A 72,089-nucleotide genomic window follows, 5' to 3' on the forward strand; every position below is an offset into this window, starting at 1 on the left:
TAATTGTTGTGTGTGCCCTGAAATTTCAAAAGTCGGATTTTCTTTGTTGTTTCAGCACTGCCTTTTGTGTGGGACGCAGGAGTGTTTGCGTGGGGCGCAATATTGGTTGCAGTCTTCATGTTTTGTTGATGTTGTTTGCGTGGGGTGCAGGACAGTTTGTGTGGGGTGCGGTAAAGGAAAACTCGACGCAAATGTGGAAGAAAATCTGGATTTGAAGAAAATCTTGGAAAAATAAGGATTTGAAGAAAATCTGTGTTGATTCTGTTTCAAATTAGAGAGCATATTCATTCCCACTTTTAAGACATATATTTTTCTATAAATAGAGGTTGCTATTTGCATAGAAAAAATGAGAGAGAGAGAGGAGAGCAAGGATGCAAGTAGAGAATTCAATTAGGATTTGACGCCACCAAAAAGGCTAGGATTTTAGAGAGAGGATAAAATAAATTTTCTCTTGGTATAATTCTAGGGTTGGTCAAAGGGTTATTGTATTCATCTTGGGAAACACTAAATCATTGAGTCTTTTGGCTACAGGTAGAGATTCGAGAAAATGGTAGAAATATGATTGAAGGTTAATTCTTGTAATAACTTTTGAATCTCATTGTAACCAAACTCATTGATTTAGTGGAACGAGGAGCTGCTCTCTCCCCCAGAGTATATCATTTTTGGACCGAACTGAATAAACAAATATCGTGTAGTTTTCTCTTGTTCTCTTTCTCCTTCGCTTGATTATTTTATTTACTCCACTCATCAAATATTTTATTGGTGTGATTTTTTAAGCGAATTCACAGCAATAACTTATAAGTATATATATACTAGTATGTTAACAAATTCTAGGGAGTTTGCATCGATAAAGCTCGAGTATTTTCTCCTAACAATAAATCAGTACATATGTCATGTAGTAAGATTTTGGACCTCCTAAGTAATTAGTCACAGAAATTCAGAAATTCGATCTTTGATTTCTCTATGTATAAAAATAAATTTGGTTGAAAGGCGGAAAATTTATCTTGTGTATCTCACATATTCTAAGAGAGATTAGTCACTACTAACCGGTATATCATGATTTGGTAAAATAAAAGCTTGGGTCTCTTCTACTTCTACTTTTTTAAGTTCTAGTAATTAAAAGCTTGGGTGTCCAATTTGTGCTTCATGTTTTTATAGTTCTGCCCTTTGTCTAGAACTTCAACCTCAGCTGAACCAACCTCTCAAAGTCTAATTTTTCACCATTTCGTATTGATTTTAGAAAACCAAACAAGGAGGTTCACAAATGGATACATTATTGGCAAGTTTATTTATTTATTTATTTATTTTCCTTTTTGTTACTTGTATGATTTTGGATTTTATTTTTCAAATGAATTTTGTACTACAACACAGGTCAAAAACTATGTATCTGTTTTGTACTTACCACCTTACTTGGTTCATGTTAGACATATGTGTGTGTGCTTGAGCTAGTGTATGTGCAGACCTATTGTTGTGTGCAGCAGGCCTAAGCTGGTGGGCTTGGCTGGCTTGAGTATGGGCGCGCGCGTGGCTTGCTTAAGGCCCAAGTTAGTTAGTTAGCTTGTTGTTTGTTTGTTGTAACCGTTTTGTACACTTTGTTCTTTGGCTATATAATGCCTAAGACTAGTCTAATAACATCAGAGATTCCATTTGCCTCCACATTTGGTATCAGAGCCTGGTTGAAACGATCCAGTCAGTTGTAACAAGAAGTTAGTTACAAAAGATTCATCGCTCGTTTCTTTCTTTCTTGCTTGAAGCTTCCATGGCGGATTCAAGTAACTACCTGCAACCATCAATCCCTCGATTTGATGGTCATTACGATCACTGGTCAATGCTTATGGAGAATCTACTGAGATCCAAAGAGTATTGGAGTCTCATCGAAGATGGCATTGTTGTAGCTCCTGCAGGAGCATCGCAAGAACAAATTCAACTTGCAAATGAAAGCAAATTGAAAGATTTGAAAGCTAAAAACTTTTTGTTTCAAGCAATTGATAGATCCATACTTGAAACGATTCTTGCAAGAGGAACAGCTAAAGAAATTTGGGAATCAATGAGACAAAAGTATCAAGAATCCACCAAAGTGAAGAGAGCACAGCTTCAGGCATTGAGGAAGGATTTTGAAACCCTCAATATGAAAACTGGTGAGTCCGTTGAAGAGTATTTTTCAAGAACCTTGTCCATTGCTAATAAGATGAGTAGTCATGGTGAAACTGTGACACAAAGCATGATTGTTGAAAAGATCTTGAGATCTTTGACACCAAGATTCAACTATGTTGCTTGCTCAATAGAGGAATCTAATGACACAACTAGTATGACAGTTGATGAACTGCAAAGCAGCTTGCTAGTTCAAGAACAGAGAATGAAAAGTCAGAAAGAGGAACAAGAACAAATTCTCAAGGTATCTAATGGGGGAAGAGGCTATGGTGGTAGAGGAGACAATTCCAATACTCAGAGAGGTCGTGGCAGAGGTAGGGGAAGAGGTGGAAGAGGTGCTAAGATCAATAAAGAATCAGTAGAATGCTATAAATGTCACAAGCTTGGGCATTATCAGTCTGATTGTCCAAGTTGGGATGAAGACAATGCCAATTATGCTGAGTTTGATGAAGGGCAAGAAATTCTTCTGATGGCACAAACTACAATGGTCAATGAGTCTCAAAATTCTAGTGAAAAGCTTGAACTGTGGTTCTTAGATTCAGGCTGTAGCAATCACATGGTGGGAAACAAGAATTGGCTATTCGACTATGATGATTCATTCAAAGACTCAGTGAAATTAGGTGATGATTCAAAGATGAGTGTTGAAGGAAAGGGTAATCTGAAACTGTACATTGAAGGTTTTACTCAGATCCTTACAAATGTATATTTCTTGCCTGGCCTAAAGAACAATTTGCTTAGCATTGGTCAATTACAACAGAAGAATCTGACTGTCATCTTCAAGAATGATACTTGCAAGGTGTATCATGAAGAAAAGGGTTTGATAATGGCCACTCATATGACTCAGAATAGAATGTTTGTAATCAAAGCACCTGTGATAGTTCCCCACTGTATGAAAGCTTCAATAGCAAGTGACACTGCTCTATGGCACCAGAGGTATGGTCACTTAAGTTTCAAAGGTATGAATGCTTTGCATCAGAAGGAGATGGTTATTGGACTGCCAAAATTGAAAGAACCAGATGATAAATGCTCAAATTGTATGAAAGGCAAGCAGCAGAAACTATCAGCACCTAAGAAAAGTTCATGGAGAGCTAGCTCAAAATTGCAATTGGTTCACTCTGACATATGTGGACCAATCAATCCTGAGTCAAATGGAAAGAAAAGGTACTTCATTACTTTCACAGATGACTTGAGCAGGAAGACATGGACTTATTTCATGAATGAAAAATCTGAGGCCTTGAGTATGTTCAAAAGGTTCAAAGCACTAGTTGAAAATGAATCAAAGCAAGTGATTCAATGTTTTAGAACTGATAGAGGAGGTGAGTACACTTCTATTGAATTCAATGAGTTCTGTGATCTCCATGGTATAAAAAGACAACTTACAGCAGCTTACACTCCACATCAGAATGGTGTCTCTGAGAGGAAGAATAGAACTATTATGAATATGGTCAGATGTATGATTGGTGAAAAGAGTATTCCAAAGACATTTTGGCCTGAAGCAGTGAATTGGTCTGTGCACATACTTAATAGATGCCCTACCTTTGCAGTGAAAGATATAACATGATGTATGGAAGCAAGCCATGGACACTGAAATTGCAGCCATTGAGAGCAATGACACCTGGGAGCTTACTAGCCTTCCTCCTGGAGCTAAGAAAATAGGTGTCAAATGGATTTACAAAACAAAATACAATGAACAGGGAAAGATAGATAAATACAAAGCAAGATTGGTTGCTAAGGGATACTCTCAGCAGTATGGAATTGATTATAATGAGGTGTATGCACCTGTGGCCAGATGGGACACCATAAGAACCCTGTTAGCAATAGCTGCAGCTAGAAGCTGGTATGTGTATCAGCTTGATGTGAAAAGTGCTTTCTTACATGGTGAGTTAGAAGAGGAAGTCTATGTGGAACAGCCATTAGGTTACTTGAAGGAAGGGAAAGATAAGGTGTACAGATTGAAGAAATCTCTCTATGGTTTGAAGCAAGCTCCCAGAGCTTGGTATAGCAAAATAGAAGCATACTTCTGCAGTGAAGGCTTCATGAAATGTGCTCATGAACATACATTGTTTGTAAAGAAAGAAGCAGAAAACAAAGTGATCATTGTAAGTCTGTATGTTGATGATCTGATATTCACAGGTAATGATCAAGAGTTGTTTGAAAGATTTAAGACTTCAATGGAAAACAATTTTGCTATGACTGATCTAGGCAAAATGAGATTCTTCCTTGGAGTTGAGGTTAAGCAGACAAAGGAAGGAATCTTTATGTTTCAGCAAAAGTATGCTAGTGAAATTCTGAAAAGATTCAAGATGGAAAACTGCAATAGTGTGTGTAATCCAATTGTACCTGGCAACAAACTAAAGAAAGATGAAAATGGAGAGGCCTGTGATGCAACTAACTATAAGCAGATAGTTGGTTGTCTGATGTATTTGCTTGCCACTAGGCCTGATCTAGCCTTCTCAGTATGCTTGGTTGCTAGATTCATGGAGAGGCCTACAGAAATACATGTTGCTGCAGTCAAAAGGATTCTCAGATACTTGAAAGGCACTATCAGTTATGGCTTGTGGTATAAGAAACAAGACAAGGATGAACTCATTGGTTGGTCAGATTCAGACTATGCAGGAGATCTTGATGACAGGAAGAGCACATCAGGTTATGTCTTTATGATTGGATCAAAGGCTGTGTCATGGTCCTCAAAAAAACAGCCTATTGTTACTCTGTCCACAACTGAAGCTGAGTTCATAGCAGCAGCCAATTGTGCTTGCCAGGCCATCTGGTTGTCAAGGTTAATTGCTCACATCAGTTCAGATATGAAGGAATGCATCACCATTTTCTGTGACAATAGCTCATCAATTAAGCTGTCAAGAAATCCAGTTATGCATGGAAGAAGCAAGCATATAGATGTTAGGTTTCATTTCCTCAGAGATCTAACCAAAGATGGTAAGATACAGCTGCAACATTGCTCATCCTTTGAGCAAATTGGAGACATAATGACCAAAGCATTAAGCCTTGATAATTTCTGCAGAATTAGGGAGCTACTTGGTTTATGCAGGTTGGAAGATATAAACTGAATTTGATTGTGTATTTGTGTTGTGTAAGTTCAGTTTAGGAGAGGCAATGTTAGACATATGTGTGTGTGCTTGAGCTAGTGTATGTGCAGACCTATTGTTGTGTGCAGCAGGCCTAAGCTGGTGGGCTTGGCTGGCTTGAGTATGGGCGCGCGCGTGGCTTGCTTAAGGCCCAAGTTAGTTAGTTAGCTTGTTGTTTGTTTGTTGTAACCGTTTTGTACACTTTGTTCTTTGGCTATATAATGCCTAAGACTAGTCTAATAACATCAGAGATTCCATTTGCCTCCACAGTTCACACTACATTTGGAACAATGATTCTATAGGGTGTCAATTTTTATATAGGCACATTTATGTCATTTAATGATTTTTTTTTCTCTTACTTTCTATTCACTTTTACTTCAACCAAATAACTAAACAAATATCTTACTTTTCATTCATTTTTATTCCTTCAACGTTTCTTTAACTCCATCCATCCTTGTATAATAACCGTATAAAAATACTGAGTCTAATATTTTTTTGGTATTAACTCTCTGCCACCTTTCATTCGGATAATCCAAAATATTCAAAATCTGACAAAAAAATTATTCTAACTAAATAAAACCTTAATTTTCTTTGAGAACTCATTAAGAATTTAAGCTCAATATCTTAATTTATTGATCCAATCTTGCTAGCACCTTTTATTGCCATCAAACAAAGGTGGAATAATTTCACTATTGAATTATTTCACCCTCACGGGTGATATCTTTATGCCGACGATGATGTGACATATACAAAGTGAAATGCTGGGAAATAGTTTTCATTGCTACAAGGCAAACTTGGTTTTCTTTTCTAGACCACTAAAAAATTTTGCTCATTTTCACACACTTCCTCGGATTTGGATTTTCAGCTAAAAAGATAAGTGCAACTTCACGTTGTACTTGATTTTAGTTATCGATTTTTTAAATCAAACGATTCAAATTAAAAATTTAAATTTAACTGTAGAACAATTTCAGCTGTTGATTTGAAATCGAATGGCTGGGATCAATTCATCTTCCATTACTGCAGGAAATCCACTTAATAATTAATGTAATAATTAAGTTTCTTTTAAAGATGAATTGATCGAAAGAATTCAAATTCAATTTTAAAAAAGAATAGTTTTTGTTTGACTTTAATTATTTTCGAATAAAACTCTATATTATCACACTATTTTTCCCTCCAAATATCAAACAATGTTACATAAGAATGAAAGTCATTTTACTATATATCTACAATAACATCAAAAACTATCTAAGAGTCTGATTTCATAATAATAAACCGATAGTCAAAATCTCACGTCGGCCTCTCCAAATAGCGGAAAGTTCACTAAATTATATAAAGACACAGTGAATCTTTTTATTCAACCCTATGCCATTTCATTTGTTTTTATCCACCACAATATTTTGGATATATATTATTTGTACCGAATCTTTTTAACATTATTAAGATAGTGAATGTTTTGTTCAATCCTATGCAACTTCATTTGTTGTGTCTTGAAACAAAGAAACCAAACAAAACAGGGGAACCTACTTAATAAAAAAGTTGTCTCAATCAATTATTCATTTTCTAAACTTTCCTCTCATATGGGTCTTTATTATTTGAACAAAACACTCATTTTTAAGATTATACTTATGATCTTTATGCTATTTCTATCATTCAAATTTTCCATAGCATATAAAATTCAAGCTTCATTTGTTTTTGGTGATTCTTTGCTTGATGTTGGAAACAACAATTACATTACTTCACTTGCTAAAGCAAATCATTATCCTTATGGAATTGATTTTGGAAAAGCCACAGGTCGTTTTTGCAATGGAAGAACCGTTGTGGATGTTATAGGTAAGTGTTTTTATGTCTTAGATTTTTTCATTTTTGTTAATTTTTTTTACTACTAACCTAATTAGTTAGGGAAAAATATTTCCTGGCTGTTATAGAAGCACACTATAACACGCTGCAATTGATACCCGTCGTTCAATCATAAATCAAAGATTGTGATCATTGTTATCGAAAAGACACAGTTTTTAATTTAAACCGTCTGATATCAGATTGATGGCCGAGATCGAAAACAGTGTGAAACTGTGTGTTTTTATTACGACAGCAAATTTTAATCCAATAGTTAGACTCGCATATTTTAAATGTAAAAATGTGTGAAATTTTGAATTCAAACCCGAGTCACCGAATACTAGCATTCATACAGATATCAATTGAGTTGTACTTTAGGAGACTCGTTTTTTGTTAGCTTATTGATTACTATTTTTTATTTTTTTTTTGAATTATAAGAGCAAGAAATGGGTTTTGGCTATACTCCACCCTACATGTCTCCTAATACTTCTGGAATGGTGATTCTAAAGGGTGTGAATTATGCTTCTGCTGCAGCTGGAATTCTCAATTACACTGGTCACATTTTAGTAAGTTTTTGTTTTCACATTGTCTATTGTTTTCTAGTTCCATGTTCAATTATTGGGGTAACAAAATTCAATAAGGAACAGTTTTTGAACATTGCAATAATAATATAAGAGTCTTTTCCTAGTCCCACATGCATCTAAGAAACAGTTGTCTAGTTCCATATTTTTTGTTATACATATTATGCATTTTTATCTTTTTCAGCTTATATTCTTCTACTTCAAAAAATAAAAATAAAAATAAAAATTGTTGCTTTATTTTTATCCAAAATATGGATTAATTTCTTCATAGTTGCTTAACAATCATGTGACATTATGGAATTACTTTAAAGTGATTTTGCTAAAGAGTTGCTTATTTTCCACCCAAACAAATACGTTGGACATGAATTATTATATGTATCAATATCATATTGTCGTCTAAATATCAAAATGAATCTCGTACAACAGCTATACAATGTAGCAGTTGTACGGATCTAAATTCTCTCTATATAGAGTAACGGGATGAATCATCATTGTCAATAATAGGGTGATCGAATCAACTTCGATGCACAAATCGACAACTTTGCAAATACAAGAGAAGAAATCATCTGCAAAATTGGTGTTCGTGCAACTCTCAATTTGCTTAAACATGCTCTCTTCACAGTAGCATTTGGTTCAAATGATTTTCTTGATAACTATTTGTCAGAAAGTCATTTGTTGTCACCAGAATCATTTGTTGCCATCATGATATCAACATTCAGAGTACAACTAACAGTAATTTTCTAATACCTAGAAAATTAAATTTGCTTATAAAAACGTTCATATTTTCTTTGTTGATCATGCACATAATTTTATATTGCTACTATTTGCAGCGGTTGTTCAATTTAGGAGCAAAAAAAATTGTTGTGGTAAATGTTGGGCCTATTGGGTGTTTACCATATATGAGAGATTTTAATCCATTTTCTGGAGACAAATGTGTCACATTCCCTAATCAATTAGCTCAATTATTTAACAACCAACTGAAGAGCCTTGTTGAAGAATTGAGGGCCATTTTGAAGGGTTCGATATTTGTTTATGGAGATGCTTACCACATTATGGAAGATATCATCATGAATTACACTAAATATGGTAATTTTTTCTCTACACTTTTCTATTTTCATGAATTTATTTTAAATATTAATTCATACGCACCAATATTATCAAAGTTTTTTAAAATGCATTTAATCATATTTCACCGTATAGATTTTAGTCGTGAGGTAACAAAATTAGGGCCGGCCTTACACATGTGCAACATGCCTTGTTGTGTCGGGCCTCTATTTTGAGGGCCTAAAAAAATTATATTGTAGTAAGTCTCTAAAAAAATAAAAAGATTGATTTTTAAAAAAATAGTCAAATATTTCTTTAACCTGTCTATATTAAAAAAGAATTTAATTTATATGCACCGTCGGTGTAAAGTTATTTTGCACATTCGTCCAATAATATAACAACACATCATGTATGGTAATTAAAAACACATGAAGTGTCACATTCGTTAAGTTATGTGGCAACGCGTTATTGGATGTATGTGTTAAAAACTTTTACACCGACGGTGCACAATAATTAAACTCATTAAAAAATCAGGTCCAATTCAAAGTGGTTTAGTCCATTAATATAATTTTTAACGTTTGAGCTGGGATCTCCATATAGTTGGACCGGCTTTAAACAAAATGATTTCATAGTATACTTTGATTGAATATAAAAAAAATATTTTTTTTTTTATATTCAAAAAAAAAAAATTCTACCAAAAAAAAAATTACATGTTCCAGAAGTGTAGTTCAAATGATAGCTACTAGGAATATTATTGGAGTGATTGCGGTTCGAACCATGGATTTCACATTTCTCCGCATTTAAATGTGTGAGAGTCTAGCCACTAGACTGCTTAAAAAAATTAAATAAATAAAATTACATTGATAGTGTATAAAAATTAAATATTTTATTTTTTAAGTATTAAAAAATTCATTGTCCCTTTTTAATAACTAATTATTTTAATGTGAAATAGGTTTCAAGAATGCAAATTCTGCATGTTGTCACGTAGCTGGTAGATTTGGAGGGTTGATTCCATGTGGTCGTTATTCAAAAGTTTGTGAAGATCGATCAAAATATATTTTTTGGGATACTTTCCATCCTAGTGATGCTGCCAATGTTATCGTTGCAAAACGTTTATTAAGTGGTGATGTTAATGATGTTTCACCTACAAATGTTTGGCAACTCTTGCAAGCTTGATATATTATATTGCTAGAATTTAAAAAATTATGATAGAATAGAGGGAAATTCTTTAGAGCTATAGCTTTTCATTAAGATGCATTAATTACCGACTCGCGGCTCTAGCAAACAAGGGGATCATCGACTCGCGGCTCTAGCAATCATATTTTCTTTAATGTGGTTTCTCGTTACAAGTATGGTGAGAATTTGTAGCGGATGCGTGTTGATTTTATTCCTTATGAAGAAGGGTGTAGCCACTTTAATTCCTTCAGATCAGTGGTGATAGGAAAAAATCGGAAGAAAATATCTATGTAATTTGGTCAGCTACCACGTAGAACATTTGACAATTGAAAAATCATTTTATTAAAGTTGTCTGATTCAACATAGTTAGTAATCAGTCTTCTCTCTCTATATGAAGGATTGGTGAGGTCACTCAACCATGTGCTCTAGCAAAACTAAGGTAATCAATAATTTGAATTTCCAGGTAAATGGAAGTAGATAAGTTGTTTAGAGATTTCAAATTACATAATAAAAGAGTACAATTCCGTGCCTTTTCTATTTCATTGTTACTCCATATATACAAACTACTTGGCTCCTATTTAGGCATTATAATAGGTAACTAATCAAGCCTAGTTAATACCAAATCATCACTATTAATACATAATAATATACAATGAAAACTATTTAATAATAAGAATATTGCTTCACTCTATCACACCCCCGCAGTCGAAGCGGGAGGATCACGAACACTGAGACTGTTGCGGAAGTCCTCAAATAAAATAAGCGGCAATCCCTTAGTAAAGATGTCAGCTATTTGATGAAGAGATGGGACATGACGTACACGAACTTCTCCACGTGCAGCTTTTTCTCGGACAAAATGAATATCCATTTCAATATGCTTCGTGCGCTGGTGTTGAACGGGGTTCCCAAAGAGATAAATGGCACTAACATTGCCGCAATAGACTACTGTAGCTTTATGAACAGGACAATGTAGTTCCAAGAGAAGATTGCGAATCCAACAAGACTCGGAAACAACATTAGCCACCCCCCTGTATTCGGCCTCTGCGCTAGAACGAGATAGAGAAGGCTGGCGTTTTGACGACCACGATATCAGATTGTCACCAAGAAACACACAATATCCTGAAGTGGACCGTCTAGTATCATGACATCCTCCCCAATCAGCATCAGTATAAGAAACAAGATCTGCAACTGAGGAAGGATACAAGTGTAAACCAAGATGAAGAGTGCCCTGAACATAGCGTATGATACGTTTCAAAGCGTTCATATGCTCATCACGAGGGTCATGCATATGAAGGCAAATTTGTTGAACCGCATAAGAAATGTCAGGTCGAGTAAATATGAGATATTGTAGAGCACCTGCAAGACTGCGATACTTTTTTCGGATCTTGATACGGAGTACCTGCTATAGCACTGATTTTCGGGTTAGTGTCAATTGGAGTTTGAGCAGGTTTACAAGAGGACATACCCGCACGATCAATAGGAATTGCGTTTCAAGGTGTCACGCAAGGCAGATAAGCTAATGAAAACATACCCATTTGAAGAAGCTTTCACGGTTTCCTTTTGAAAGACAAAGTACACAAATAAATAAAAAATGTTATGATCACTCGAGCCATGTAATTAAACTGTTGTCTCTAAAACGTATTGGTTTGGTTGGTAATCCAAGCTCTGAAGCGTTTCAGCCTCTGAGGAAATATAGTCTCTGTACCTCGCAGCTTTTGAAGGTGATATAGGTTCTGAAGTATAGGAGGCTCTGAAGCTCTGTTTTGGTTCTGATGCGCGTTTCTGTTTTCTTAGCTTTTTAAAGGCAGTTAGTTAGTTTTGTACAGTTGTAATTCAGTTACTTTTTGTTTGTCCTAGGTAGTTATGCAGTTACTTGCATTTGAAGTAACAAACTATTGTATATAAACAAACTAGGCCCTTTGTGGAAGAATAAGATTTTACTTTTCCTTTATTCAACTTTCTGCTTAGTTTTCAATAAGTCATTTTCTCTCAGATTATTCATTCTTCATTCCTTTTTCATTCTTCTGTGTTCTTTGTTTTGGGTTAATTCCTCAACAAAGTGGTATCTAGAGCTTTCACGATCCAAGAGATTTTGATTGAAATCTTTCACCAAGAAAGAGAATCAAAGGTTGCAGTGATTCAATCATGGCTGGGAAGAGTAATTTCCATGCGAATTTGCCAATTCTTGATGGAAAGAACTGGGATACATGGGTCAAACAGATGAATGTGATATTCATTGTTCAAGAAGTGGATGACCAAGTGAAGACAATTCTTGATCCATTACCAGCAAATGCAACAGCAGAACAGAGAACAACATTCAAAAAAGCAGATAGAAAGATAGCAATGCACTATTTCTCATTTATCAATGCATTGATGCCAAGGTGTTTAAGAAAATTGCAGATTTCACAACTTCCAAGGAGACTTGGGACACTTTGCAGAAGAGTTATGGTGGTGATGCAAAGGTCAAGAAAGTGAAATTGCAAGCCTTAAAGAGACAATATGAACTGCTGGAGATGAAGAATGATGAGACAATTGCAGATTACTTCACGAGAGTGGTGACTTTCACTAATCAGATGAAGATTTTGTGGAAGTAATCTTGCTGAACAAGAAACAATGGAAAAAGTACTTTGAACTTTAACTTCAAAATTTGAGCACATTGTGGTGACAATTGAAGAAACAAAAGACTTAATTAGTGAAATCAAGATTGAAGACTTGCAGAGTACACTTGAGGCTCATGAGATGAAGCATGGTGGGAAAAACCATGTCAAAAAAGATGAGCAAGCTTTGTTTGTAAAGTTCAAAAAGTACCAAGATGACAAAAAGAAATGACAGAAAAAGAAAGAGTCCAAGAAAGGGAAAGAAAGTGTTGAAGACAAGCCTGAATCCTCAAAAGAAGAAGGAGGAAAAAAGAAGAATTTGAAGTAACAACGTTTGTCACAAGAAAGGGGGTTTGAATTGTGACCTTTTAAAATTTCAACTGCAAAATAATTTAAACACAATACAAACTATGGTAGTATATAGTTAGACTAGCTGGAGAACATTCTCCTCAAATGTAAGTGCAATAAAGTGATTTGTGTGAGTTAGTGTTTGCACAAATAAGAGAGTAAGGGAGGAGAGAATCACACAAAGAATTCATCTAGTTTTGTTCGTAACAGAACAAATATCAGTGTACATGAACCAATATGAATCATCCACGTTATATACAGTTATTACTCAATCAAATGTCAAGATACTTGAGTATTCACCTTTAAAAAAAATAGAAATTTTCAAAATAATATTTAAATTTGTTAAAAAAAATTAAATATTAAGATTTGGAGAAAATTATGTTGAGTTTTTTTTTTTTGGAATTATTATGTTGAGGTGTTTGGTTTTTAAAAGAAAAAAAAAATTAAAACTAGGTTTGTTTGGAATTATTTGGAGCATCTCATTCCTTTCCGAAAAAGCAATGGCCACCATTGTGAACCGTAACCGTTACCCCGACCAGAGCATTTACACCGTCAACATTGACGGAGCCAATATCACCGTGACAGTTACATCCTCCACCTCGATCTTCGAAAAGTGGATCTCAACCGCGCTTCTCCTCCGACGAGATTATTATCCCTATGCAAAATTCATCATCGGCTTCGCCATCGATCGTGAGGTAAACACATTGCAATTCTGCCTCTATAACAGTTGCCTAATTTTCCAAATCGGTCAGGCAGGTTCCGTATCGCAAATGATCCGTGATTTCATGAAGGATTATCACATTGGATTCCCAGGGATGAATAACCTATGGTATAGGCGGACATTGATGTCGAAATATGCAATAGAACTGAAAATAGATCCTGCTGATCTTGCGCTTTGGTACGCGAGAGGAAAGCATGGTCATTTTTCGTTAAACGAAATTGTTTTAAATATGTTAGGAATCAAAGTGAATCAGAGAGAAGAGATAAGAATGAGTGATTGGAGTGGAGAGAATCTTAGCGATGAACAAATTATATTTGCTTGCATTGATACTCATTATGCTTACATGGTAGGAAGGGAATTCAAGGCGTGGCAGTGGGGCTTGTAATGTAATTTGTAGTCTTGATGATTGCATTGCATCTCATTTGGAAATTGTTCAATATTTGAACAAGTATCTTTCTAAAACTCTCATTCAATACTATTATTTCTTTCATAATTTTCCTACTTTTGATATTGGATTTTATTGGTTCGTCCTACTTTTAATCAACTGTGTTGTGTGTACATGGATAGTTTCAGCAATATTCACATGGCAGTTGAATTACAACATGTTCACTCTTAGAGTTGCTCGAATGAATGATTTTTTTCATGATGAATGTACTTAATTATATTTTGGCAAAAAAGTCACTGCTATTTTGGTGACATTGCAGAGGGCATAAAAATTCATTGTGTTTCTAAGGTTGGTGGTAATGAAATTGCCTTGATTGATATGTTTAGAAATAATTAATGTCATGAATCCACCTTGGACATCCAAAACTAATCTTGGAGCTTTTGTTTTGACACAATCATTGAACATGATTAACCATCAATAGTGTGTTCTCTCTTGTGTGGTCATTTTTCTGTAGAAAAAAGAACTTACAAGTACTCCAGTTACTTACTGAACTCAATTAGTTTGGTAATGCTCAAGTTTAATTAATTTAAAACAAGATGGAAATGCCATATTTTTTTGTTTGTCTGCATAATTGCATGAAGCTTAATGCATCCCTAGTCAAAATTTGCTATGAACTCGAAATGATTCTTTTTGTGATTAGCAATTTCGTCTTTCCAAGTTCTAACATGCCAATTCAAGATTTCTTTAGTGCATTATGGCTCAGGAATTTGCAAAATCTTAATGCATATTCCATCAATCTTGTTTTGAGAATTTATTTTATAATTAATAACTTCAGCCTTGGGTCATGGGAAACGCGTTTTTTGGTTACATGCTACAACATGGTTCAGATTCAAAAGTTTCAATTCTTTGCAAAATTCCCTAGTGTTAATGTATGCCAATTGTGGACATTTGCACTGGTCTTTGACAAGTATTTAACAAGCTGGTTATTTGAAAATGCACTGTTTTAAGGTTGTGCACTATTTTGAGGCACCACCAATCTTCCTTGGAATCACACCATACCATCCTTCCTGTTATGAAGCTCATAGGGCAAGTTTAATTGATGATGTTTTTAGTTTTGATATGGAGGCACAAATTATAGAAGTGTATATAGTGTATTTTAAATAATGATAGTTTACCGTATGTCTCTTTTAGTCTAGATTGTATTTAAAAACATTGTGTCTCATTTGGAAATTAATCAACATTGAACAAATATCTTCTCTCTAAAACTATCATTCAATACTATTCTTTCATAATTTTCTCTTTTGTATTGGATTCTATCCCAACTTGTTAGAATCCCTACTCTTAGATTTGAATGAACATGGAGACAAGAAACAGTATGAATGGCAAGAAGTACGAACGAGGAGACAACCACATGTCCACGCATATTAGACAAGAAAATGTGGATGTAGCACATAGACGACTGGCAACGAAACGAGGACAATGACAACAATTTTTTTTCACAGAATTCTTTGTTAACTTTTTTACAAAGGCTATATATGGAATATTTATTGATGAAGTGGTGATCCCGTAAAAAAGGGATAGATTGAGACGGAGGTTCAACTTTGCGCGGTTCGCAAATGTCAGAGGTCCAGATTTTCTTTGTCGTAAAACTTGACAACATTATAATTGGTAGACAAAATGCATGTAAACCTTCTTTGGTTTAGAAGAGAAGTATCAGACACATGTTTTATTAGACAGACGTACAAATGGATTCCACAACAAACAAACAAGATGGACAGTGGGATAAATGAAAACACCAAAAGGGATGAGAGGAGAACTAGGGAATCAACAAGGCTAAGAGGCACTTGAAGAACAAGTCATATGACAAAGATATGGAGAAGTTGCATAAAATAAAAAATGTTGCTCAGACCTCAGTGATCCAATCACAAAAGGCACATTGACTATATTATGCTTAAGATATCACACATCTTTTAGGTTAATTCACCCGAGTTGACAACTTACGCAGCAACATCTTATCTTATCTTATTATACTAAAAGCAAGGCTGCTTTGTCAGCCCTAATTCTATGGTGATTTGAAGCCCTAATTTTTTGTCCAATTGTCACTTGACATTTTTGTGTATTAGCCAATAAAATGTTGACACCTCTAGGTTTGCATCCCTAATTCCCTTCTCCCTTGGTAACCCTAATTGCTATCAAATGGCCACATGTTGAGAAGTGAGAACTAGAAACTTACACATGGATAGCTACATGGAACACATGCATTGGACCCAATAAAATATATATTTATTTTTTCCCAAATTTTTTTCATTTGTCAATTGTTTTTCTCTCTCTTCTCTCTTTTCTCTCTCTCGTACTCTCTCTTTTCTCACCATCCTCACTAACACTCTCATCTCTCTTTAACCTCAACCATTCCCAATCTCTTTCTCTCTGCCCTCTCCCATCTAATCCTAACCTCCACCACCATCTACAAATCAATCACTCGTGAGAGTGATTTTTTGCCGAGTGAAAGAAGATTTGCCGGCGGGAGAGAAGTTCCGGCGAGGAGGAGGAGTTCCGGCCGAGAGAATTCTTGTGGCGGTGACACGGCGGTGCTTGGCGACGGCGGCGGTGCTTGGCGACGGCGGCGACGATTTCTCATTCTTTCCTCTAGTTAGATCCCTTACTTTCTATACTCTATTTATTTTATTTTATTTTTTTGTGTTGCTTTTTTTTTTGTTAGGATGGTTGAAGATTGGAGGTGGTGGTGATGTGTGGTAGTTATGGTGGATGGTGATAGTGATGATTTTTTTTAGGTTTTTTCTGTTCTTCCCCTATCAATTTTATGCTCTGCAAAAAACCCCAACATTGAACTTAAATACGGTGGATGGTGATAGTGATGATTTTTTCACTCTTTAATGATGTTTGTTTTATTGATTGAAAATGGTGGTTTGGTTTGGGAATGATTTTTTTTGATTAATTTGTGTGTTGAAGAAGGTTGGTGTTTGAATTTGGAAATATTGATGTGTTTTTGTGGCTTAATGGCAAGCTCTCCTCTCTGTGTTGTATTTTTGCAGGCTCCATGGAAGGATAAGGCTCCTCCAGAACTCCATCTTCCTCCAAGCTAGCCAAATCTGGTGGTGGCAAGCAGAAGAAGGTTCGTTTTTCTCTTCAAAGTGTTTGTTTAAAAAAAAAAAATTGCAGCTTTTGTTTCATCGTATGTGTAATTAATAGTGAATTTCAGAGCTTAGATTCATTTTTTGCAGACCCAAACAAATATCAAACTGTAAGATCCCACATAATTTGATTTGACTATTTATATGGTTAAATTTATCAAGCCACACTTTAATTAATAGTAAATTTCAGAAGCTTATCATTGAAGGTTCTCAGGCCACAGCAAAGCAGACAGCAGAGTTGCTTCGGTCTGTGATTTCACAGCAAAGGGTGCCTCAAACAAACCAGGCTACAGCTCTGATTAATGCAGTAAGGGCTGTGGGGGAGAAGCTTATCACTGCTAACCCTGTTGGTATGCTGAGATGAAGTGTTTGCTCTTTTTAAATTACAATTAAGCATTATGTTTGTTGTCTTTATGGAAGTCAAGTATGTATTTTTGGGATTATTGCTGCATGATTTCCTAAGTTTGAATTAATTAATAGCTTGTATGGTTCTTTACTTATGATAAAGTTTTTACGGGCTTGTAAGTGTTTATTGAACAGTTAAATGATAGGGGGCCTTTTATCAGAAATGTATATGTGAAAGGAGGGGTGAGAGTAAGGGGAAACTAATTGATTGTAAGCTGTAACTACCATATTTTGTAATAGAATTTACTAAATAGACAGAAGGAAGGGGGTTAGAGTTAGTTTTAGATAAGATAGTCAGAACAAGTAGAGATGATGCACTCTCAAATGGGCCCTAAAAAATGTACTCATTCATTGCTCATGATCACATTGTTCTGAGGGATTAACAATAAGTTCCTTTTTTTTTTCTTCCAATTATTTTCCATAGATACCAGTTGATTCTATCATTGAATAAGAGAATTTTTGAAAAAGTAAGATGTCAAATGTAGTTTTAAATTATACAAGTAGCTCTGTTTAAAATACTCATGGTTATTACAAGATTTTTTTAATACTTTTTGTTCATAAATTTTTACAGGAAGTTTATCCAAACATAAATTCTCTTGCTTTGTTTTTGAATATTGAGGTTAATCCACGGCCTGATGAGAATAGTGAGGGAGGCATAATTGTTGAAATTAAGGTAAAAGAGTTGGATCAGAAGACAGCTGAAGTCAATACTAAATGGAGTATTGTTCCTGGACGAGGAGGGTATCCCACCCTGGTATTTCCATAAAATTAAACATCAATTTTCTTCAACAACTGATGGATCTTTCCTGCTCAATTAATCTGATTATTTGCTGCTCAATTTTTGTTCAGGCCTCACTTCAACCTGGCGGAACTATTGTTTTTGAGCATCGGAATCTTCAAGGACTGAATAGAGCTGTTAGTGGTTCTATAACTTGACAATTGATGTGTATTTATCCTTTCTTTGCCAGCATGAACATTATGTTTAGTTTTAATTAAATTAATACTAATAACAATAACGATTATTATGATTTTGCAGTGAAAAAAGATGGTGCAGCTGATTTTATGATAATTGAATGAGTGAAAGCTTGTAGGTTTCAAGAGGTGAATATTTTGCTATTCTATTTCTGTTGATTTAGATTTAACAAGAAAGTATATTATTTTGGACCTAATTTTTTATTTTTGGTGATTAAGGTTACTATGTTTTTGAGTTTGGTAAAATAGTTTCAGCTTTTAAATATCTCTTTTTTATGTTTGTAGAATGAAAAATGATTTATTTTCAAACATTTGATGAGATTGTGTTTTTTTGCAGATAAAGGGTGGAGTTTGATCTAGCTTGAAGGTTTTGATCATCTCTTATAAGAGGTAGTTCTCTTCTTGCATCTCTTACATTATGATGATATATCAATGTATTCATATTTATGTATGCATGCCTTGGGATATGCTGTATCTTAATGGCTAGTGTGGCATGGACAAGGAAGGTGGAGATAAATAATGCTCGCTAGATTGATGAAATATTTGATGCAATAAGTTATAGAAAAGGTGCATCTGTTATTAGGATGCTGCAAAGCTATCTTGGTGCTCAATGCTTTCAGGTTGGTACTGGCCTCTTACCACTTTCAGAAAAAAATTGTATTTTCAATGCTAAATTTTATGGAATGAGAACCCACAGTGAACTGCTCATATGGGGTAATCTAATAGATGCAAGTTTCAGTGTGTTGTTGGCTTAATCTAATCTATAATGTATTTACATTTGAATGTGTTTCAGCTCTTGAAAAGCTATTGAAAGAACACACTGGGAGGTTTGCCACTGGAGATGAAGTTTTCATGGTACATTGCTAATCGTTGGAATTTGTTCGTTTGAAAACTAATAAATGGAATAAATTAATCTTTTCAAAAGGGTCCGGTACCCCAAAAATATTTGCTAACAATGTCAACTATTTGAATGTCTGATCACTGATTTATAATGTAATAAATGCATTTATCTTCTGATATTTTAGAATATAATGCAATTCAACTCCAAAGTTAATGATCACATCTTTTTGAAAATTAATAGGGTTAGCTGTAGGAACAAGCACTAGATCGATTTGCATATTTTTTGGAATATATTTTCTACTTAATTATGTACAGTATAATCTAACATGTTCATGATCATTTGCAGGCAGATATATTTTTAGCACCTCAGATACACTCTGCATTTAAGAAATTCAACATTGACATGGTAGTATTCTATGGTCTCCTGTATATTTTATGTGGGGGAATAAGGTGTTGTAATGAAACATGTGGCTTGTATTGCTGCGGTGCCATCACCGCAGCTGCTTTGATCATGGATGTATCGTTGTGTTTTGTCCACACTTCAAACAAATATAGGCTGTTGCCTAAAGGCCTTTGGCCATTGCCTATTTGCTTGAGCTATTAGTTGATTTAGATTGAATAATTGCGTCAACATTTCTTCGTGTTATTCAAATCAAGCAGCTAATAATATGAATGTGTAAGATGATTAATCTTAGTCTTTGTTCATATATGTTTGATTACAAAATTTTGGGAAACTGCATGACTTTCTTGCCTGTACCACTTGATGGCTGTTGGTGAAGTACATGCAATCAAGGTCATTCAACCAGAAAGAGGATGCATTAATAACAGGGTGTTCAATATGGATATATGAATTAGAAGTGTTTATGAACTTATGATTGTACAACGATTACCGATATATTGCCATTGTAGAAAAACATTTATAGTGATAGTATATATGAATTAAGTTTGGTTTTTGTGTTGATTTGATTACACTACTCACTGTTCAAAGAGATTAGTAATCATGTTATTGCTTGTGAACAAGCATGTTATTGATTACACTACTCACTCTTACCATCTCACTCACTATTTGGAGCAAGTTTGTTCACAACATAGTACCATTATTTGAGAAACTTTGGTTTTCACATCTGAATCATGTTGCTGCATATTATATCCTCTTCACTATTTTGATTATTTTCATTTACATTTGTTGTATTTTTCAGTGTATGTGCAGTGAGTACAATCAGATAAATACCCTATATGCCGCCAAGCTATCGAGGAGCTTATAGAGATCAAGATAAACAATGGCGACGACCAATGACATCTTTTGCCCTGAAGCCAAGCTGAATTAAGTGGATAGTTTTGTTTTTTTATGTTTTATTCACTTTATGTAAATTGCAGCCAATAATCTGTTTATAGCTCATATGTATTGTTATTATAATCAATAAAAAAATAGATTATATGTCGTTATCCTGTTGCTGAATGTTACTCCTGCTCATTTAAATTGTATAGGTGATTGTTTTGTTTTGGTCTGTGTGTGATATTTAAGAGAGGATCATTATTCATTTGTATTGTGTAGATCTGATTTGATCACTGGATGACTTCTTTGTAATGTATCTTGAAGGTGAAGGTTCCTCTACTGTATTATGTTTGAAAGTTATCATAGGGATCTTTAAGTTTCGCATTATGGTGAAGTTAATTTAAGAAAGAATATGGAATCATTTGCTATTCTGTAGATAAAACAAGCAATTTTTTTTTCGACAAAAGATAAAACCAACACTTAAATCTCGGAAAAATTATCAATTTCTACCTAGCACTTAAATATTGGGCTTTAATAACAAGTTCTTAATTTTTAAGATAATCGTTAAAACTACGGGTTTAATAGGAGATGCTTGAAGTATAAGTATAAATGGAGTGAGGAGGTTAAAAATCCTATCTCTAGAGTGGTCTTGATTGTGGCGTTGGTTCATCTACTTGCCTCTACCTCGATCAAAATCATATACATGTCCCATATTATTTTTCTAAACTTTATCTTAACTAGAATATTTTGCATACTTTAACTTAATATTCATATGCTTATGACTAACTCTCTTGGCTCATATCAACCATGATTGGCATATAGATGCCTATGTTTGCCCCCTCTCATTGTTTACAACCATGATTGATATATATTGGGCGTTTTGCAAAACCCGTGCAATGATCAATTATGTTTAACCCACTTAATTAAGATTAAATTATATGATGTCTTTAATTTAAAACATCCTATATTTGCAATGATATATTATGCTTAACCCACTTAATTGACAGCATCCATGATTGAAATAAATTTGGTGTTCCGCCAAATGAACCAATTTGATTAATTTTTATATGCTTATGACTAACTTCATTTGGCTCATAGCATCCATGATTGATAACAACCATGATTGTTATGTATATGACGTTCCTCCAAACCCGTGCATCGCACGGGGCGGTGACTAGTTTGTTAATAAAAACAATAATCGTTAACGGTGTGAATCTCTTACAAAGTAAATCATCTCGGTTTTTGCAAGTGAGCAAATTGTCATAGTACTACTAGAAAATTTAATGATCAATGTAAAATACCATATTTGAAGTTGAAGTGGAAGTTGAATAACATATAAAGTGAATGAATCCAAAAACTTAACGCCTTAAGGTTTTAGATGAATATGTGGTGTACAATTTCACTTGTGCGACTACTCTTAGTCCAATAGTTGGATCAATACTTTGGACTAAAAGCAACCAAACAAGGGAAATTGGACACTCATCCAAAGCCTTAAAGTTTATGGCCACTTGTGTAGTTGCTCTTGGCCAAATATGTTAATCCAAAGTAAAAGATTGCCTCGTTAGAAATTGTATCAATGGCAAAAAAAAAAAAAAAACTGTATCGTTAAAAAACCTTCCTAGTAAAACCCAGTGGGATAAAACCTAGAGAAGGGAAAAAGAGTACAGATTCAATTGTGTTTTGTTGGGTCTTATTCGAAATTAGATTTGGGTGAAGCATTTGATCGAACACCTTGCGGGCATAGGTAATTGAGCCGATATTTGCATAGGAGCTGATGAAATTGTTTAAGAGAGAGATTTCTGGGAATGGAATTGGGTTTTGATGAATTTGAAAATCTTGAATTGTGTATTGATGAAACTATGAAACAATGATGCTTGACCCACATATGCACCACCGTTTGAAAGAAAGCAATTCACCACATGAAGAAAATTGAATTGAACACGTTGAGCAATGTTATTCAACACATGAACTTGATGCACTTATGCTTAACATGTTGAATAATCATTCTCATATTGTGTGTGTGATGTGTCGAGAAATTGCAGAGAAAAATTCACCCTCCCAAGCATACTCTTCTCACTGTGATGTTTAAAAAAGAGTTTTTATCAGAAAACCTTGAGACTAATCAGCCACAAGAATATTCTGCCTTCCCTACCCTTTACTTTTGGGAAGGGTTAAGGGTTGAAAATTGAAATTGCTCCCGTAAAATGCAGAGTGAGAAGAAGTTGCATGAATTACGTATTTGTTATTTGTTTGTAAAATAATGAAAATGAAGTTGTTAGCCAAGAATAGTAGTCAAATATTAATCCATTGGTAGGAATGAAAGGGGCGGGTCAAGCATGCTTCTAAAGCAAATATTGTTTTTTGTTTGGTCTAAAGGAAAATTAATAAACGGACCGAGTCATGTTGGGCCGAGAAGCATTAGACTGTCATTTTTTGGCCCATTTTGTAAAGAACTTGAAAGAGGGAATAAGGATTCAAAATTTTGCCCAAAAAAGTATTATTTTCGTCCTTTTGTCCGGCTAGCTAGGATTTATGGTCATTTGGATTAACTTATTTTTTAGCTTATATAAACAACTTATGTAATTTTTATGTATTATTATAAGTTTGTCAATGTAGTTTATAATAAAATAGTTTATAAAAATACAATTTTTATTAGTATGAACTTATAAAATAGCATAAAACCTAATTTATATTGCATAAGCTCAAAAATAAGTTAATCCATTGTGAGCTTGACTCGTGTAAAAACTTACCCTATTGTTGTGTTGAATGTGTGTTATAAAGATTACATTACATTTTCAGCACACTGCAAAAATGATTTTTTTTTAAAAAAGAAAAAACAACAAAAATATAATAGTTTACCATAATTTTGACAAATTCACCTATTATCAAATAATATTTTAGCGCTTATAAAAATTAAATTGAAAAAATTTAGAAGTTTCTACGTATAAAAATAGTGATAGCATAATTTATTATCTCAATAAAAACAACAATAGAAAAGAATCATCTATGAAAAAAAAAAGTCCAAAACTCTATGAAACAATTGACAAAAAATAATAAATTAACAGTCTAGCTAACGAGTGTCTCTGGGATCTCTTTAAGAATTCAATTAAAAATATTATTTATTTAAAAAATTCAAAATTTCAATTTTAAATATATTATTTTATATTTTTCCATATTTTTTTTAAAGAATACTCTGGAAACACTTGTTAACATTTTCCATAAAATAAATTATGTAAGAGTGAAAGAAAAGTGATGATAAATTTTAAACAAATAATATTTCATTTAGTAAAAAAAATTCAATAAATTGAATAAATTATTTTATTTTAGTTAATTAATTAATTAATAAAAAAAGAAGATTGAAAAGAAGAACACGCAAACGCAACAACAAGGGCTTCCCCACACCATCTCTCCCGACAAACAAATCCAGCCCATTCTTGTTCCTTCACCACCGAACAGAACACACCCCTTCTCTCTAACATACGCCTCTTTTCTTAACCTACGCACCCCACTCTTTTCATTTTCCATAACCCCTCTCTCATCGAGATTCAATTCAATTCAATCCACCACCACCCATTGGAATCAATTCCGGTGGTGTTTGGTTATATTAGGGTTAGGGTTTCTGAGAGATGTGGGATGCTTCAGCCATTGATGAATATTCTCTTTCCATGTTGGAAGCCGTTCGGGCACGGTGACGATTCTTCATCAGGCATTGTTGGAAGAGAAGGAAAAGACGGATTACTTTGGTTTCGTGATATTGGAAGATATGGCTCCGGTGAATTCTCCATGGCTGTTGTTCAAGCTAATCAAATCCTTGAAGATCAGAGTCAGATCGAATCTGGTCCTCTTGGAACGTTCGTCGGTGTTTACGATGGTCATGGTGGACCTGATGCTGCTCGTTACGTTTGCGATCATTTGTTCCGTAATTTTCAAGGTTTTTCAATTCTCTCTTATGTAGGGTTCGTTCAATTCAATTCATGGATTCGCTTTCACGTGATCGTTCATCCTTTAACTTTTTTTTTTTGCCTTTTCACGTGAATCAATTCAATAAAAGTTGAAAATTTCACGCAGATACAGTGATACTGATTTTGATATGATTTATTGCATATGAGTTTTTATCTCCTTTTTGTTTTGTTTTGGTATTAATTAACCCTCTGGAAGGGTCCCCTGATAATCCTGAGTTCGGCCGCGAGGTCTGAGGTCTGACAAAGAATTGTTTCCACCTGGAATTAAACTCGGGCCGGGTTCTACCAAACAAACAATTTGTCTTAATGGAGCTTGTTAACCACTTGAACCCAATTACTTGGTTTTTTTTGGTAGGGTTGAATTGAATGTAGGAAAATCGTTAACTACTTGAAAGTTGAAACCAATTTCTTCACGTGTTGATTAAAATGGGTGTTGTTATTATTTATTTATGTTGAAATATATTGTTTTTGTTGCAGCCGTATCAAGTGAGTCAAGGGGTGTTGTGACGGATGAGACAATTCAATCAGCTTTTCGTTTAACTGAAGAAGGTTTTACTGCCAGGGTTTCTGAATTATGGAATACTCGACCTCAAGTTGCAACTACCGGAACATGTTGTTTGGTTGGAGTGATTTTTCAGCAGACACTTTTTGTGGCGAATCTAGGAGATTCCCGTGTTGTTTTGGGAAAGAAAGTTGGGAATACTGGTGGGATTGCAGCGATTCAGCTGTCTACAGAACATAATGCGAATCTTGAGCCTGTTAGACATGAGCTTAAAGAGTTACACCCTCATGATCCCCAGATTGTTGTCCTCAAGCATGGAGTGTGGAGAGTAAAAGGCATTATTCAGGTAAATTTTAGTTCTTTAAATGTGGTGGGTCTATTATACATTTGTTGATTGCGTTAGTTCTTTATTGTGTTTTCTGGTTTTCTCCTTGAAGTATTGTGTGGAAGAAAATTTTGCTTTATGTTTTGATAATAGGTTGTTGTGTTTTCCTCATTTCATGCTATGTATTCTTATTCGCACAACGCACACTCGTTTTCTTCTGCATTATTGTTGCCATAAATTCGTCCAAAGTTCCTAAGTAAATAAGGGGTTTTTAGGAGATTTATAATACAGTAACTTTCTTCTGTTCCCTTCTTAGTTGTTTGTTGTTTAAGAAAAGAAAAGTAGCAAATGATTCTCATTGTACTGAGTCTTCATTTCTCACAATTTTAATCGTTTTAATTTTTCTAAAGCATTGTGACATATAGTTCCATATAACGGATGCAAAGCAGACTTGGGAAGTATAGTGAATGGTGATTGGTTATACTGTTCATTTGGCTTTTCATTTGCCGCATCCCATTGATTTAAATGTTAGTGTGTCTTGTCCACATGCAAGTTTACAAATGACAAGTTCAAACACTCGCAAAAATAAAACATAAAATTCATTTGCTTGGTTTAAACTTCAGAGCTGTCTTTGTGCCCCTCAAAATTTTATCTTTCTGGTGCTTTTGGTTAATTCGTGTGTACAGCAATACGGAAAAATTTAACATGCATGTGTTTGCTTCATATGTTTGTAGTATATTCCCAATTGACATTTCGAAAACAGAGTAGTCTCGATTTGAATGACAATTAAAGTGTCTGGATAAAAAAACAAAACAGGTCAATATCATACAATGTATATTGTGTAATATTTCTGATGTTAGATTAGTGGTATATATAAAGCTGTTCCTATCCTATTCTATTGAATCAGATGATTTATGTGCTAGAACTTTTGATTGCTGCATGCCAACTGTGAGACACATTTTAAGCATAAATTATCTGACATGGCATCTATAAATCTTGTTTGCTTTTAAAGGAATCTTGATGGTTTGTTTGGATTTGAGGGAAAAATGGGTGGATACAGAAAATATGTAGAACGAAAAGGAATTGGGATGCCTTTGATAGAAACAGAGAACGAGGGAAACGAAATGCATTTAGTTACAATGGGTTCCCAAGAAACTTGAGAGTTGCCTACTGACTTCTCTGTCCATTTCCCTATTTACTTCAAACTTGCTTTTCGAGTAAAAATATTCAAATATAAAAGTCACTTCACTTCAAACTCGATTTTATAAAATTTGGTTCATTCAATCCACTTATTGTAATGTTGGTTAGGTGAGTGGATGCCAAATTTGTCATTTCATACAGATTTGCTCTCCCCCGATTTTGGTCTCTTAGGAAACCGTTTTTTCATGAATTATACAAATATGTTTTTTTTCTCTCTACAATCAAACACGACAACTGATATATTTTTCCCGGTTTCTCTAACTGAACATACTGTATGATGTTGTAATGAATTCTAGAAAAATGTTGCAAGAGAAACAGATAAAGAATGGAATGGTGCGTGTGTGTGGGGATTGGAGATAAGAAAAAATATCGATGATTGAAGAATCAATAATTTATGTGCCTATGTGGTTTAGAGGAAAGGGTAGGAATTTAGGTTACAGGCTAATATGGTGCACATTGCACGGGAAAGAAATATACTATCATTCCTCAAAATTTTGATATCATGAGACTGCTTGCAGCAATGGGTGTTTAGCAGCATACTCCCAGGATCTTTCATTTGATTGACTGAAACAAGGATTTTAATTTCTTATAATTTGCAATGGGGTGCGGCTGTCAACTCCAATAATATTTTCCAAGTTTCAAAAGATCTACAATTGTGAATTTTTTTTAGATTCTTACAATGTGGATTGAGCCTAACTCATTCTTACAAAACCAGCTTGTAAGGTGAGGACTTTTCACCACTTATAAACACATTGTCAGGTCATATCTCATCCAATGTGAGACTCTTAACACATCCCTCACGCCTAACAGTTGACATTTGGAGTGTGGATTCTTAACCATTTTTTATTTGAAAAATTTAAATGATTTTATGATGGATGTGATAGGATAAAAAAACATCTGCTTTTACTGTGCTTGCTCTTCTGTTTATCAGAACACTGGTAACACAGTGTTTCAAGTATGGCTTCTGCTATAAATAGATTATAGAAGAATCTACTTTCAAGTATTTGAATTATTTGTACAAGAAAAATGAATGTGGCAGCAATGTCCAGCTTTTAAATATGCTTTTTCAGTTTAACTCTGCTGTTTTTGAATTTTATTTACGGAAAATGTTTCAATTTTCCCAAGTAACTCATGTAACCATTATCTTATTTGTTAGTGTTGTTTTCCACACACTGGTTTTATGACATTATCACATCATTACTTCCATGATATTTGGTGCAGGTTTCTAGATCTATAGGAGACGTATATATGAAACATGCACAGTTTAACCGGGAACCAATTAATCCGAAGTTCAGACTTCCTGAACCAATGCACATGCCTATCTTGTCTGCTAATCCATCTATTCTTTCTCATCCTCTCCATCCAAATGATTCCTTCCTTATATTTGCATCAGATGGTTTATGGGAGCACCTGAATAATGACCAAGCAGTCGAGATTGTTCACAGAAGTCCCCGCGCGGTATGAGTCTTTACTTTGTTTTTTGTTATTCTTAATGCACCTATTTGTGCACTCTTGGTACTTAGTTTCCTTATATTCAGTTTACATTACTGCGGATTTTTTTTTAAACTCGATTAAACCCATCAATTGATTCTACAACATAGCAACTTGTCATCTGAGGGTGACTCCTCTTTTCTTCTAATATTACAGTGAAAAGAAGAGTGTCTGACGCAGTACGGAAGCGCTAGGTTAGCAAAACGCTAAACCTAATGGATAAAGACAAGCCGCAAACACAAACTTGTCAAAATAGGGTTTCGGAGTCCACCGAAAGAGTAATTTGGAGTCCACCAAATTTGAGAAAATTCTCTATAATTTTATTGAATGAAAAAAAGTTGCCTTCAAGGCTACAAGAGTTTACCTTAAATAGTAGTGAAAAATAAAAATAACAAATCTTCTAAAAGATTGTAAAAATAAAAATAACAAACCTAGCTAAATAAAAATAACAAATCTACCTAAAATATAAAAATAACTAATCTAGGTGAAATATAAAAATAAGAAATCTACCTAAAATATAATAAAACTAAATCTAACTAAAATAATAAAATACTGAAGAAATCCTCCTACATCAGTCTCCTCTACCTCAAAAGAACTCGACCCCGAGTTCTCATCTTGATAAGGAGCTTCCCTTGCAAGTTGATTCCTCCAATGAACAAGAGACCACCCTCCTGGATCCCATTGAGTGAAGTGAGAGGACCCGTCTTGTGCCAACACATCCAAATTACCACCGGGGTCCCATTCCTCAAAGATGGCATACAAAGTTGGAAATTTATCACAGAAGGATGTTTGACCCACCTTAGTTAACATGTATGAGTTAGTGTCACTAACATCAAGTTCACTAATTAGGTAATAATAATGGTGCTGAATGAGGGAAGTTTGAGAACTCCAAGTATCAACTTCAAGTGGCTCATTCTCACTTATTTGAATCTCGGTTGCTGCATCCATGATCCTTTCAAACGCAACCATTGATTCATTGTGATATTTAGACGCTGGTACTATGCAATCTGTGACTGTCGTCGCCTCTGTTTGGACACAGATTAAAGGAGCAGATTGCACATTGGGATTGATGACGTTTGAAACCATAGCTGATTTGGTGTTATCGATTTCAAAATCCACGACTTCATCGTGTTGGGAATCTCTAATAACATCGTGAACTTGCTCGACTTCATCGGCCTCTTTATTTTCATCTTTGGATTCTTCACCTTCAACTGAAACATCTGGTTCAACAACTACTTCAGTTTCTTTCGGTTTGGATTTATCAGCAGAATCGTCAAGTTTCTCGGGATGAGATGGTTGGTTATCATCTAGGGTTTCATTAGCTATGTGACGTAGTTGAAAATTGTTGGCATGATTGTTGTTGTTGGAATTATTGAGGAGGCTCCATGCTTCATCGAATTTAACCTTAACATACCAATTAATATACGTTATCAAAACAGAATGTTTAGCAATATCTTTAATCGTCTTACGCAAGTTACCTGACATTCTGTAAGCATGTCTCAAAAGGTCGGACAAGGAGTAATCTTTGTTGCAACAAAACGGACAACGATATGTCGAATCAGAGATTTTAAACGTGTAGTAATCATCCTTCAACCTTTTGTAGTATCTACGCTCATAGTATTCCAAATCAGATTCACCACGCGTATGTTCTGATTTTATGTAGGTAACAATAGTTTGGTTGTTATTACGAACCCTAATAACCGGAATTCGTTCTCCTCCCCTATTCGGATTGATTCTGTTGTTGTTAACGTTGTTGGATAACGTCGTCATCTGTGTTGTCAGAGCGGTTATGGCCCCGGTTAAACCCGCTATGGCACCATCAAACTCTGTTTTCGTCATCGGTTGATCTCCCATCTGATCACGTTAGAAAAGAACAGGAGAAACCTGCTCTGATACCAACTGACGCAGTACGGAAGCGCTAGGTTAGCAAAACGCTAAACCTAATGGATAAAGACAAGCCGCAAACACAAACTTGTCAAAATAGGGTTTCGGAGTCCACCGAAAGAGTAATTTGGAGTCCACCAAATTTGAGAAAATTCTCTATAATTTTATTGAATGAAAAAAAGTTGCCTTCAAGGCTACAAGAGTTTACCTTAAATAGTAGTGAAAAATAAAAATAACAAATCTTCTAAAAGATTGTAAAAATAAAAATAACAAACCTAGCTAAATAAAAATAACAAATCTACCTAAAATATAAAAATAACTAATCTAGGTGAAATATAAAAATAAGAAATCTACCTAAAATATAATAAAACTAAATCTAACTAAAATAATAAAATACTGAAGAAATCCTCCTACATCAGTGTCTGTCAATGTTGTCAAAATTAAAATTCTACTTAGGATTAGGAGGTTGAAAAGCCGTCAATTGTAACACAGAAAATTATATAGATAGGAAAAATAACCTTCAAATCAAAGTATCTAACTGAAGTCGGTTGAAAATTCATAATCATACTCAGGTCATTTAGAGCTAATAATGAGCCCAATAAGTGTTTTATAATAATTCAACTAAAACATATAATAATAAGAGGCAGTGAGGCATTAAGCTCAAAGGTACAAAAAGAAGAGGTAGACAAAAGCTCGAAGGTATAAGTTTCAAACTTCTCTGTACAAGTGCATGTTCAATATTGCTAACTAGGAGTTGGTTTTTAGTAGTTTGGGTTACCCAAAAGCGTGAGTGGAGAAGGCAAAGAGATCATGCGAGTTAGGGAATGAGAAGATAGGAAAGATGAGGGTTAATTTGGGTGAGCATATGTGAGTTTTTCTCTCATGGGCAGCTGCTTTAGAAGATTTTGGGTTGACAAAGATCACAGATATAGATATTCCAAGTTTGCAAGGTGATCTGATCCCACTTTGATCCCCAGAGCTGCAATCCAAGCCATGATTCTGCATGGAGAGGGCGGCAAAACTCCTAGAATCCTGTGATTCTATGGATACGAGTGCGAGTTTTCAACACTGGTGTGTGTAATTGCCATAGTTACAAGTCATATGATTCATTGTCCATAGTTTCTCAACTGTTTGTCTGGTGCTTTTAAGCATGGTTATGGGTATCTTACAATGCATGTGAGTGGTATTTTGATTCGATATAAAACTTAACCTAGTTGATACCAATATCTAGTGTGTATCTATTGTGGGCATGCATATCATCTTGAATCCCAATTCATTATAGTAAATTCATTATGAATCACCACCTAAACAAACTTATTGTAACCAACCACTTATGTTTGTCAACTTTGTATAGCTAGTCACTTGTTTTTACTCAAATGTCATATAGGATGAATTATGCTTGTTTTGCTATGAGGCGAAGTAGCTTGTTTCTAACCTGGCCTTAAAATTTGATCAGGTCAAATCTTGTTTAACTAAGACCGGTCCATTTAAAGACTCGATAAGAATAACCAAAAATAACAACAGAACTTAACAATCACCTAACAACCTAATCAACTTACTAACTTATCCAACACTTCATTATCCTTTGTTCTATTATCCTAACAACCCCAGAGTGAATTGGATCTTCCAGTCAGTATGCAATGTGTTCCCCTAATACTTGAGCAGCTTTTTCAGATTGTTGAAATATAAATTCATGATAAGACTCTTGCATTTAAGTTGTCTGCAATTTGAATTGAGGGGTGATTTTGAAATTTTAGTTGGTTGTTGATTTTTATATTTCTCACAGCCTTGCTGCCATTCTCTCGCCTTTATTGATTTCATAACTGTGTTTATATTTTCTATTTTTTTGATAAAATAACTGTTTATATTAATTGTGCTGATCTATACATGTTAATGCAGGGTATTGCCAAGAAACTTATCAAGGCTGCCCTGCAGGAAGCAGCTAGAAAACGAGAAATGCGATATTCAGACCTTCGTTCAATTGACAAGAAAGTGCGACGGCATTTTCATGACGATATAACTGTTATTGTTTTATTCTTAAATCACGACCTTATAACTAGAAGTACAGTTCAAAACCCGCCACTGTCAATTCGAAGTGCTCTCAATCACTGACTTGTATGATTGTAAGCATGATTTGTCTTTACGGGTATTCTGGCAATGGTACCAATACTTAGAAGATAACACACACCTGGCACGTTGCCAGAATAGACATGCGGCAAACCCTTGGTAACAATGGTGCTGGCAAGTATGGTTACTGGTATTGAGATATAACTGGGATGACTTATTGGTGATACTCCGATTTATAACATGTTAGAGATTTATGCATGTCATTGACAAAACAAGAATTTATGAATGAAATTGACAACAAAAATCATAAAAGTAACTCTTGGTTTCAATGCAAAAAAGAGTAACTCTTGGTTTAGTAATTCCCGTCCAAATTTACATAATGTTGTTACTAAAAATTCTTAACTAAATCTTTTTGTTCAAATAATTGATCTTTAATGGTGTAAAATTAGTTTACATTGATATAAAATATTCCTTTTTCTCAAATATTAAAGGAAATTCATGTGAAACGTTGGGCCTATTTGGGAGTGTGCAGAGGAGAAGAAATAGAGAAATTTTCATTTTTGAGAGTCTTTGTGATAAATGAATGTTTGTTTTTAATATATTTGTTTAATATTGCGAGAGTTAGATTTGGAGAATTTAATCAAGTCTCCCAAAATTCTCCTCGATTATCTTTGATCTAATACAATTTGAGTTTCTCCAAACTAAAAATTAACCCCTCAACGTTCATCCCTCTCAAAGTCCTTCATTCTTTTTTTTTTTAATATATACTTGTAAGAAAGAAAGGTTATGAATTACGATTGTTGCACACATGCAACTACAAGACTAAAGAGAATCCAAATTCACTTTGTACAACTACAACTCTTAAATAAGAAATTTCATATTTGTATAAATTATTCTTATTTTTCATTCGGTGATAGGCCGCAACCTCTTACATAAGCAGAGCACACTTGATCTCTTTTTTCTTTTTTTCTTTTTTTGAATGGCACACACTTGATCTCATTGAATCGTTCATGCTACCCAAACATGTTTAAATAATCCATACGATTCTTGTTTGACTTTTAGACTTACGGTTCGTTTAGCCCAGCTTTTTTTAAAGCTTATCTAATATAAATTAAATTTTATGCTATTTTATAAGTTCACACTAGTGGAAATTGTAATTTTATAAGCTATTTTATCATAAACTACCTTGACAAACTTATAATAATATATAATAATTGCATAAACTGTTTGCATAATCTCTAAAAAAAACTGGGCCAAACGAGCTCATATGATATACCAAGACTCAACATATTTGTCAGATTGTCAAGCAATAACTTGATATCCATAATTATCATCTCCTATACAATCGACGAAATCTCCAATAAATTTGTTCAGAAATCTCCAATAAATTGATACATTAACAGAGGCAATTCATCAATCCAATTGTGAACCGCTAAGTCCTATAACCCCATTGCAACTGCAAGCCTACATACATTCCTGACGCACAAGTATTGCCTTGCATTGTAGTCCAACACTAGATTTCACCCATTGCAAGCCTACTATCTTCTTGTAATAGTTTTTTTGCGAGTCTTTGTAACGTGAAGATTCTATTCTTTTAGCTCCTCACTAAACATATTGACTTATTATTTGGGTTATATAATATTTTGCCCAATGTAATGTTAGAGAATTTCGGTTACTCCCCTCACTAAGCATGTCATGTCATCATTTATGTCCAGTTATATGTCAGCATGTTCAATGAAGGACTAAAATGACGAAATCTTCACATTACATCGTTGAAATCACAAAAAGAAAAAGATATTATAAGGGATAAACACTATTTAACCATGTAAAATATTCACCTACTTTTTCAAAGTCAAATCTCCATAGAAAAGTGACAAATGGTAGTAGTTCGTTAATTGTTAGTTTTTGTTGAGGTGAAAATCAAATTTGTGATCATCTTTATCACTTCTCTCCTTAATTCTTTCACCTTAATCACCAAGTCAACCTTATAACTCTCGAATCATTGTAATGTTGGTTCCCATAATTCCTATGATCAACAATAATATGGAGTTTTGTAAAAAAGAAATGGAGTAAACTTCCTCTATAATTGTTTAATAAAAATATTATGCCATTTATTTTTCCAAAAAAAAAAATCATAAAAATATATATTTTGAACCTTTCCTTTCTCTTGCTGGCGAAATTTAGGATGCAAAATTATATTTAGCTTTTATTGAAGAAAAAAAAGAAAAACAATTTCTCAATCCTCCCTCCTAATATATTAATATGGGGGATTTATCAAATAGACACTTTCTTTTTTTATTGTGTAATTTTATCTAAAAATACACTATAAAAAAAAATACGCTTTTGGCTCAGTGAAACGAAGCAGTTAAAGGAAACATAAATTGATTAAAAAATTATTCTTATCCATATCCATATTCCATATACTAATATTCTAGAAGATTCGACCTATATATACCGTTGAAATTGAAATTCGCAAAACCGTTTAACCCGCCAAAATGAAAGAGCAACAAACTCTAACCAAACTCTCTGCTCGCGCCACCGAGAACCGTACCGGAAGATCCAAAGATTTTCCGTCGAAGAAATCCGAAAAGGCACAAATTCATCAATTCCTAACTTCGTCGAATCTTCAGATCACTGATTCATCTTCATCGGTTTCTGAAGAATCTGTGAATTCTGAAGAATCTGTGAATTTTTCGCCGTTTTCTGAGATCACGAAAGAAAATCTCACTGAAGATGCTACGGTAAGTACCATAGCTTATAATTCTTCTTCCGATGTTCTTCTGTTCGTCATTTATATCAATGCGACACTGAACTGTTAAACGCTACTGAAAGTTCGTCATCCTCTATTAATTTGTTGTTTATTTAGTAATTTAAAGCTTCGAGAAAATTTTCAATGTGGAAATTAGTTTTCTGTGATGATTTACTAATTCATGTGTTAGAATTGGTGATTAGATTTAGATCTGTTGATATATTGTTAGAATTGGCTAATTCATGTGTTAGAATTGGTGATTAGATTTAGATTTAGTTTTCTGTGATGATTTACTAATTCATGTGTTAGAATTGGTGATTAGATTTAGATCTGTTGATATATTGTTAGAATTTTCGATTCTGTCGATTTAAAGAATTGTGAAATTTTTTTATGTTCAAATTACTTTTCTGTGATTATTTACTAATTTATGCATTAGAAACTGTGATTAGATTTAGATCTATTGATATATGGTTGACGTGTGTTTGAATTTTCAATGCAACTGTGATTGAAACTTTCAAGCACTTGGAATTTAAGTGTTAACGCTTCAACTGATTGATATGAATCTTTCTGTTTTAGGCTTTCTTGTTAGAAGAACCTGCCTCTGTAACTTTGCTTCAGCCTGAAAAGATCATTTGTATAACCGATGCGTGTGAGTATGAAATGATCAAGTTCACCAGTGGCAGTGTGGAGGATACTATGAATTTTCTACAACAATTTAAAGCTGATTTGATCGTCACTTCGGACAATGCTGATCTGCAGTATAAGAAGCTTAGGGATGAGATAATTGAGTATGTTTTACAGGAACTCAATCACAATGTGCAGCCTGAGTATGTTTCGCGGAAAAAACCTTTTCTGTTTCTCTGTGTCATCGTTTGGTTTATTGTAGTGTTAGCTGTGCTTTTCTTCACTCCTGATGTTGATTGTGGACTAGTTCCAACTTGAACCATTCCACTGAAGCTGATTTGGTATTCTTCCATTTGCAAATGATACAACATTGGTTCACAGACTTGAGGTCAATTGAATTGTTCTCAATTTGTATTAGTGTTTTTATGGAAGGTTCAAATGTATGGGTATCAAATGTATAGGTATCAAATGTATAGGTTCTATAGGCCTGAAACACAATTCACCTCGCCCTGTAAATGATCATTTTAATTTCCTACCTAAATGACTGGATTTTGACACTAGAGGTGTTCTTCTATTAGGGGACAGTGTCACTAAATCTTAAGAAGATATAAACACACAAACCAAAACATTTTTAATAATTTATTATATAATCATGGAGATCTTGTAGCCTGGATTTGTTACTAAATATGGGAGCAAAAAAAGAAACAAGGAGGCAAGACAGATGCAATCAAGAAGCTGATTTTTTTTTTATAAAGATAGTTTGTGGTAGTGATCAATTGTAAGTTGTGATGCTGGTCATCTTTTTGTGATGCAGGACAGGACATGGGTTAAATTTGGTTCTTTTTAAGGCATTATAACTTTTTAAATAAATTAGATTCACTAAAAGTCTAAAACCATGCTACCTTATCCTGCTTCATCTATTGCCATGGAGACAGTTATTAATAAGATTCAATGAATCCATTAGTTTGAAATGACTTTTTTTTTTCACTTGTGCTGCCTGCTTGTAAAACTTGTAACTTCATGGAGTTACCATGACCTGCCATGCCACTAGTAGATGAATGTACTTTTTAATTCAAATGCATGTGGGAATAGGACATTAATAGCTAGCTTTACTTAAAAGCAGGATTTGGTGTATACAAAATTTCAATTAGAACATTACCATGTTATTTTAGGTTTTAGAATTGGGGACATAAGTAGGGTGTGTCTATATACTTTAACTGATTGTTTCTGCTCCTTTGCTTAATCCCCGGGAGACGAATGGCTGTTATTTAACACTAGCTAATGCTTTGTAAAGCAAATTTGACTCTCCAACACCACATTTTAGTTAGTGCTAGATACACACATTGCTGTTTACATGCATCCTGCTGTAAGGTCCGACGATATACTTTTTTATCTTAACCTTTTGATTTTAATGAAAAGGTCATCTTACTAATTCAAAATTCATTCGGAAAATAAGTAAAGTCTCACCAAATGATGGAAGTTATATAACTGTGTTTTCTTTGCAAAACATACATTTGTCTTACCAAACTTTCATTCATGTAATAATATGAAGAAACCTCCATTAATAAATAAGTACTATAGTACTCCAAATCCAAATGTCTGTGATTGTGAATTACATCATTATATGATTATGCACAACTAATCAGGAAGTAATTCATTCAGAACCATTTGACTGAGCAAAGATTTGATAGGATTGTCTTGATTATACCCTTCAACACTTGCGTGCAGTGAGATCTTATTCATTTAATGCTCTTTTATTTTTTATACTCAGCTTGTATGTTCTGTCATTCCCCATAGAGGCAAACTCTGAGCAATGTTTCTGTTGCCAACACACACGATATCTTGAATCTTGATATGTTAAGTTATAATTTGAGTATTTTATTACTACCTCCATGCCATTGTTCTGTAAGTGTTGCTCATTTGGCAGCGCTATTTATGGACATTATTGCTTGCTCGGGTCGAGGTTTGAGTTCTAAATTTCTCACTTCTCCCCATTTAAAATGACCGAGAGTCTATTAGTGTACCACTAAGCTACTTGACAAAAAAAAGAAAAAGACTGAAGTTTAAATTAATGACGAGTAGCTTTATGAATAACTTTATATTATGGTCTCTCTTGACTTCTAAGCCTGGTTCAAAGTAGTGATAGGGAATTAGCCACCTCTATTTGCAGAACTAACCATTGCTAAGCAAAAAGTGCAAAAGGGAGTTTGCTATGAAATTAGAATAAAAAAGCAAGAAGGGTCACCGTTTTTTGCTTCTGGTACTTGATTTTGATCTCTTAATTATGAAATATAATTGAGATTATATTTAATAAACGCTTATTGCAAAGGGAACTAGTGTCCAATTCAGGGAATTGTGGAGCATAACTGCCCACATCCTCAAATGGGCAAAAAAAGCCCAAAAGCCATCAAAGACAAAACAAAGGCTGGGGATAGACATGACAAGTACTGAAAGACAACCCACATTGCACATGCATCCCCTCTCGTGTTTGTTTGTTGTTCCTGTTAATTAACAGTTCATTCATTCATCACCACCATTAATCATTGCACGGAATGAAAAGAAAATAATCTGTGGGGTCTCATTTTTCACTATGGTTAAAATAGTGAAAGGTAAACACAGCATGCACCAATTTAATCCAAATGGGTGGTGAGATGGAATTGATCATCCATAAAGAAACCATTGCACCTAAACTCGAAAATTGTCAGAGTTTTTGTCAAAGTTTGGTTTCGCTTGGGATTTGCTATTCATTGGCATCATGTTACTTTCGATCGCAAAATGTTTAGGTCTCGTGGTTCACTAGGGGTAGGGGTGGACAACGGGCCGGGTCAGCCGGGTTCAGGCCAAAAAACACCACCCGACCCTGTCCACGGGTGGAGTACTGCAGTCCATACCGATCCGTTTTTAAGAGTCGGGTTAGACGGATTCGGGTCAGGCGGATTGCGGGTCAAACGGATGGACTCAAACAGTTTCAAAAAAAGAAAGAAAAAAAAAAAGATTTGCAAAGAAAAAATTCAGAACATAAAAAAACAATCAGAAACACCTTTGATATAAATAGTTGAAGACAAAGAAATATAACAGATCTAGTACAAAAGAGACGATATAAACAAATTTAAGCGTGATCTAAGGCATGTGAAATGGAAACAGAGAGGAGAGAAACAAACAAGTTGTATAAGCTGATAAATTTCTGGGTTTTAATTTGAAGGAAGAGTAACATATCCGAGAAACAAGTATAAGCAAAAGTAGAAGATAAGATTTTTTACAACAGAGAAACAAAGGGTTAAAAAGAAAGAACGAAAGAAAAAACAACATTAATAATGTAAATTTATTTTGATAAAGAGAGGGAACAAGATTTGGTGCATTTTAGTTACAGATTGGTATAGAAACTAGAAATGGTAGTATAGAAACTAGAAAACATTGATTAATTATGTTCTCAATGCTGCTAATAATAATAATAATAAATATAAAGCAATAAATATAAAGCTGAATAGTGGAGTGGTGTGAGTTTGTGAGTCACGAGATAGTGGTTTCTATACACATCAATGACATCATCATAAAACAATGCATGCTTTCTTGTCTTCACTATACACGGGCCGGGTCAGTTACCCATGGATGAGAAAAACAAAACCGAACCCGCCCACTACTAGTCACAGGAAACCGTTTTTTCCAATTTTGAACCCGTTTTTCATATTGAACCCGACCCATTTCGGGTATTTTATTTCGGTTTTGCCGGATTGGATCGGTTTTTCGGGTCCTGTCCACCCCTAACTAGGGGTATTATTTTTTTTTTGTTTTTCTATCATGGGCTGCACATGTTAAGAAATTCAATATAGTAAGTTTGTATTAAAATTTATGCATTTCATATTAAATATTTGATTTTATAATAAATAATTATTTTTTATTAAATAGTTATTATTTTTTGTTACTTTAGCATGTGCAATATTACAAATGTTAGACAAACCATTTTTTTTAATCTTGCGACAAAGTTTGATTTATTACTACTACTTACTACTTCATCTGTCCTAAAATATAAGTAAAAATTGTTTAATAAAAATGAATGTATTTAGTCCAAATCTTTAACCAAATACATCAAGTTTATTTGACTCACTTTTTGCTTATATTTTGAGACGGATTGAGTATTTATTAAAAAAAAATCTCCTACAAGACCCCATTGGTCTTATACAAGTTTAGTTCAATTGTTAAAGAGATATCACATTTCTTATATGAGAGTGAAAGTTCGAATGTGCAATATTTCATTTATTCACTTTACATGTGAAGTTATTAGAATTACTTGACAAAAATGTTGTTGAAGTGAAAATACCATTGGCAAAGAATAAGGATATCTTATTAGTTATCAAATATTTAATTTAAAAAATTTATTAGTCAAAATTCAAACCTTAGCTTGTCAATTGCGGAAGATCGAACTTAATTTTCTTAAAAATCTCATTCTAATAAATCCAACTTCCATTAATATTAAGCTCTATTAGGAAATAATCTGTTTGGTAAAAAATAATTGATAGTTAATAAGTTAGTTTATAGCGGATGAACTTATAGCGAATAATTTATAAGTTAGTTTTTTATTTATAGTGAATAAGCTAACTGATTGAATTGACAGTATTTGGTAAAATTAGCAGTAGTAGTAGAACTAGCTTATAAGTATGAAATGATATTAAAAAATATGTTTAATTACTATTTATTCTTTTTCAAGTTGGCAAGAATAAAATTGGAAGAAAAAATAATAAATTATACGCTATAAGCTATTTGAAAAATAAGCTATACACAAGTAAAATAAGCTATAAGCTCTTTTTGAAAAAACGTTTACGAAACGGTTCTTTTTTGTTCATATGAGCTTAAAAGTTATAAGCTCAAAATCCGACCTTACCAAACACGTCATATTTTGAGGCTACAATTTATAGCCTATACAAGCTCATGACCAAAAAAGACATGTTTGGTAAACGTTTTTAAAAAGAGCTTAGTGTTTTAGAAGAAAAGCATTAAGAGACATGGTTGGTAAACGTTTTTAAAATTTAATTAATTTTATTCTACTAATATTTTAGTTATCAGCTAAAAACTAACTAATCAACTATCAACTAAGTAAGCTATGTTCAGAAGAAAAGCATCAACAGGCAACAACAACCAACAGCAAAATGGGCTAAACTGAGTTTGGGACGTTATAAATGCAATATTGACGCCTCCTTCTCGTCAGGTCTCAATAAAGTTGGCATAAGCACGTGTATCAAAGATGATCAAGGCAGATTTGTCCTCGCCAAAACGGAGTGGTTTTCACCTGTTTGTGATGAGGAAATGGGTGAAGCTCAAGGGCTTCTGCACGCCTTTAAATGGGTTCGAGACTTACAACTGGAAGATGTTGATTTCGAACTTGATGCGCAAACTGTTGTTACTAAGTTTCATAGTAAAAAGATGATGTATCTGAATTAGGAGAAGTCGTCAAAGATTGTCAACAGTTGCACAACACTTTTTTCAAAAACTCAAAGGTCGAGTTTACTAGGAGACAAACCAATGTGGTCGCTCATATTTTAGAACGGGCAGCCCCATCCCTAGCTAGTTTCCATTGTATTCATAACATTATTATTAGGGTAAATAGGGTTTTACCCCCTGTAAAATAAGCCAATTTTGTGTTACCCCCTGCAAAATGTTTTTTTGTGATTACCCCATGTAAAATGAAGATTCCATCATTTACCCCCCTCAGTTGATAACATGGATGCTGACTGGACAAAATTGATGACGTGACACGTACAATTGGAATTAATTTATTTTATATTTATTTTTTTATTGTCAATTCATTAATGAATGTATAATTATTATTTTTTTAATTAAAAAAAAGTGAAAAAAAAAGAAAAAAACGATAGTAATTAGGGTTGAAGGTTCATCTTCTTCAATATTGCTATAATTTCATCCTTCTCTCCAAAAAAATCAAAAATAACAAAAGTTATCCCCTCTCTAAGAAAAGAATTCGTCACCTTCGCCGAAACTCACAGAAACCTTCATCGTCACCTTTGATTTTTGTTTTCAGATCTAGAAAATATTCATTAAACATTATTCATTAAACCTAAAGTTCTGGAAGATATTCCTTGTTAACACAAAAAAGTTCATCAAACTGTAGATCTGGAAAATATTCATTAAACCTAAATTAATAACTCAAACCTTCATCCAAGAATTGAAGAGTTTTGGAAAGTTTAAATATTTTGTTACTTTGGCTTAGTTTTGTATCGTATAGTTGTGGTTATAGAAGAGAAATAATTTAGGGTTGTTAATAAGATGTGAAATTTGAGAGAAATTTGGGTAAGAAGATTTTGTTAATTGTGTGGGATTTGATTTGTGATTACACCGAGAAGAAGAACAAGAATGTTTATAAATAAATTATATTAACAATTTTTTTTAATTTATTTTTCTTTTTGAAAAATTAATAATTATATTAAGTTATTTATCTACGTGGCACAAAAACTTTAATAAAAAAATGAACGAAAAGCCACACATGCATCTCATGTCATCAATTTTGTCCAGTCAACATCCATGTTGTCGACTAAGGGGGGTAAATGATGGAATCTTCATTTTACATGGGGTAATCACAAAAAAAAAAAATTACAGGGGATAACGCAAAAGTGACCTATTTTGCAGGCGGGTAAAACCCTATTTACCCTTATTATTAATGAAATGTTTTAAGCGTCTTTCCGTAAAAAAAATAATTAAGCACTCCCTCCAGACAGAAATATAAGCAAAAAAAAAAAAATACTTCAAATTTTGGTCATTAACATAAGCAAAAATTAAACTACTTTTAAACTAATTAATATTACTATTCCTAATATACCCTTATTTAATTCTATTTTATTTTAGGCATTTATTTCACTTTTACACTTTTCAAAATGGATAATATTGTAAGTGTTTTTCTATCATGTTCAAATTTGCATAAGTTTAAAATAGTAAATTTGTATTGAAACTTGTTCATTTTATATTAAATGTATAATTTTTTAATAAATAATTATTGTTTTTTAATAAAAAGTTGCTACTTTTAGTTATCTTAACATGTGTAATATTGCACATGTTAGACAAACTCATATAGCAAAATTAACTATATTTTACATTAAATCAAAAAAATTAACTATACTTAACTAAAATTTTTAAACACCGCATTAACAATTTTTTTTTTATATATTTGTGTCCGAAATAAGTATGTTATATTTTAATTTTATCACACAGATCCATAATTAAACCACTCAAAATCATTTTTTTTTTTAACACAAAACAAACGATGAATGAAAAAGACACGTTGGGTGGTGCTGTGATTCCTTTATATAAAGCCTTCTCCACCCTTTCTCTCTCCCTTCAACTCAACCTCCAAGTTAGTGAAGGGACACCTCACCCACCCACCCTCTCTCTCTCTCTCTCTCTCTCTCTCTACCCCGTTCCGTTCTCCACCTTCATTCAACACCATTCCTTTTCCATACTCAATATTACCACCACCATAATCCTCATTTCATTTTCTCTAACTATTTATATCACACACACATCCCTCACCTCAACAATTTCTCTTTCTAGAATCTAACCATAAGTTACTCCCTTCTTTCATTAGAATCCATAACATATCCATCTGAATCCAACAAATTTCCCATTCTCTTCCACATATAGCAAAAAAATACACATAACTTTCCAACACCCCTTTTTCCATAAATCCAATTCCCAAACCCAACATATATATATTTTTTCATTTTCCATCAAACAAAAAAAAAACTATCTTATTTCTTGTGTGAAATTTTCAGATTTGGCTTTGGAAGTTGGAATAACATGGCGTCATCTATGATCTCAAACACAACAATACCACCAACAACAAGTGACCGATCACATAGAATAAAAAGGAAGAAAAAAGCCCAATCAAAAGCCCAACAGGCCCAAGAACAACAACAAAGGTTACAAAGCCATGCTAAATGGAGATCACAAGCCCAACAACAAATCTACTCTTCCAAACTCCACCAGGCTTTATCAAGAGTCAACCTTTCCGGCGGGCCTCGCCGTGGCAAAGCCGTCCGGGAAGCCGCCGACAGAGTTCTCGCCACTGCTGCCAAAGGAAGAACACGGTGGAGCAGAGCCATACTCACAAACAGGCTGAGACTCAAATTCAGGAAACAGAAAAGAAATCATAATCAACAGAAAGCTGTTGGGCCGGCCCGGTCTAAAAAAGCCCGGTTCGGTGTTTTACGTCTTAAAGGTAAAACACTTCCAGCGGTTCAGAGAAAAGTGAAAGTATTGGGCCGGTTAGTTCCTGGTTGTAGAAAAGAACCGTTACCGGTTATTCTTGAAGAAGCTATCGATTATATACCGGCTCTTGAGATGCAAGTTCGCGCCATGGCAGCTTTAGCTGATTTACTATTCGGCTCTTCATCTTCTTCCGCCGCCGGCTCTAGTGATGGTTCCGGTTTGCCGCCGCCGAGTTAATAAAATTTACTTTTGGCTTATATGCCAGCTGTCTTTTTTTTGTTACTTGATTTTTGTTATTATTATTTTTATTTGTCTCGGTTTCTCTCTCTCTCTTCTTGCCAGTGAAGTTTTTTTTTTTGTTAATTGTTAATACAACTACTTAGTATTATTATATTATTATTATTTTGATAACATTTTTCTTGTAGTTCACTTTTCCAGTACTATTTCATATTAATCTTACCCGTAAGAGTGTTGAATATATAATACCTATTTCGTGCCAAAATATAAGCAAATATGGGTAAAACTATATATTTGGTTAAAGATTTGAACCAAATACATTCACTCTTTTTGCTTATATTTTGGGACGGAAGGAGTACATCAACACTATTGATCTTTAAGGCACAGACACCAAACACAATACTAATACACTAATATTGATACTAATAATAATTTAAAAATATTTAATAAAGTGTAATCATATGAGTGTGTATAAGTGTGTTAGTATCGTGTTAGACACTAAACATGTTTTTGATTATAAGTGTCTGTTTAAGTAAGTAGTACTATAATGTATCTTTGAGTTAAGAAGCTTGCAAATAAAACATCTATTACTATTATTCAGGAATATTTAGTATTATGATGGATATGTCGGAATGTGATGCATCGTATTTTTTCAAAAATTATAGAATATAACTTCTGCAAAATTATGAAAGTGATATATGTTAATATCTACTTGAACCTTATGGTACGTGTTCGATTGTCATGGAAGGTAAAAACTCTACTAAAAAGATCAATAGAAAAGATTGTGAAGTAAAACATAGAAATTACTATACTAAACATAGACTTTGAGTAATAGTAAATAAATACTCCATGTGGGTATGATTTAAGGGAAAAGGAAATTATGGTTACAATTGAGAGTGGGATCATGGTTGTTAAAATGTGTAGCTATAGGTAGGTTGTGTATGAAGGTGTATAATATTATCATGATCATGATCATACATTTTGCACTTCAACTACTATGTACCAATATTTTTTTTTGTGTGTATAGTTCTAAAAAAGAAACCCAAATATGTCATAGCAACTTTATTTCTTAATTGGTGTGGTCTTATGATACTCAATTTCATTCCCATCAAAGGAGTTTTGAAACATCATAGCACGTGATGTCTTTGTACTGAATTCTGAAATTTATTGGCCTTGGATCTTAATCTCAATCAGTTCAGTACAGGGTACCCTGTCATTGTACTGTGAGTGTCAAGTTACAAGTTTTGCATATGCGTATATGGTAAATTTCACAATTTTTACCATGTACTATTTTTAGTTGTAGATACTAGTGGTATGGAGTAAAAGAAAAGAAGAAGAAAAATAGTAGATGGTACATAAAGTTACACTAAACACGGCACTGGTTAAAAAATACTAGATGGTACATAAAGTTTGTCATAGTAATATTGGTGATTGAAATATAGGTGATATTATTTATTTATATATCTAATATATCGAGATTTTTAGTAAAAATGTGGTATTAATTTTTTTAACCCAATTTATTGATCTTTTAAGACATTCTTCATGTATCAACAAGACACTTATAGGTGTGTCTGACACTAGACATTTATAAACGTCGATGTTATATATAGGACATCTCAAAAATAGAAATTTACAAAAATATGACTTATTTAATAACAATTTAAAGAAAATAAAAAAACAAATATAAGTGTTATAAAACTCAACTAATATTAATTTTCTTTTGTTTTATCAAACTACCATCAATCAATGTAGAATTTCGCAGTCCCTCATAAAATAATGATGGCATGAAATGAAACATCAAATTTTGACGGATAAAATTTATTTTTAATTTAAATACTAACCACTAAACACATATGGTTATCTCAATCTATAAATAATTAAATATGTGTGACGTATTTGTTTTCATATAAAAAATTAGAGTACCAAGATAGTGACTCAGTCTAAAGTAGAGAAAATTTAGTTGTTTGGTAAGACTTCGGTAAGTTCATATAACAAAAAAAAAAATTGTTTGGTTTTATACTTTATTCTTTATAAAGTATAAACTATAAGCTCCGCTATAAGTTAACTTATCACTCATATGTTATTTTTTACCAAACAAAACCTTATAAATGAGAGGTTTTCATTCTGGTTAAAAATTGATGTAGGTTATTTATGAAATAGTAAATTATAGTACTTGGTGAATTGGTACAAGGTAACTCCACTCTACTTTCTCTGTTATAAAGCATTGCCGAAAGCGCCAAAAACAAAAAAACATGCTTATTCGACACAATACAATGGACCCATGTGGCATGTTACCCCCACTTTGTACAACACTGATTATATTTGACATCACCCCCCCTTCTTTACTTTTACAACCCCACTCACTTTTACATCTTTCTTCCTCTGTCAACCCCAAAAAACTTCACTGGAAAAACTGACCTCAAAACAATGGAGTTGCTGTCTCTGTATTTTTGTATAAAATTATTGTACTTTTACTTTTGTTAAAAAAAAAATTATTGTACTCCTTCATTAATTAAAATTATTGTACTCCTAAAATATTGAGAGTAATTTTTTATTAAGTAGTCTAATTGTTAGAGATTTTATCATTCAGATGAATAAGTAAAGTGTTGAGTTTTCGAACCACAACTTCAGCATATATAATACGATGTCTTTTTAACTGAGTTAACCTCACAGAAGCATATTAAAAATAAGTAATTTGTTTAGAAATAAATTATTTATCTCTTTTAAAAAATTAACAACATTGTTTATTGATTAATTAAATAGAATTGCATGTAATTAAAATAGTGTGACGTAAATAATACTCCCTCCGGTCCTTTTAATTCTTTATCATATATATATTAGATTAGCCTTCACACAACATCATAAGAACTAGTATCCAGACCCTTGCTAAACACGAGTAAAAATACGTTTTAGATTTATTGACTTGTAAAAAATATATTTTAGTATATTCTACTTTAAACTAAACAAATTAAAATTTTAATTGCTAATGAAAATAATTAATAACAATTACATAAACTATTACAATCTTATATAATTTAATCATTAAAATAACACTCTGTAATAAAAACTAATTGTAAAATTTATATATAGTGTTATAGACTTTCTTAGGGAAGATTACTATACAAATAAAAGGGATCAAACATGATGCGAGGGTTTAAATCAAGATTGACATTATAGGCATTCAACCATCAAAACAATGTAATTTAACTTTATCTAACATCAGGTTATTTGTAATTTTCTTAGCCTTGAAAACTCTATTATTCCGTTCATTTCACATAACTCAAATAAGCTCGCAATTCTCCATAAGAATGAATAAACTGAACAAAATGATTATTCCAAAAACAACATCATTAGTACTATTATTTCAACAAAAAAAAAATCATTAGTACTAGTATAATCCTAAAAGGACATATTAATACTATCCAAAAAGAATATCACATAGTCTAAAATTCACTACTTTAATAGTTAACACTAATTGTTTCAGCCTCCTCTCATTCGTTCTCATCATCAAGAAACAACATATAAGGAGCGTGTATGGTATTTTTTATTAAAAGAAATCAATCACTCGATATACTTTTTCGATGTCAAATACGTATCTGACATGATACTTTAACAATTTTAAAATATTGGTCCTTCCTAAGTAAGGGCATTGAATAATTGATCTTAATGGTTCACATGCACTACCACATGGGGCAATGGTGGTCTGATAAAGCTTGACACTTATTTTTTATGTCTTCAAGCTAAGACAAGAACTACCTCTCCTTTTCGGTGGAAGATAGGGCCAGTTAAATTAAGGCACACGAGTGTCTTAGTTTCATCACTATCAATTTACTCAATACATGTGCCTCTTATCTTCACCCATAGTATTAGAATCAGAGAGATTTAATGGTTTGAAAAAGAAAGAAAGAAAGGGTTTGTTTGTGTAAATTATTTAAAATCAGAAACATTTAATGGTTGAAATAAAGGACCACATAAAAAAAGTTGTACATTTGTTGGTAAGTGACTTTAAAGTTTATCACATGATGATGGTACCTTTCATTTATTTCAAAATTTTGTGTAACGGGTGACAAGAATTATTCATTAGCTCCCATGTGGTTTATTCAATCCTTCTTTTTGCGTATAATTAAAAGGGTGTTACAATTGGGGATTCTAGATTGTTGAATATTCAATGTGTCGATTCAGTGAGATTTCCTTCTCTCGGCCCAATAGTGGTATAGGAGTCTCGTTAAGGGAACAATATGTGAGTGGCGATGGATCATGAATACGGAGATATATACTTACATTTGAGGGGAGATTTGGAAATCTATCAAGTGTGAGTTATGTGTCACATTGGTTGGAAGAGTTGAGGTTGAACACTTTATAAGTAAGAGGACCCATAAATCTATAATGTCTTAAGATTTAGGGTGAAAGTGTGGTGTTAAAACTCACTTGTAAGGTTGCTCAATGTACTAATTCAATCCAGTAAGGTTCTCCACTATGGTCTAACTATTTTCAAAGTGAGGTTACTAATTTCTCTACTTTTGGTGAATGAGATTGAATTCATCTCTTGGACATGGTTTATTGGAAGATTAGGTCGTAAATATTGCTTTGCGGATTTTTCCGCTTTATATTGTATTCAAAGTATTCGAGGATGTGTTGCCTTTAGGATCAGTACTCTTTGTACTCTTTTTATTAATACCTTGGTTGAGATGTTTAAACTAAATTTTAAAAAGAGGACTAAATTTATGAGCTGGTAAAAGTAAGAGGTCACAATTACAACTAAACAAAATAAATATAAACAAAATGGATAGGTTTTTTTATAGTTTGTAAATAAAGTGACAAGCACAACTGAAATTTATACATAATTATGAGTTATCATATTCGCTTATTTAAAAAAAAAAAAAATTATCATATTCGAACTCTAATAAAAGTGTCCATCATAATAGTATGAGTTTTTACCGGTTAAATAGAACTTATAGAATAATTAAATGAAATTTATATTAGTTGAACTTATCCAACACGATACAAATGTAAATGAAATCCATGAAAGGACACAAGTAATATTATGTCCATTAGTCAATGTGGCTTTTGCTTAATGAAAACACCTAACACAAAAATGCATGTGCATGATTTACATAAGAAACAAATTGGTGAAAGGGAAAAGTGATTAATAAAAAATGAACAATTTTATTCTCTTTATTATTCATTTCATTTGCATGCGTTTGCTTCTAATTTCAGAAAAGTTTGTTCTGACAAAGATATATTCTACTAGTAGAGTAATATATTTATTTATTTATTTACCCATGAAATGGACCAATTGATAGTTTCTTCCATATTCTACCTAGGAATTCTATGGGTATATATTAGTATCCTTTTTAAGCTATGATCAACAAGTTCTGTATGATAAAGCTGTAAGGAAAAGGACAAGGGACTTTGGCACGTTGTAATGGAACTTATATATGAAAAGCAATTATATTCCAATTTGTCGCAGGCCACATAAATATTTGTTTGAGACGAAAGGAACCTCATTAAGCAATATATTTTATTTATTTAATTAAAGTTTCAACAAATTCTCTTTCAATGAATTTGTCAATAATTGAAAAAATAAAATAAATTGATTTTTTTATATAATAAAAATGAATTGACATTTAAATGAACCGTGGGTAAAAAAATTATGAGACACAAGCGGCGTAGGTAAAAAAAAAAAAAAAAAACCAAAAGCTTGAAAACTCAATATATATTTTTTGAGATGGTTTTATTCATTTCGGATTGATGCAACTAAGAAGAGTCCATGATATTAATAATATTAATTAACTTATTTGTTGTTTACATGTTTAAAAAAAAAAAAAATTGAGAAAATGTGATTGATGTGTCACATTTTCTGTTATAGATGGTGTATAATTAAATGGTGATGTCGTGAATTCAATGTCATGTGGTGTTCAACTAATCCTATGCATGTTGTGTTAGGTAATCCATCTTATGCATGACTAATTACCAAATTCCTTTACCAAAACCAAAATCCATTTTTGCTAGCCATGTCCAAGGTGTCTACATTAATTAATGAATGTTATATTTGCAAAAATTTATTATCTCAAAATAAGTGAGATGAATTAAAGAAAATGGTTTACCTATAAACAACTGAAATTGTAAAATAAAACTAAATTTTTATTTTACAAAATTTTAGAACATAAAATAAAAACTATCCTAAACGGGCCAAAATTATTTTTTGTTAGCTGAGCAGAGCACCATATAAATTTTGAAATCTAGGTCATCAATCATATTGTTCGGTGCTTTTTTCATAATCATATATCCAGCTACTTCAAATTAATAAAACTAAATTTCATGACTTCTTTTTAGGGCATATACTCCCTCTGTTTCATATTATAAAAAAAATTGATGACAGTCAATTATATGATATTTTTAGTAGTAATTTAGTGTAGTTTTAATAGCAATTGAAGTCCAAAAGCAAGCAAATACTTGAAAAAGTGAAATTTTTTGGCACAGAAGCAAGAAAAGTGGAAAAAACATCAAAAAATGGCAAAAACGTAATAACAGTGCAAGTCATCGTACCTACGATGAGATACAGGGTGGCGCGATGAGAAGGCGGTTTAAATTGAAGAAAATCTGCAACAAATCTTTTTCATCGTACCACGATGACTTGTCATCGTGGCATGATAAAGGCGGTTGAAGAAAAACAGAAAATCTGGAGAAGATCTTCCATTGTACCACGATATGATCCATTGTGGCCACGATGAGGCAAAATTACACGCCATCGTGGCCAAGATGGGTGCGCAGAAAAAGCCCAAATCCAGCTTTAAAACTATAAATAGAGTCATCCTCCTTCACTATTATTGATTCCAAAATATTGAGGGCTATCCAATATTCACTCTAGAGTTAGGAAAACTCGAAGGAGGAGGCAAGGAGGGCCAATGAACTCCAAGGCCAATAAGGTTTTTTTTTATTGTCTTTGTAATTTATTTTTCCTAAGTTAGGTCGAGTAGATGAACTCCTTTATGAATGCTTGAGACATTTAACCCTGGTTAGATAAAGTTTATGCTCAATTGTTATTTCGTTATTTTCTATATTTGTCTTGGTTTTAACTCTTCGTTCTTTAGTATTGATCACATTAATTGAATGAACCTAGAGGAAAATTAACTAATCCCGTGACAACATCTTAATAAGCCAGACTAAAAAGACATTTCATCCTATCTATATGAGACCATTAAATTCGGTATATGACAGTACGAGTGCAGGGTTAAGATTAACACGTAGTTAAATTCTGCACTGATGTTAAGAAACCGAGCTGACTTAGAGAACTTGTTAAACTTTGAACTTCTAAAGGTAAGGACGCCCCTTCGAGGCTGAACCCATTAAAGGTAATGACACGGGATAACGAAGGCTAAACCTAGACTAGCTTAATTGGTTCGACCTAAACAGATTGCAATAGAAGTAAGATTAGTAATACTAGGCTTACTTTACTGAAGATTAATTTGTAGCTTATAACTGATAACAAAATATATTATAACGTCACTTACCAACCAGGAGTAAGGGATGGATTCGAAACACTTAACCACACACACACCCTTTTATTATTATTATTGTCATTTATTTTATTGCTATTTACTTTTATGCAACTCTCTCAAACAAACAAAGCGAATGCAAAACATATTTACTTTATAAATTCCTAAGCGAAACTAGTAATTTTGGCACACCCGTGGAGAACAATAACTTATCACTTTATTACTTGGTTGTGATTCTGTGCACTTGCAGAGCCACCATCAATAATCATTTTTTCTTATTTAAAATTATAAGCAAAAACAAATAATTTTTTATCATTTTTAAGATTTACTTTTACTTATTCTCATGAAATTAAATTGTATTTAATTTACTCTCTCTATTATTTTCTCTATAATCAATAATCTAATAAAAATTCTTTTTACATCTACTGATGAAATTTATTTTAAGAAAAACACAAAAATTCTCTATAATCAATATATTTACTTTTTTTTTAATAAATGTGAAGTTTTTTTGTTGTTGCATTTGAGTACTTTCTAGCTAGATAGCTCCAAAATCATTGGCATCCTAATAAACTCTTGAAAGCATGGTCCAAAGCAATGGAAAAGAAGTAATTATAACAAATGTAAAATTTTCAAAATTCAGAGTTAGAAAATTTATATCATATATCATCTATAATTTTTTTTATAGAAATTAAAAAATTATTTGATATGTTATTAAGACTCATCATAATTAAGATATTTAATAAAATCCCATAAACCGTAAATGTTGATGGATTTCAATAACATACCAAATGATTCTTAATTTCTTTAAGAACTTTTAATTCAACGATAAATTTTATAAACTCGTATTCGTCATTACTTATGCACCACACACCACGTAAACTACTCTTTCATATTAGACAAAGTCTATGACCCTTATTGTTAAATTCAAATTGCTAGCTTAGAAATTTTTTAAAGTAGTTTTGCACTAAAAAATTTCCATTTTAAACAAAATATATCAGTTTTACCCTAAATTAATGTTTAAAAATTTCAATTTTTCTCTAAACTAACCCCGAAAATACCAAAACATTTGGATAGTTTAAGGTACAATTTATCAATAACCCCTAAACTAACCCCTAAAATATCCGTTTTAATAGTTTAAGGTACAATTTATCAATTATGTCCTTACTTAATAACTACACTTTATATATATTTTTCATAAAATTTAATCGAGAGAGGAAGAGTGTATATGTTAAATTTATTTAAAAATAGAAAATAAATGGTAGATTAAATGAGGGTAGAATTGAAAAAAAAAATATAACAACCCATTATCTTTGTTGAAGAGCTTTATACTAAAGTTCGCTAGCCAGCACCTATTTCCTTCACGCGAAGTATGATTGATTCAGATTTGTTATTTCAAACTAAGCAAATTACGCGGTGAATCCATCACTAACTGAGATATATATTGAGATCATGCCTATAAGAATCTTAGAGTCACTTTCCACAATAAAATGATATATATTCTTATTTATTATTCTGCTATTTATTTATTTATTTATTGCGTTCTGCGACTGTCTTGCTGCAACATATGCTATAGCATCTTGTGCAGCATTGTGTCCACTGCGTGCCGGAATTTCACTTCTCTCTCTCTCTCTCTCTCTCTCTCTCTTTTTCATCTTACTGATTTTTTTATTTTTTCTTTCAAACATGCCTAATATTGATTTTGTTACGCAAGGTTAGACATTTTCGGTGATTGATCTATGGATTTCAGTTCATGGGATGGTATTGTTACTTTCTTCTTGGAATATTAAAATGGGTTAATAATTTTGAGCAAACTTTTGTTTCTTTTATATTGTTATTAGTTTTGCCTTATCCAATGTTACTTCTTGTTGTGTTTTGGATATGAAATTTGTTTCGTTTCAAAATAATTTCATATGTTCTGCATGTGTTGTTTACAGTAACAAAAAAGAAATAAAAAGCGTAAAAAAGAAAGAAAAAAAAAAGCTTAAAAAAAAGCATAAAAAAAATTAAAAAAATCTGCTTGCAAATAAACCGGTCGGTTCAAAAAACCGCCGGTTCGCCGGTTTTTCCGGTTCATTCCGGTTTTCACCGGTTCATTAGTATGTTCGGTCCAACAATCAGACCAGACCGGTTTACCTCCGGTTCCCGGTTCGACCGGCCGGTCCGGTCCGGTTTTTAAAACACTGATTAGTAATACTAGGCTTACTTTACTGAAACTTAATTTGTAGCTTATAACTGATAACAAAGTATAATATAACGCCACTTACCAAGTAGAAGTAAGGGAAGAATTCGAAACACTTAACCACACACACCATTTTATTATTATTGTCATTTATTTTATTGCTATTTACTTTTGTGCAACTCTCTCAAACTAACAAATCGATCGAATGCAAAGCATATTTACTTTCGAAATTCCTAAGCGAAACTAGTAATTTTGGAACAATCCCTGTGGAGAACGATAACTTATCACTTTATTACTTGATTGCGATTCTGTGCACTTGCAGAGCCACCATCAATAATCATTTTTTCTTATTTCAAATTATAAGCAAAAACAAATAATTTTTATCATTTTTAAGAATGACTTTTACTTATTCTCATGAAATTAAATTGCATTTAATTTACTCTTTCTATTATTTTCTCTATAATCAATAATCAATAACCAAATAAAAATTCTTTTTATATCTACTCATGAAATTTATTTTAAGAAAAACACAAAAATTCTCTATAATCAATATTTACTTTTTTTAATAAATGTGAAGTTTTTGTTGTTGTTGCATTTGAGTACTTTCTAGCTAGATAGCTCCAAAATCATTGGCATCCTAATAAACTCTCGAAAGCATGGTCCAAAGCAATGGAAAAGAAGTAATTATAACAAATATAAAATTTTCAAAATTCACATAAAATTTATATCATATAGATCATCTATAATTTTTTTTATAGAAATTAAAAAATTATTTGATATGTTATTGAGACTCATCAAAATTAAGATATTTAATAAAATCCCATAAACCGTAATTTTTTTAAGAACTTTTAATCCAACAATAAATTTTATAAACTCGTATTCGTCATTACTTATGCACCACGCACCTAGTAAACTACTCTTCCATATTAGACAAAGTCTATGACCCTCATTGTTAAGTTCAAATTGCTAGCTAATAAATACTCCATCCAAATTTTCATTTTAAACAAAATATATCAGTTTTGCCCTAAATTAATCTTTAAAAATTTCAATTTTTCTCTAAACTAACCCCTAAAATACCAAAACATTTGGATAGTTTAAGGTACAATTTATCAATAACCCCTAAACAAACCCCTAAAATATCCGTTTTAATAGTTTAAGGTACAGTTGATCAATTATGTCCTTACTTAATAACTACACTTCACATTTTTCATAAAATTTAATCGAGAGAGGAAGAGTGTATATGCTAAATTTATTTAAAAATAGAAAATAAATGGTAGATTAAATGAGGGTAGAATTGAAAAAAAAGAATATAACAACCCATTATCTTTGTTGGAGAGCTTTATACTAAAGTTCGCTAGCCAGCACCTATTTCCTTCGCGCGAAGTATTATTGATTCAGATTTGTTAATTCAAACCAAGCAAATTACGAATGCGGTGAATCCATCACCAACTGAGATATATATTGAGATCATGCCTATAAGAATCTTAGAGTCACATTCCACAATAAAATGATATATATATTCTTGCGTCAATTCATCACAAACTCCAGATATAAACCCCAAATTTCAGCATATAAAGCATCACAAATTTCAATCTTTCTAGTTTAGCCTTTATCTTCATAAACATTATAACTGTTAAATTTGATCAATTCTGACCGCTTTCAAGTTCTTTAATTAAATGAAAATGAAAGATATATATAGTTATTATAAATTCAATAAATTTTTGGTTCATGACAGCCATGTACACTATTAATTATTCCCCAATTAGAAATTGATTTAGATCTTTCAAGACTAATAAAGTGTGGAACCAAACTTGCACCACTAACTCTTCCAAAACATAATGATTATAATTAAATAAGAATATACCACATCCACTAAACATCAAATTATTAGTGCTTAGCTTGTGACACAACCGTGGCTCAAAGTGATTGCTGTTATACTTAAAATCAAATGCTATTGGTTTATGCTTTATGACTACACAAACTATATACAAAAGGGGATGAGTGTGTTTTATTTTGAAAGGAAAAGCTATAAGAAGCAAAGATTAATTAAAGAATTAGAATAGATCATTGCGTAACCGTTTTGGTTTATTTATTTTATCATGTTTTAAATAATTTTGGGTTGGTAACATACGTGGTGGTGAGATGACAAATCTTTGTCCTATGTAACTGAAACATTAAGGTTCTTTGATTGCTTTGGTATTGCTGCTCTTAATCATTTTATGGTGACTTCAATGTCATTGGAAGTTTTACCACAATTATTCGTATTTCTTTTATATGTCTTGCTATAATTAAAATAAGTTCATGTTGACTAGACTAAAACATTTAATTTAAGTGGTTAGTGAGTTCGATTGAAATGAATTGTTATCAAGAATTCGAGTTCGATTTTTGGTAAGAATAATTTTTGACCAAACTTTATTTATCTGAACTCTTTCTTATGGAAATCATAGGGTCAATACCAAAAAAAAATGCCATGCATGCTAATTAAGATATTGAAGGTCAAAGTGGTTAATGAATTCTCTACGGGATAAATTGATCGATAAATTCCGAGTTCAATTTTTAATAAGAACAATTCTTAATTAAATTTTACTTACATTGCAACCAAACTCTAAATTATTATGAAAAAAAAATTATTTTATAAATATAAGTCAAACTACCGCGACCACTACTACAAAAGAAATCATGACATAGATAAATTTAGCATTTTATATGATTGATTTATATATAAAATTATATATCATGAATTGAAGTCCACTATTGAAATCTCTATTGACCTCTATAAATATATAATTTTAATGAGTGTGTTTAATATAAACTTAAAAGTTAGTCTAATTTTTTTTTATTATTTTTAGGAAAATATAAATTTTATGATAGTAAAAAATTAAGACAAAAAGAATATTTTATTAAAACTTTTAAAAGTAGTAAAATTTACCTTATTGGTCATATTAAACTGCCTAAATTTTTAGAGAAAAGGGTTCTCAATAATTTAAAATATAAGTAAAACTTAACCATAAATTGAATAACTCAATAATTACACCCAAAAAACTCTACGATCCGTTTGATGAGATAAAAAGAAAGTGGGAAAGAAAGAAAATACGTAAACCAAAATATAAACTTAAATTAAATCTTAGTTCAAGTTTGCGTTTTTTTCAATTTTATTTCTTTCCAACCAAACAGATATATGACACAACATGCCCATTATTAAGGTAATAAATAGAAAGGTCATGATCTGTTCACTCCCCTTGGTCTTTCTTTTGTTTCTTTGAAGCCTCCTTCAGTTGGTAGTATCTTAACCGAAAATTAAGGAGAACCTATATATTGTTATTATGAGAATATATATAAGGGTGGCACATAGGCGTTGAAATTGAAAATAGTAGTAATTGTCACATGTGTTATGTTATGTAAAGGCACACTCCAACATCATAACTATCTTTACTACTATATATATATATATGCTCACTAATTTGTTCTTGTTTATTCTTTATTTTTAAAATTTAATACAACATTAATAATTTGTTTTATTAATATAACATTTAGTTATTCATTTCATCCTAATGATGATAATTGATTTTGAGTTGGCTTGAACACGAGTTTATAAGTAAGAAAGTAATATACAAGTCAATTTTGTAAGGTTTAACTCCTAATTCTAAGAATGTATCAGAGTTTCTCCAAGATTTGAACCACTCACTATTTAGTCATCCACCACTTATATCTACGAACAAAACTCAATAATATTGGGCATAACATGATGTGTTAAGAAGTGTCACATGTGAGTTAATCTAAAATAAATTTATAAGTAAGAGACAATGATTTTAGCCATATTTTATGGGTATTTTGTATGCGCTACGTGGCTTTTCAATGAAATCGGTTGGCCATTTATTTATCCCCTATGTGGTTACAGTTAGTGATAATTTTTTCTCATTTTTTCCTTTTTGAGTACTTATTTTTTTTTCCTTAATATTTTATTAAATATATCTTAATATTCATATAAAACTTAAAATGTCAATTAAAAATAATGAAGTACTACTAATTACCAATTATCTGCCATGTAAGCAAACCAACCCTCCAACTTATTCTTCTCTCTTTATTTTTATAATACTAAATTTTCTTTTCATATGGTCTGCGCCATGTGAGTACAACAAAAAGTTAAGGTAAAGAAAAGGACAAAGCATTTGAAAATAAATATATGTTGTTTATTTAAAAGATTTCTCTAAACCACATGGAGGGGTCATGGTTTGTCTATCAAACTCAAAGAGAAAATTAATAAAGTGGCAAAAGAAAAAAAGTTAGTATGGATGGTTGCCCCATATGGTCTCCACTATTTGCATATAAGAGTTTGAGAGTTGTAAGTTGTCAACCACAGTCCCTTAATATTGCACATTTGATTTGTCATCTTCCTTGCCGACAAATTTAGTAGATTTTGGAAGAAAATACTAGGGTTTTTTTTGGATGCCTAATAAGTACCCAAATTTAACTGATTTTATATTTATAATTTGCAATGCAATGCGGCCGAGGGTCGAACTCAGAACCTAAACTTAGTGCCTTTATATTGTTTGCACATTATAATTATTGACTAATTTAATAATTTCATCTATATTTAAAAAATTATATAAATAAAAAAATATGATATTTTACTAAATTTCAACGAAAAGAAGAGGTATATATACGAATTCCTGCGCACCACGCACTATGGAGTGCACCACGTAGTTAGAAGTATCACCTACTCTCGTGTAGGCACCCTTCGGGATTATGTATTGATAATTATCATAAGTAGAGATGAGAATAGCTAGACCGATCGGTAAGGGTTTAGGACTTAGCCTATACGTCACACTCAAATCTGGTTAGCCTCTTTTTAAATAAAGAAGATTAAAGTTTTATTAGAAGTTTTTTTTAACTAAATTGAAAAGAAGACTAAAGTTTTATTAAAAATCTTTTTAACTATAATCGCGAAGTATAAGAAAAAAAAATTAGGCTTATCATTAGATCAACCTATTTAACTAAATATAATTAATATTTTTTTTATTACTATTATTATCATAGATTTTGTACTTTAGATTAAATTATAAATTTTTAACTTTACAGCAATTTATGTTTATTGGTAAACATTAATTTTTATCATATTTATGTATTATTATAAATTAAAATTAAAATTTTATATCATATAGTCCGTGAAAATGTTCCGTTAAATATGAAAATTGTGTTTAATCTCATTGTTTATTAGCTCGTTAGTCAACTTAAATTTCTTCTGGACCGATCCCTGGGTGGATGAGATTCCTTTGTGTCAGCGGTTTGGACGCCTGTTTCAGTTGGCAGAGACTAAATTGTGTACGGTAGCAGAAATGTTTGCTTTAGGGTGGGGTGAGGGAGGGGAGGCGTGGGTATGGAGGCGGCATCTGAGGGTATGGGAGGAGGAGATGTTGGGGGAGTGTCAGTCGTTACTTCTTAACATTTTCTTGCAGGCTCATTCTATTGATAGGTGGGAGTGGCGCTCAGATCCTGTTACAGGTTATTCTGTTAGAGGAGCATATCAGTTGCTTATTACTTCTCATACTTCAGTCACTACAGATGTTGCGGATAATCTCATTTGGCATTCCCAGGTTCCTTTGAAGGTATCCATTTTTGCGTGACGTCTTTTGCGGGACCGGTTGCCCACGAAAGTAAACCTGGTTGCCCGAGGCGTTCTATCTTATACAGCTCATGGTTGCGTTTTTGGATGTGGAGAGGCTGAGTCGGCCCATCACTTATTCATTTCCTGCGGCATTGCTGGTTCTCTTTGGGATTTAGTGCGATCGTGGATTGGTATTCCTTTGGTGGAGTTCACTACACTTCGTGACCATTTTGTTCAGTTTGTATCTTCAGCAGGTGGTTCGCGTGCGCGTCGATCATTTTTGCAGCTCATTTGGCTCGCTTGCGTTTGGGTTGTATGGACGGAACGAAACCATCGATTGTTCACAGGTTCAGCAGATACGCCCCATATTTTGTTGGACAAGATCAAGCTTTTCTCTTTTAGGTGGTTGAAGGCGACGAATATTACGTTGGCTTATAACTACCATAGCTGGTGGTCTAGTCCTAGGCTTTGTTTGGGTTTTGTATGATTTGTTTTTGGTTTTGTTTCTATGACTCGTTGTAATATTTTGTAGTCTATCTCGGTACGTCTTGTGCCGGGGAGGCTGCTGTGGTTTTATATATATCTCATTTTAGCTTCTTCAAAAAAAAAAAACTTAAATATAAGAGATGATTTAAAATGTTTACATGAAATTAAGTCATTAAGTATGCTAACAGGCTATAATCTAAAATAGAAAGATATAAAAAATTACAAATCAGACTTAAACCTTACAGGCTTACACTTTTTAAGTTAGATTTAAATCTTAAAAATCTAATTCGGGACAACATATTTCCACCCCTAAGAAAAAGTTGTCGAGAAAAGGAAATTATAACTAAGACTTAACTAATAACTATAATCATAAATTTGTTACGAAATTGATTTTAAGAAACAACAAGATATAAGTTATATTAACCTAAAGGAGGAATGCTATATGGCACGACGCCACAATTCGTCGGAAATGCACGACATGTGCGCTGGTGTATATATTTTATACTATTTCACATAATTTTGTGAGAGTATAGTACTAAATTATAATGTTTGTTTTCATTTAGACATTTTAAAAGTTAAAATAAAAAATCAATAATACTTCAAGTGAGTTTGGTTTTATTTTTAGTTTCTATAAAATATTTCATCAAGTTTTGGTCTTTTAAATATTTTCTAAGTCTCCAAAGATATCTCAAATTTTAGTTTTAGTCCCTATAAAACATTTCAACAAGTTTTGGTCTTCAAATATTTTTTAACCTATTTTTTGTCATCTTTTTCGGTTAACTCGTATATATCATTCAAAATTTTAACTTTTTTTGCGGTGTAGTTTAATATCAAGACAAAGTTTCACAAACATAATTTTTTTTAGAAATTTTTAATTGAACTTTATATATAAAGTAAATACACATAAATAAAAGGTAAACGAACAACAAGTTGTCGCTAAAAAAATTCAAGGCATGAATGTTTACCCAAAAAAATTAAGATAGGGGAGTAATTATATGGTCATCACCACATTACTATAGCGTCGTGTGCTTTGACGACAACTATGTGTCGTGCTGTTAAGTGTTTTCCAATGTAAAGAGATCATAGTACTTAAACCTAATTGATATTAATCACACACTAAACTTGGAATAACCATAAACAAGTGTGTAAAAATAAAAAATAAAAAACCCGTAACATAGGAGAGAGCAATATATTACTTTCTATATGCACTCCAATAGTTTGTCTTACCATTCATAAAAGAGTCATTTACATATGAACTAGTATCGGGACCCGTGCCAAACACGGGTAAAAATGAGCCCACAAAAATAAACATTTTAATATTAAAATTTTCATAATTATCAAATAAATAAATGCTTAATAAATCACACCAACAAATAAGTTTGTCTTTAAAAATGTCATTTTTTAATTTGCGTACAAATTATAATGCTATAAATAAATAATAACTCAAAATTCCAATTAAAATTTAATTTGAGACCAAACTATCAATTTTAGAACGGAGAATGTAAAGTTTACTTTGATGAAAATATAGAGATCAAATATATATTTAAATTTTGTCAAATATATATATATATATATATATATATATATATATATATATATATATATATATATAATTATAAAACCAACTTAACACATTTTAAATAATAATTGTTAGTATGAAACTTCACCTACATCTAAAAAATATATATTATAGTGAATTTATAATACTCAACTAATTATTATGATTATGATATTACTTGTACTGTTGTTTGATAGATATAATTTCAAAACAAAAATCATCAGAATGTTAATACCAAAGAAAATATGTACCGCCAAATAATTCATGCATCTTTGTTATGTATTTCAATGGTCTTATTTTTTTTTTTTTTAATTTCATCTTCCTAATTTTTTTACCCATAATTTCATCTTTCTATCATTTTATCTTCATTATCATATACAATTTCTTAACATATTAGAATTAGTCTATACTATTACTATATGCTTATTGACACATATTAACAAAAGCCGTATAGTCTATATATACTATGCATGTTGAAAGAATAGCTGTGATCAATTTTTGGTTTTGATGTGTAACTTTTGCCAGTTCACCTAATTAATTAATTAATTATCTTGTACTTAGTTTCCTCTAATGGCACACACATGATTTGAGATTTGTGAATGGAGTTGACATAAAGTGATCCTAATTATGGCTCCAATTATATAATATGAACATGTACATTTTGTTTTCAAACTGTAGGAATTTTGGCTAAAGCTAGGTACATTATTGATTAGAGTAAAAAACGAATATATGTGATTTATCGATTAAAACTGTGGTTTATGACTTTATGTGAACATATATAATATGATATCAAATGTGTTTATCTCTTCAATATTTTTTTTACTACTTAATTTCTATTTATCACATTGTCCACATTATACACCTCTTCAACAATACACCCCCCTAAACACACCACAAGAAAACGTGTCTTAAAAGAAACAATGAAAATTGTTAATTAAAGACTTTTAATTAATTTGATTTATTGATTGAATAGTAATAAAGCCCAATAACCTTATTTTCTTTTTCTTCACTCTACTCACAAACCCCCTAAGGATATTTTAAACACCTTCATTTTACATCCCTCACTACCTCCCTCCTAATATTTAATTTGAACACATATAGATAAACTATAGAATATATAACAATAATTAGATTATTTGATGGGATTGTCTTGTAAATATAGATCAAATGATAATAAAATTACCAAGACATTTGAATCTTGAGGGTATAATTGAATTTGCACTGTTATAACCAAAAACTAAAATTTGATGAGTCCCCTAAAAAAAATGGACTTTTTTTAATTTGTATTAGCATATATGATAATTGAGACACAACATAGCCTAGACCACTAGAGTTATAAACAATAAATAATTTCATATAAATACCAAATTCCTTTGTTTCCACTAACTGATTATATATAGAATGAAACCTAGCTAGATCTCATAATAATGTATAGCTTAATTTGAGTATTAATTTGCTGAAAGAAGTGACCCATTTCCGTTTTTTCCCAAACTCACTTTATGTCTTTATCATAAAGTTATTTGGGTTAGGTCCAAATTTTTATTTATCTTCACTCAATTTGATGAATTTGGACATAGCTTAATTTGACCATATATTATATCATTGGCTCCAGCTGCATTTAGGTATTCAAAAGTTATGCATTACCATTCAAACAAAAACCAAATAGTGTTAAATAATTTGTCGACATGATAGAATACTAAAAAAATTTCTAATCAAGAAACAATTAGTGGAAAGATATTCCAGCTAGTAGCCAATTAATCTTCAAGCTAGGTGTTAAATATTAACTATAAGTAGACTTGATCATACTTATACATTGTAGACAAGAAAATGACAAATTTTTATGAAATCATTGGGACCAATCTCTAGAGAGCTTAGACACACACTCCTATCAGTGTCACTTTTTTTACCAAACTAATTGTCCTACATTATACACATGGGAGGACTACAAATTCTTTACCGACTATATATTCAATTAATGGTGTATCAAAGAATCCTTAGGGCCGGTTTATGGATTTGGATCCTCTACTGTATTTTTTCTCATGTCGTTTTTTTATGTATTTATCACTCTCATCGTTTTTCTTTCACGTTATCACCTTCTTATTTTCTTTTATTTTTTGCGGTGAAGTAATCAGTAGCTACCAAAAGAAAGGGGTACAAGAAGGGAAGGAGCTCGGGATTTTCGGATTCTCTCTTCTCAGACACATAAAATCACACAGCTGCAGTGTTGTGGTTGGAGATGATCCAATTCTCTATTTGATTTCCTTCTCAAAAACAGTTTTGTTTTTTTAAAAAAAAAAAATTAAAAACTAAAACATTTGATTGGCAATCCAATTTTTAAAACTGTTTTTAAAACATGTTTCATGTATCAAAAACTGAAAAAATAAAACAAGTTCAAAAAATTTTGTTTTTCTCTTTTAAGAACAGTTTTCTAAAATACATTTTAAAAATTATTTCAAACAAACCCTTAATCTCTTTATTTGTTTTGTTTTTTTTAAAAAAATTGATCAATATAAGTAGGGTAAATAGGGTTTTACCCCCCCTGCAAAATAAGCTAATTTTGCATTACCCCCTGCAAAAAAAACACTTGGGATTACCCCCTGCAATATTAAGATTCTCTTTTTTTACCCCCTGCTTGACAACTTGGCATAGAATCTTTATTTTTTATGAGGTGGCATGCATATGTGGCATTTAATTTTTTTTTTTTTTTTTTTAATTTGCACATGTCATTTTTATTATTAAATAAACTAAAAAAATAATAATAAATTCTTTTCTAATTTCCCCTTCAACCCTACCACGATAACTTTCATCATTCAACAAGAACAACAACATCAACACCACCAAGAACAACAACAACATCAACAAAATCATCAACATCACCAAGAACAACAATCCAAAAAGAACCCAATTTTTTTTCTTCCAAAAATCAATCTCGGTAAACCCAGAAACATAATCATAAATTTCTTTTGTTCTTCTATTCTTCATCCCTTTGCAACAACCCAATTTCTTCCTAACCCAAAAACATAATTCTTCTTCCCAATTCTTCATCCCATCAATTCAATCCCTAACCCATAAATTCAAAAACCCAGTTTCTGCCTTTATAGGAAATTCGGTTCCTAGTTCCTGCCTTTGTTCGTCATCAATCATTTGTTTCGACGAATTCGGCGGAGTGATTCGACGGATTTCTAGGTTTTATTTTAGAGAAAAAGGATTCTGGGATTCTGAGTTTGTGTTAGAGAAAAAATAATTTTGGGTTTTGAGAAGAAGAATGAGAAGGAGAAAGATTTGTGTTATGTTACAGGAAAAGATTGTGAGTTTTTTTTTTTTTTTTTTTTTTGCGTTAGAAACAATGGATTAACATATCTTTTTGAATTAACATATTTTATTTTTAATAATTTTTTTTGACACAATATTTTTTATTTTTTTAAAAACTAATTAAGTGGAATTTTTAAATATTTGTCACCAATTTATTTAATAATAAAAATGACATGTGCAAATTAAAAAAATAAAAATGAAATAAATGCCACATATGCATGCCACCTCATAAAAAATAAAGATTCTATGTCAAGTTATCAAACAGGGGGTAAAAAGAGAGAATCTTCATATTGCAGGGGTAATCCCAAGTTTTTTTTTTTGCAGGGGGTAATGCAAAATTAGCTTATTTTGCAGGGGGGTAAAACCCTATTTACCCATATAAGTATCTATATATATAAATCCTAGATAGTTCTCCTACCACTAATCCTAACCCTAATTGTATCAATCAATCATAACCTTTAAATCATTTCTTTTTGTGGATAATAAGTGAAACAATCACCTCTTTTAATGTTTTTTTAGTGTCAAGCCTTTTGATTGACATTCCCACTATAATAAAAACGGTTTTGTGAATTAATTATTTTATAATATATATATATATATATATATATATATATATATATATATATATATATATATATATATATATATATATATATATATATATATATATATATATATGTCTTATATCCCTCCTCATACATATATGGGCATGTGAAATTTCTATTTGGAAGAGTTATTAGTGTTGTAGAAGAATGATATGTTTCTGAAATTTTTTAATTTTATTGTATCTTTCTTTTTCTTTGTATTTAACGAGTGAGACTATATTGTTGATTTTGCAAGTATATATAGATTTTGATGCTCTTTATTCTATTTTAACACTTTATCATAATCATTGTATAATCCTTCTACCCAACCCTCTTTCTCATCCTTATTTCTTCATTTCTTTCCCTTTTAATATTCAATATTTATTTCTTTTCTTAGCATTCTTATTGTCTAATTTATGATATTTATGTAGTGGGACTTTGCATGATATTTACGAAACACTATAAATAAATTGTTTGAAATGCAATTACAAATATAATTCACATTGTTAATATTTTTAATTAATTTTTATTGCTAATATTATTTTGATAACATCTATTGTTTCAATTATTAATTTACTATTTATACAAATAATTTTTTGACGCTTCATTATAAAACAACGCATAATGTCCGTGCATCGCACACTACTACATTTACCAAGATCGATGCTCCACACATTCCATTGAACCATTTTGATTTTATGACATTCCAAGATATTTTGAATTCAACTGAAGAAGAAAAAATAGTTGGTAATGATTATTAGCTTTCGTTTTAATTTAAATCTCATATATTGATTGATATTTTAATCTAAATAATATGTCTCTATTTTAATTGTTTTAGATGTTATTGCGCATGTGATTGAAAGAAGTGAATTCAACATTATTATAATATAAATACCGCATAACACCGTGCATCGCACGGGTGTGGGACTAGTTATTGGTAATTGTTAGTATTATATTGATCAATACTAGCTAGTATTATGTCATTATTAATCATTTTTAGTATTATGTTAAGGTTTTGGGATCGAATTACCTCAATCTGATTATTGTTTCACTTCTTAACTCCTCCACCGCTACTTAGTCATTAAGTCAAATTTATATTTTATTCGTGAGTTAAATAGTCTTAATTTCTAGACAAAAAAAAATAGTCTTTATTCGTTAGTTTTTTTTTGGTACATGTATTAATTTTATTATTATACTTAGAAGATGTGAGAGTGCTAGATGTGATGGAGCAATATTGTGGTTCACTTTCCCGGTGTTTATAAAATAAACAAGATGTCGATTGGTTTGGAGCATGATGCATCGTCACATTTCCCATATACTCGATTTGAAACTTGCATTTCGAGATTGAGTCCAAATCATGATTTCCTACAATTGATTCCAACTGCAGATCCCTATATTTAGTACACATTCTAATAAAAGACACGAACTGGTATGGAGACCATACCATATAAATTATATTATACTTTGATCATCCATGTCATCGTGAGCTTCATCTCCGCAGGCCTAACTCAACGTTATTTTGAGCTCCACTTCCGCAGGCCTAGCTCAACTTCATTATGAGCTCCACTTCAACAGGCCTAGCTCAATTTCACCTTGAGCTCCACTTCTGTAGAGCTTCACATGAGCTCCACTTCCGAAGGTCTAGCTCAACTTCATTATGAGCTTCACTTCCACAGGCCTGACTCAACTTCATTATGAGCTCCACTTCAGTAGCTCAACTTCATCATGAGCTCCACTTCCGAAGGTCTAGCTCAGCTTCATTATGAGCTCCACTTCAGCAGGTCTAGCTCAACTTCATCATGAGCTCCACTTCCACAGGCCTAGCTCAACTTCATCATGAGCTCCAGCCCAACTCAACCCCATCACGAGCTCCACCTTCAGCATGTTTAGCTCACCTCAGGTTATGGTGAACCCAACCTCCATCATGACAAGCTCAACATGATCATTTAGGTCTAGCTAAGTTTAAAGTAATGTTTTTCGTACCAAGGAACATAGTGACGTGAGCTACGCAGCTCCACCTGATCTGCATGAACGAGTCACGTGAGCTACACGTGCTTTAACCCCATGTGTCCTGTACGGACGAGCTGCTTATGGATCTCAGTGTTATAGCTTATTGGGCCTAGCCACCTCAACCCAAAACAAGACTCATTAGGTCAAGGAATATTGCACTATAAAAGGAGACACTTAGAAGGAAAAAGAGGAGATCTATTCTAGGTTAAAAACAATATATTGTAATAGTCTTTCTCTTGAGTGCTCTAGAATTCCCTAGGGCAGCGCACCTCTTGTATTAATCTTGTGTTTACATACGTCAACAAGACAAAATAAAGAAATATATTAAGGTTAAAAAGACAAAAAAAACCTAAATAATAGTATAAATGTACGAAATAAGAGAATTTGAACGTAGAGAATCTTATTATGTTAAGAACCACTTGATTTTATTTTTTTATATTTTTTTTGGTAGTTAAATATATAATAAGTATATAATTAAGCATGATAATTTGATTTAGAGAACTTATTGGATGAGTAATGACCCTAAAAAGTTTCTTGAGATGCATCATGCGTGCAAATAAGAATAAAACACTTTGAAAAGAAAGGTGTTAATTCATAAGAACCATAATTAATCCTACAAAAGAATTATTGAATGTTAGTATGCCTAATTAGAGGGAAGCAATAGACGACTCAGCAATATTTTCACAACCCAGCAAAAGTAATTGAAATGGACTTGACTCATGACAAGAAATATCGAATGTTGGTATATATGTTGACCGAACTAAAATGTACTACTAGTATAAGGTATGTTGTCATAGCTCAATTATGTCTACTTGCTTTTGATTCGGAAAATTAGTTTTGTCATCCTACCGGTTACTTACGTGCCCTACGCGTTTTCCATTTTACCCTTCCGTTATTTAAGTAGCGGGCGTTATAAAAATCCTTACAGTGTGTTTTTTCCTCAAAATTTCTCATTTTTATAACGTCCGCTATTTAAGTTGAGGATTCTAGAATCCGCTACTTAAGTAACTAACGTTATAAAAATCCTGGAAGGTTTTTTTTTTAAAAAAAAATTTCTCATTTTTATAACATCCTCTACTTAAGTAACTAGCGTTATAAAAATGAGATTTTTGAGGAAAAAAACACCCTCGTACGTATATTTCACTACTTAAGTAGCGGACAGATGTATATTGATAATTTTGTAGGGCGTGCTCCAGAATCAGTAGGTGGCAAAAGTAAACCTCTTTAATTTATTTTCATTCATAGGAAAAATGCAATTAAATTTTTGGATTCATTTTCAGCACACATGCACTTTGTGCCACATTTTTGGATTCATTTTCACGAAGGCTTAAAGTTCACACAGGCCTAGTTTTAGAAATAGGCCCATTTAATCACACATCAATTGTATTTGCTCATTGAGATTTAAAGAATTTCTTTTCGGCCTTCCATAATTACTCGCGCGTCTTGCAAATTCCTCAAAATATCTTGCTTTCTATTTAACTAATGAATTCATTAATGAATGACAATTTTTTTTTTGTCCTAACCCGAACATTTGCAACAGCCATGCCCCCTATGAAAATATTCTAGAAAAATATAGTTCGTTACCTAAAGTACAAACTCAGTTTGCACTTTAACCCGTTAACCTTATAAAAATATAATGCTTGTCTCCGTCACATCCATGAAAATATTTTGATTGAAATATTGTATGAGTGAATGATTGAAAAATGAAAAAAGTTGTTTCAATTTATAAAATTTTAGGGTGCATGTGATTGATCGATGATATGCCATACAACTTTTGATTCAAAATATTTTTATGGTGATGACATACTATTGTTGTGCTTCATATCCCAATTTTGATGCGTTGCTTTGTGATTCCAATTGTTAGTCTTGGTGTATTTTTTGGATATGAATTAGGTGCATCAATTGAATATACCAACAGTGAATCCTCATGTGAAGCCCACTATATGTTTGTTAAAATGCCCCTCAAAACTAAATTCTCTTGTGAAACTCTTAACAGCTTATTTTTTGAGATGCAAATTAATTGCATTGTTTTTACCAGTTGATATTCCCATCTCAGATGCAAATTAAGTATGTGGGAAATGTAGAAGGCTATTCAGACACATGGGTTGGAATCAATTGGGACTATGGAGGAGGAAAACATGATGGATCCATCAATAATGTTCGCTATTTTAGGCGAAACTGACACATTAAGTTCTGTTTCGAAAAAAATAGCGTATAATTTGTAAGCTAATTTATAGCAGATAAGATAGCTGATTAAATGTGTATTGTTTGGTAAAACTAGCAGTTTAACTAGTTTATAACTATGAAATGACATAAAAAAATATATATTTAATTGATACTTAATTTTTTTAAGGAAAAAAAAACTCATGAGAAAAAAAGGTTACCAATTTTTCAATATAAGCTCATATTCCATAAGCTCAAAATTTGGTATTGTCAAACTGAGTTGTGGGTTTGAACCCGCGTCCTATCATATGAAATGTCGTGCAACTTTTTACCATCCGAGTTGTATGTTAGAAGTCCTACATTGGCTAGAGATATGGCCAAGATAGCCTTTATAAGTGTAGTGCAAACCTCAACTCTCAAGCTAGCTTTTGTGGTTGAATATAGACCTCTAAAATTCTAATATGGTATTAGAGCCTATCCTAGATCCATTTGTTGTTTGTTGTGGAGACCTCCCATATTTGGGCCACCCGTTGTTGTTGATCCCACGTTCCAGCTTGTGCAGTTCTGGACGTGAGGGTGTGTGTTAGAAGTTCCACATTGGCTAGAGATATGACAAAGATAGCCTTTATAAGTATAGTGCAAACCTCAACTCTCTAGCTAGCTTTTGTGGTTGAGTATGAGCCTCTAAAATTCTAATATTGTACTCGCTACAATGGGCACTTGGAAGTAATGTATGATTTTATTTTTGCAGAGGAAATGTATGTTCTTTCAACTAGAAACAAGAAAGTTTATATTGAATTATTAGGTACAAGTGAAATTAATGATAAGCTAAGTCGATTTGAGGAGTTGGCAAATGCATCATTGGCATATATGGGTATTTGTTCCCCTGGAATTCCATGTGAACTTAGTGTTGAATATGTAAATTGATTTTGGGTTTGTTAGTTTTGGGCTTTAGGAATTTTAAGCCCAAATTTAGTAATAAGTAGTAAGTCTAAAGAATGTTCTAGAGATATGTAGAAATAAGTAGAAGTCATAGTAGAAAATGTATGTAGTAGTAGAGAGAAGTGTGTAGAACTCTCTCATAGAATTATGTAGAAGAGTCTCTTGAAGTATGTAGAACTCTCCCTTGAAGGCTATAAATATGGGAGAGCTAGTCATTTGTAAATCAAGCCAAAAAAATTACAAACACTCAATAATATAAGTAGCATTCCCTTCCAACAAGTTTCATATCCTCTCTCAAATACTTAAACACTTTCTCCACCTATTAAAGCTTCCTTCCAACACTTAGAACTACAGTGCCGGGTAAGCTTAACTCTATAACACTCCCATTTCTTTGCTTATAATTGCTTATATAAAATTGGTTTTTGTTTTTGTGGGAGGGTTGATAAAATTGTTGTACTATTACCGAATTGGTTGTTTTTACCTGGGTTAAGATAAGGCTTTTAAATAGAGGTCGTGGTAACGATTGTGGTCGTGTCACGATCTTTCATACTATGGAGAATCGCAGTCAAATTCGGCCGATAAGTTCTCAATTGCAGTTGCTTGCAATTTTGGTAACATAAAAAACTGTTATGTCATGGTACAGATTGTGGACGCGGACATTCATTTTAAAACCCTGGTTAAGATGCTTTTACAGTTTTACTTGAAGTTACAATTGGAAACTTTGATATCTGGTTTTATCCTCTAACTCTAAGGCATTATGAATATAGGTAAATAATTCTCTCGGTTTTTTGTTGTTGATGCAAAGTCCGTGTTTTGAAACTATACTTTTTTCTGTTAATAGATATAAAAGAACTTGATCTGTCTGGGAACCTTCTATCGGAGTGGAAGGTATGTTCTGCAATGCAACTAGGTTTTGTCAACTATTCTCTCCTGGGCACTGCTGCAGCATTGAGTCTGCTTATTTTTCGTCATGCCATTTTGCATGGCCCGCCATGTTTTTAGTGATTGATCAAAGTAATTGCCAGTTAATCTATAATTTTTTTGCAGGATGTCGGCATCATTTGTGAGCACTTACCTGCTCTGAAGGCTCTCAACTAATCCTACAACTTAATGTCACCATATAAATCCAAGCTTCCATTACTGAAAAGCATCCGTGTTATAGTTTTAAACAATACCGGTGTAGATTGGGAGCAGGTTTACTTCTATGTCTTTTCTCAACAAATGTCTCTTGCTTAGATTTCATTCATGTTTCATTAGGAACTGCTAAATATTGCCTTTGTAACTGGACAGGTTGAACTGCTTAGACAGTCATTGACAACAATTGAAGAGCTACATATTATCGGAAACAATATAAGCAGAATACTGGTATGTTATATTTGGTTCAATAACAACATACTTGTTAAATATTTTCATAGTTGTTTGTAATCTTAGATGTCCTCCCCTAAGTATGTTGGCTTACTTAGAGAGCAGTTTAATAAACAGCGGAAGCTAGCGATACCTTCAAGTACTTCTGAGCTTGAACTTCTGATGCGCGATTTGGGGCACATAAGAAAATGATTTCCTACTTCCCCTCACTTCCATTTAAGTGATGGTAGTACAATGAAGCCTAAGTAGGGAATAAGCATTGTTGGCACAGTCTTCATTAGCTCTCATCATATTATCTTACAACTTGCCCTCAAAAGTACCTTGTTTAACAGGGGATAAAAAATGTATCTAATTATGGCAGTTATATTTGGGATTTGGAATTTTTTGTTAAATGTGTATTCTCTTTTCTAACGCTGGCTTGGATCTGCTGTACTTTCGCGTTTTGACATTAAAAATACAGGAACTTAGTTAATATGATAGGTTTGTATTTAGGTTTTCATTTTCATGTTTATGTAGCTCCACTACTTCTTATCAACTTAACAACATAAATCATAAACAAGTTTAAGCTGT

General features: G+C 32.4%; 6 protein-coding genes and 1 long non-coding RNA gene across 14 annotated transcripts; all 7 read left to right on the forward strand.

Annotated features, from left to right (window-relative positions):
* Positions 1-6,666: 6,666 nt before the first annotated feature.
* LOC123885095 (GDSL esterase/lipase At4g16230-like) lies at positions 6,667-9,916 on the forward strand. Its single transcript, XM_045934324.1, has 5 exons — positions 6,667-7,064; positions 7,506-7,633; positions 8,153-8,380; positions 8,479-8,734; positions 9,645-9,916. The coding sequence occupies exons 1-5, from the start codon at positions 6,683-6,685 to the stop codon at positions 9,866-9,868; spliced, it is 1,218 nt and encodes a 405-aa protein (XP_045790280.1). The 5' UTR covers positions 6,667-6,682; the 3' UTR covers positions 9,869-9,916.
* A 3,381-nt stretch (positions 9,917-13,297) lies between these two features.
* LOC123885495 lies at positions 13,298-14,359 on the forward strand. The gene has a single exon (XM_045934779.1). It carries the CDS (start codon positions 13,314-13,316, stop codon positions 13,917-13,919), a length of 606 nt encoding a protein of 201 aa, XP_045790735.1. The 5' UTR covers positions 13,298-13,313; the 3' UTR covers positions 13,920-14,359.
* A 1,869-nt stretch (positions 14,360-16,228) lies between these two features.
* Positions 16,229-20,938, forward strand: LOC123885632. 8 transcript variants are annotated; one of them, XR_006801205.1, is made up of 11 exons: positions 16,229-16,568; positions 16,973-17,052; positions 17,262-17,421; positions 18,048-18,230; positions 18,326-18,391; positions 18,513-18,577; positions 18,786-18,838; positions 18,936-19,068; positions 19,242-19,303; positions 19,635-19,694; positions 20,488-20,938. It is a non-coding gene; the product is annotated as an uncharacterized LOC123885632 (long non-coding RNA). The 8 variants fall into 8 exon arrangements; XR_006801209.1 differs by lacking the exons at positions 16,229-16,568; positions 16,973-17,052 and adding an exon at positions 17,093-17,181 and having other exon boundaries at positions 18,326-18,422; XR_006801206.1 differs by lacking the exons at positions 16,229-16,568; positions 16,973-17,052 and adding an exon at positions 17,093-17,181 and having other exon boundaries at positions 18,096-18,230.
* A 2,994-nt stretch (positions 20,939-23,932) lies between these two features.
* LOC123884366 (probable protein phosphatase 2C 42) lies at positions 23,933-32,311 on the forward strand. Its single transcript, XM_045933450.1, has 4 exons — positions 23,933-24,495; positions 25,004-25,374; positions 27,775-28,011; positions 31,828-32,311. Exons 1-4 carry the CDS (start codon positions 24,198-24,200, stop codon positions 32,038-32,040), a joined length of 1,119 nt encoding a protein of 372 aa, XP_045789406.1. The 5' UTR covers positions 23,933-24,197; the 3' UTR covers positions 32,041-32,311.
* Positions 32,312-34,465: 2,154 nt separating this feature from the next.
* On the forward strand, positions 34,466-36,000 carry LOC123885697. The gene is made up of 2 exons (XM_045934999.1): positions 34,466-34,736; positions 35,321-36,000. Exons 1-2 carry the CDS (start codon positions 34,491-34,493, stop codon positions 35,684-35,686), a joined length of 612 nt encoding a protein of 203 aa, XP_045790955.1. The 5' UTR covers positions 34,466-34,490; the 3' UTR covers positions 35,687-36,000.
* A 6,660-nt stretch (positions 36,001-42,660) lies between these two features.
* On the forward strand, positions 42,661-43,900 carry LOC123887033 (transcription factor bHLH148-like). The gene has a single exon (XM_045936307.1). It carries the CDS (start codon positions 43,169-43,171, stop codon positions 43,814-43,816), a length of 648 nt encoding a protein of 215 aa, XP_045792263.1. The 5' UTR covers positions 42,661-43,168; the 3' UTR covers positions 43,817-43,900.
* Positions 43,901-58,830: 14,930 nt separating this feature from the next.
* LOC123886266 lies at positions 58,831-59,275 on the forward strand. Its single transcript, XM_045935599.1, has 2 exons — positions 58,831-59,100; positions 59,186-59,275. The coding sequence occupies exons 1-2, from the start codon at positions 58,831-58,833 to the stop codon at positions 59,273-59,275; spliced, it is 360 nt and encodes a 119-aa protein (XP_045791555.1).
* Positions 59,276-72,089: the final 12,814 nt, after the last annotated feature.

Source organism: Trifolium pratense, linkage group LG5 (genome assembly GCF_020283565.1).
Source record: "Trifolium pratense cultivar HEN17-A07 linkage group LG5, ARS_RC_1.1, whole genome shotgun sequence".
Classification (NCBI taxonomy): Eukaryota; Viridiplantae; Streptophyta; class Magnoliopsida; order Fabales; family Fabaceae; genus Trifolium; species Trifolium pratense.

Excerpts from the sequence above, each read along its gene's own strand:
- LOC123887033 (XM_045936307.1), top strand. The coding sequence starts at position 43,169 with ATGGCGTCATCTATGATCTCAAACACAACAATACCACCAACAACAAGT.
- LOC123886266 (XM_045935599.1), top strand. The coding sequence starts at position 58,831 with ATGTTTGCTTTAGGGTGGGGTGAGGGAGGGGAGGCGTGGGTATGGAGG. Across the intron at positions 59,101-59,185 it reads ATTCCCAGGTTCCTTTGAAG|CTCATGGTTGCGTTTTTGGA; the intron begins GTATCCATTTTT and ends TATCTTATACAG.
- LOC123885697 (XM_045934999.1), top strand. The coding sequence starts at position 34,491 with ATGAAAGAGCAACAAACTCTAACCAAACTCTCTGCTCGCGCCACCGAG. Across the intron at positions 34,737-35,320 it reads ATCTCACTGAAGATGCTACG|GCTTTCTTGTTAGAAGAACC; the intron begins GTAAGTACCATA and ends TTTCTGTTTTAG.
- LOC123885095 (XM_045934324.1), top strand. The coding sequence starts at position 6,683 with ATGTTTTGTTCAATCCTATGCAACTTCATTTGTTGTGTCTTGAAACAA. Across the intron at positions 7,634-8,152 it reads ATTACACTGGTCACATTTTA|GGTGATCGAATCAACTTCGA; the intron begins GTAAGTTTTTGT and ends TGTCAATAATAG. Across the intron at positions 8,735-9,644 it reads CATGAATTACACTAAATATG|GTTTCAAGAATGCAAATTCT; the intron begins GTAATTTTTTCT and ends AATGTGAAATAG.
- LOC123884366 (XM_045933450.1), top strand. The coding sequence starts at position 24,198 with ATGCTTCAGCCATTGATGAATATTCTCTTTCCATGTTGGAAGCCGTTC. Across the intron at positions 25,375-27,774 it reads GAGTAAAAGGCATTATTCAG|GTTTCTAGATCTATAGGAGA; the intron begins GTAAATTTTAGT and ends TATTTGGTGCAG. Across the intron at positions 28,012-31,827 it reads TTCACAGAAGTCCCCGCGCG|GGTATTGCCAAGAAACTTAT; the intron begins GTATGAGTCTTT and ends ATGTTAATGCAG.
- LOC123885495 (XM_045934779.1), top strand. The coding sequence starts at position 13,314 with ATGGCCACCATTGTGAACCGTAACCGTTACCCCGACCAGAGCATTTAC.